Source organism: Heteronotia binoei, chromosome 4, assembly GCF_032191835.1.
Source record: "Heteronotia binoei isolate CCM8104 ecotype False Entrance Well chromosome 4, APGP_CSIRO_Hbin_v1, whole genome shotgun sequence".
NCBI classification, from domain to species: Eukaryota; Metazoa; Chordata; class Lepidosauria; order Squamata; family Gekkonidae; genus Heteronotia; species Heteronotia binoei.
The window spans coordinates 39,125,305-39,194,733 of NC_083226.1; the positions used below are offsets into that span (position 1 = coordinate 39,125,305).

General features: G+C 42.1%; 1 protein-coding gene across 1 annotated transcript; it reads right to left on the reverse strand.

Moving 5' to 3' along the window:
* Nucleotides 1–17,429: 17,429 nt before the first annotated feature.
* HSDL2 (hydroxysteroid dehydrogenase like 2) lies at nt 17,430–47,183 on the reverse strand. Its single transcript, XM_060237153.1, has 11 exons — nt 46,994–47,183; nt 41,703–41,866; nt 39,631–39,729; nt 39,368–39,482; nt 30,822–30,925; nt 28,750–28,848; nt 26,736–26,930; nt 25,278–25,349; nt 24,273–24,494; nt 21,999–22,127; nt 17,430–19,331 (listed from the first exon to the last, which is right to left on the reverse strand). The coding sequence occupies exons 1-11, from the start codon at nt 47,014–47,016 to the stop codon at nt 19,219–19,221; spliced, it is 1,335 nt and encodes a 444-aa protein (XP_060093136.1). The 5' UTR covers nt 47,017–47,183; the 3' UTR covers nt 17,430–19,218.
* Between the last annotated feature and the right edge of the window lie 22,246 nt (nt 47,184–69,429).

A 69,429-nucleotide genomic window follows, 5' to 3' on the forward strand; every position in this document is an offset into this window, starting at 1 on the left:
GCAGAAAGGGCTTCTGAGAACGGCCCCTCCCTTTCTTTTGCTTTCTTTTTCACAGTTTTAGTTTTCATTGTCCGGAGGAATATCTGGTAAGTGTGTGTGTGAGAGAGGGAGGGGGCAGGGGATTCCCTAGTTTGGAGGCCCTCCCCCCCTTTAGAAAGCGTGGGGGGGAGGGAAATGTCTACTAGGCACTCTATTATTCCCTATGGAGAACGATTCCCATAGGGAATAATAGGAAATTGATCCATGGGTATTGGGGGCTCTGGGGGGGCTATTTTTTGAGGTAGAGGCACCAAATTTTTAGTATAGCATCTAGTGCCTCTCCCCAAAATACCCCCCAAGTTTCAAAACGATTGGACCAGAGGGTCCAATTCTATGAGCCCCAAAATATGGTGCCCCTATCCTTAATTATTTCCTATGGAAGAAAGGCATTTTAAAAGGTGTGCTGTCTCTTTAAATGTGATGGCCAGAACTCCCTTGGAGTTCAATTATGCTTGTCACATCCTTGTTCTTGGCTCCACCCCCAATGTCTCCTGGCTCCACCCCCAAAGTCTCCTGGCTCCACCCCCAAAGTCCCCAGATTTTTCTTTAATTGGACTTGGCAACCCTATACAGAATACTTCTGTTCTTCTTCCCTTATGGTTCTACCCTAATCAGAATTTCACAAAACATTTGCTTTCTGATAGTTAGGGCAAGAAGGCAATTAGTTGTTTGTAAAGTGCATCTCTTTTATTACCCCTCTAGATGGCTGGCAGGAAAGTGAGACAAATGGGGGCTTAGAGAGATGTATTTAGGTCTATAACTGGTACAGGTGTCAAAAAATCATACCAGATGTTTAGTCTGGAAGCCTCTCAAGGGTATTGTTATGACCACCAGGCTTTTTTAATACTGATTAATTCAGAAAACCTGGAATATACAAAGTAGCTTTCTAGCTCTTTAAATGCAGTGCATTTCCTAATTCCTTCTGGGACCATATCCAGCTCACTCATCTTACCCTGCATTGAATAACTCATGAGCAGAGACGTCAGGCAGTCTGTCTTGAAGATACAGAATGCCATGTTGACTCAAAAGTTATTTTGCTGGAGATACCATACTACTGAATCGTGCACCGTAATATAACCAATTAAAAAAATAACACATTGTAAAAATAACATTGCAATTCCTGCAAATGATTGTAACCATTACCTCACACTATACAATTTCTGGATCCTTTTCATTTAAAATGGGAAATGGAAGCAAATAAGTGCTTGCTGGATTCAATTGTTTTCATGCTATTCCTTTAGTGTTTCTCTCTCATTAATGCGGTTAAAGGGGCTGTCACACCAGCCTCATGCTTATGCTCCAAAATTTCTGTACCTGGTTTCTCCCAAATACAAGTATATCATGTACCCTGTGTTTGACTAAGTGCAACCATCACCGCTTATTTTGTTTGTTTGTTTGTTCATTTATTATGGGCTGTGATAGGTCTCTGCCTCCTTTCATCAGAACAAGTATCTCTTTCGTTTTTCAGAATTCTCAAGGTATATTTTGCTCTTGACAAGATGCCCTGGAGAAACGTTTAAACCTATGAAAAGCTCAAAACCTAGGACCATATAGCTTAGTTACAAAGATGCATATATGGGACTATTTTCCTCATACAAATGAATTGCCTCCCTGGTAGATTATTTAATATATTATGGTATTGTACTATTTATTGTCCACAGCCTTTGCACCAGCCAGGCAAGTCACCATGCAGTCAAAACACCTGTCACTGACCCAAATCTCTATTTCTAATAATTGCATCACCCACTACCAAAAGCCCACCTCCCCTCAACCGTTGAGAGGTATCCTTGATACAAGAGGTTATTGGTCCATCACCTGAGGAATAGGTCCCCTCTAAGGGATCACATCCCTCCTCCTCAGACCGATGCCCTCTGACCTTAAGACTCTCATTCTCCACAACAGCAGAAGAGCTGTCAGCACAGAAGTAGGACTGTTCTGATAAGTCCCTGAAGGTCTCTTCCCCAAACCTCTCTCTCTGCCTCGGCTTCTTCAAGTCAGCAACTTAAGCTTCAAGGGGATGAAACTGCTTCCTGAGAGCCAATAGCTCCATTTAGTGAGCACACACCCATGATCTCCACTAAGTGGGTAGAAGCAGGCCTTTTTTTAAAAGCAGGAACGCTCAGGAAGGCAGTTCCGGCTGGCTTAGCATCAGGGGGGTCTAATATGCAAATGAGTTCATGTGTGAAAAAGCCCTGTGTGAAACAATAGTGATGTCAGTGGGTGCAGCCTAATATGCAAAGGAGTTCCTGCTGCTGCAAAAAACTCTGGTTTTTATATTCTGCTTTTCTCTACCCTAAGGAGTCTCAAAGTAACTAACAATCACCTTCCTTTCCTCTCTCCACAACAGGCACCTTGTGAGGTAAGTGAGGCTCAGAAAGTTCTGAGAAAACTGATTGCTGAAGGTCACCTAGCAGGCTTCCTCTGGAGGAGTGGGAAATCAAATCCAGTTCCCCAGTCTAGAGTCCACCACTCTTAACCACTGCACCAGGGTGTCAAATGTGTGACCTGCAGGCTGTATCAAGCCCCCAGAAGGCTCCTATCAGTCCTGTGAACAATAGAGTTGGGGGCAGAGGTTCCTCTGGTTTTGGGGCCCCCAATCCACTGGCCAGTGGGGGGATCCTCATCCCCAAAGAGCTCCAATATGCCTGATGTTACCAGTGCAATGACATCACCAGAAAGTGACTTCATCATGTTGGGCACATTACGAGGGGATACTCTAGCAATTTGGGTAAAACTCTATGGCATCCTGGTTTTGGGGCCCCCAACCCTCCAGCACGGAGCTGGCCAATGGGGGGAATCCCTGTCCCCAAAGAAACTCCTTCCTGTATGGGACCCAGGTAAGACCTGACAACCCTAGTGAGCAACTCACCATCATATGTTTCTTCCTCCTTCTCTCTTGCTTCCTTCCACATCACAGCTTGCTTTGCCAGGCTTGCTCAACTGCACAGGAGCTACAGAGCAAAGCCTCTAGTTTCTCCATTGGCTGAGGCTCCTCCCTTGGGGAGGAAAGGGGGAGGGACAGCTTGCTTTGACAGGCTCTCTCAATTGCAAAGCAGAGCTCCTGAGCCAAGTTTCTCTTCCTTCTGTTGATTGAGGCTCCTCCCCCTCCTCATGTCCTGGAGAAGGAGAGAAAGAGCCAGAGTTTCCTTTGCCCCGTTCCCTTGATCCTATGGGAGAGATACAAAGAAAGCACCTTAAGACCAACAAAGTTTTATTCAAGGTATGAGCTTTTTGCTGAGAGAGAGAGAGAAAGAGAGAGTTATTGGCTCATTAGGTGCAACTGGCTTTGCCTCAACCTTTTCTCTGTATTCATGCCTTCATGATCCAGTCGTTATTAGTAGGAAATCAATGTGAACTATTTAGATGAGGAATAATAACAAGCCAGTGAGATGGATTAGGCTGAGAGTATGTGTCCAGATCAAGTTCACCCAGCACGTTTCCTTTGCAGACTGGTTTTTTTTACCAAGGCTTCTCATATAAGTAGGCTCATATTGCCCACTATACATTGTGATCTCTGTATTCCTGCACTGCCTCATAAGAGTTGTAGTTATTTCCAGGAGTCATTTCGTAGAAAAAGTGGTGCCAGAGTTAATTTGCATCTCTCATTTGTATATTCCAAACACCCCTGACATCACCGGAAGGTGTACTCAATTATATATTTTGGTTATTTTCCCATTTGTTGTGTGGGAAAATTAGAAAATTTGTCAAATTATAGAGTTCAGCAAAATTCTCACAAGGGGGTTGAACAATGAAGCCCAGAAGCAAGTATTTGGGGGACAGGGTAAGAAAGAAAGAGTACAATACAATTTAGAGGTTCTGGAGCCCTTCTTCTGTGAGTTCCTGCCCAAAACTAGGCCTGATTATTTCTCTGAAAAAGTCTACAGTTTAGTAGACAAACACATGCTGCCTTCACATGCTCTTGACCAGCAAATAAATCAACTTGTATACAAAAGCTTGCAATACCCAGCCATTTTATGTTTTCTCTGGGTCTTAGGCTCAAAGTATTGACCATGAGATTTTGGTAATGAATGGCAATAAATCAAAAGTAGGTTTGCAACTTACAGATACACACCTGAACAACGCCTGAACAGCACACTCAAGATTGCTACAGCACAGACATTGTCTCCAGAGTTTGATGCAATAATTTAGAACAAGAGGTGTCAGTTATCAGCAACCATTAAATAAAATATTGCAAGAGTGCTAACCTGTTTTATTTTATTTTTTATTTTTAAAAATCTTTAACTGTGTTTGTGTCCTTTATAAAGTTTATATCTCCTCTACCTGGCATTACATTTTATGACACACATGGCCCTGTCTGACAAGGTCTCCTTTATGTCAGATGTGGCCCTCATAACAAATGAATTTGACACCCTTGCACTACACCATGGTGGCTCCCCAGTGGGTAGATAATCATACATGTGACACTCTCTGTAATACACGGAATAGCCCCCACTCCCCTGCTGGCTTTCTACCTTCATAACAGGTTTCCCTTTCCAAGCCACTTTCCAAGTGAGCTAAATATCTTTCTGTAAATGGGACAAGATTCACAACAAGCTTCAGTAATGCTTGTAGATATATTTAAAGTTACTGAAAAAAAGACAGTAATGTATTATAAGAACAGTTGAGACTGTTCAGCAGGGACATACCTGACTATCTGGAACTTGCTCCCTAGCCAATTACTGTCCCTGTTTTGCCTTCAAGGGAAGATTGTAGAGATACCTTTCCAAAACCTTAGCATAAGTTATTACAGTGATTGTCTTCAGACTTTAGTCCTCTTCCAAGAAGATCTAGAAATTAAAAATCGCTGTGCCTCTTATGTTTCTTGTGCTGATGCACTGAGGAACTATAAAAGTGCATAATGTGACAGTACCATTACCACTAGTCAGGGCTTTTTTTGTAGCAGGAACTCCTTTGCATATTAGGCCACACACCCCTGATGTAGCCAGTCCTCCTGGAGCTTACAGTAGGCCCTGGGCTAAGATCCCTGTAAGCTCCAGAAGGATTGGCTATTAAGGGGTGGCCAACGGTAGCTCTCCAGATGCTTTTTGCCTACAACTCCCATCAGCCCCAGCCAGCATGGCCAATGGCTGGGGCTGATGGGAGTTGTAGGCAAAAAACATTTGGAGAGCTACCGTTGGCCACCCCTAGCTGGCTTAATATGCAAATAAGTTCCTGCTTAAAAAAAAAAAACCTGCCGCAGGTTTGATGCATTTGAAACATCTGATAACCTGCTCAGGCAATTATGGTTTTCTAGTACAACCAAAAGAATAAATGACCATAGCCTACAGATATTAAAGAACTCTTAGCAAATTAGGGGGGGGGGGGGTAGAGAAAGGCTGAGACTATGATGCTTGGTATGAGACCAGAGACATAACAAATGCACAACAGTCCTGATTGCCATCTGTGAACTGATGGAGGAATTTTGCCCTAGTTAATTATTATATTTCACAATAACATTAGCAACATTAGCAATATAGAGCAAGTGTTCCCCTCTCCCTTGGATGGAGAGGAAAAAAGAGAATTAGTTGTCTGCAACAATTGGTGGAAAGTGCCATCAAGTTGAGATATAGCAACTCAATAGGGTTTTCAAGGTATGAGACAGTCAAGGGTGGTTTACCATTGCCTGCCTCTCTGTAGTGACCAAGAACTTACCCCTCTAATGTAGCCAACCCTCCAAGAGCTTGCAGGGCTCTTAGTACAGGGCCTAATGTAAGCTCCTGGAGGATTGGCTACATCAGGGTGTGTGGCCTAATATGCAAAGGAGTTCCTGCTACAAAAATGCCCTGTAAAGAGGAAATACAAGAGCGCTCTCTCTCTCTCTGCATCTGTGTGTTTCTGTGCTCTATCTATGCAGATGTTTAAAACTCCTACTCTTTTGACATTCCCATTTGGGTTTTGAATGAAACTTGGTTTGATCTCAGTAGCTATTTTGAACAGTCTAATCTTATTCACAAAGAGCACACAAGCAGAACATTATTTTACCTAACTGGTAACCTCAGCAGAATTCATTCATTGCTTGGTATGAGAATAGAATAGAAAATGCCCTCTAGTGGTTTCAAGGAGATCTTGGCCATTGACTATCGCTTTAGTTAACAGTGACACCTGCTGTTAGCAATGGCTTTCCACTTCATTTTAGAACTCGTGCATACTACAAAGCTACTACTCTTTAAGCAACAGACTAATTTATATGAATTGATTTTAACAATTTATTTCTTCTGTACATCTGTGAAATCATTGGAACACACTATATTTTAATCTTCTTTTAAATATAAAATAATGTGACACTTTACTATGCACTGTTAACTTGTCTGTCAAGGACATAGCTGCTTTTGGTGATTTATTTGTGTTGAATTAGTTCTTTGCCTCTTTGATACAGCTAGCCCTAAAAGACTGCATGGGCTAGAAATCAATAAAATTATGTAATGAAGCTGATCAAAAATACAGCCAAATTCCACAACTTTGGACTTTTTCTTTGCTACTATTAGAAATACTGTAGAAAAATTAATTCCAAATATTTTTAATGAACTCTGGTTTATGTTTCAAAGAAAAATGACAACGTTATGTGCAAGTGAATGAATGAGATTAAGAGAACTGTTCATTTTATGTTACTCTTTGTGACCAAACAGAAGAGTACTTACTAGACCTGGCATGAACCCACAAATTGTGATTTGTGCATGAATCGGGCCAATTCATGGTTCATTCTGAACCAGTCGGACTTTGGTGCGTTTGCTTTGTTTTTGGCTGCTTGTTTTCCCAGACAGCCTGGCGCTGATTCATTCAATTCCTAGGCAACACTGGGGGTGGACTTCTGTGAGTTCTAGAAACACCCATAGCAGTTGTCCATAGCTTGATTGCCAGCTCTGGGAGCCAATCACAGAGCTCCCATTCTGCAGCACAAAGAATTGTCATAAGAGCTGAAGCTGAGCTTTCCTGGGGGCACCTGCTTTGGGGGGGCTATAACTTGGACATTCCAAATCCCATCTTTACCAAACTTGAAGACCTGGTGGATGAGAGCCTGCTGAAAACTTCCAGTGGGTTTTTCACCTCCTGAATCAAACCAATCAACAAAAATATAAACTGGGTCAGAAATCAAACAAATCATGAAATTTAACAAACCACCATGTCACAAAATGTAATGCCAGGTAGTGGACATATAAACTTCATAAAGGGCACAAACATAGACAAACACAATATTTTTTTAAACTTGAAATACAAACATGTTTAAAACTCTATCTACTCAGATTGGCAATGGCTCTCCAGTGTAATATCCCCCTTTGGCTATTGGTTCCCAGGTTAGAGTACTCACTAGGCACTAGTTCTCAGGTCCATTCAGCGGAGACAAACCAGCTCAAAGCATCAACCCTTTATTTGCAAGGACAGAACTCCAGAAAGCAGGCCTCAGTTTCAGCAGGAACTCACAGGAGCACAGATCCTGAACCTTTCTGACAGTTCCCCTCTTCCTCCCCACCTACCTTGTCCATTGAATAGTAGGTGCAGCTGCATAACAATCCCTGGATTAGGAGAGCAGCCAGCCAGCCAGCCAGCCACCAGGGGCTTTGCCACACCCCCAGCAGCCCTCATTAACCCCTGGAGAAACATGCACCATCCTTTCTCCACTTATGTGATTTTGGGCAGTGGGTGGCTTGCTTGTCTTTTGACTGGGTGGGGAGGGGGATGGCCCAGGAGAGCCCTGGGTGAGTGAGACCTGCTTGGGCTGGCTGGATCTCTAAGCAGCCCAAGCAGGCCTCACTTGCCCGGGGCTCTCCTTTCTTGCATCGGGCTGCATTTGGCTGGGAGGGGGCACCATATGCTAATAAGTTATGCTAATTAGCCCTGCCATCTATTTTTCTACAAAACAACCCCTCTCGGGAAGCAATAGCTTCTGATAGGGTTACCAGCCTCCAGGTGGGGCTTGAAGATCTGTTTTTACAACTGATCTCCAGCTGGCAGAGATCAGCTCCCCTGGAGCAAATGGCTGCTTTGAAGGGTGAACTGTATGGAATTGTACCATGCTGAGGCCCCTCCCCAAACTCCACCCTCTGCAGGATCCACCCCTAAAGTCTCCAGGTATTTTCTAACATAGACCTGGCAACCCAAGCTGACTATAGGAACACTGGAAAGTGAAACTGAACTCCACTCCACTGAAACACATTGCAGCACAAAGTTGCAAGGAAAATGTGGAATGCATGTTCCATTAAGGTCTCTCTACTCAGATAGTCAACACCAGTGTTCCCTCTAAGCTGAGTTAGTGTGAGCTAGCTCACAGATCTTTAGCCTCCAGCTCACACATTTTTGTTTTAGCTCAGAAAGGATGACCCCAGAGCGCACTCTGGAAGGATGACCCCAGTAGTTCACAGCTTTAATGCTAGTAGCTCACAAAGTAGAATTTTTGCCCACAAGTTTCTGCAGCTTAGAGGGAACATTGGTCAACACCACATTTTCTTTGCAGCCTTGCAAGCACTGAAGAGCTTCCTGCTGCAGCCGGCAAAGACAAGCAGAAGGACCTGGGAACTTTAGCAGCCTTGAACTTCAAAGGGTGAGGACAAGAGGGGAAGGAGGGGGAAGAAAAGAGCCACGGGCCTGATTAAAGCCCCGGGTGAGATGGTTCTGGCCTGCAGGCCAGACAGCTGACACCCCTGCCAAAGATGTATTCTGCTTAACCTGCCTTACAGAGTTGTTGTGAGGATAAAATGGAGGACAAGAAGGCAATGTAAGAGGCTTTGTGTCCCCACTGGGGAGAAAGGTAGGGCATAAATAGAGTAAATAAATAACATTTGGTTAGAGTTAACATAATCCGGGAAGAAAGTGCCACTTCTAGCAGAACAGATCCACAGGATGCAATGTAAGCAGAAGAGAGCTGTTGTCCTTGTGCCCTGCTGGTGGGCTCCCTGAAGGTACTTGATTGCTTGCAGTTTGAAACAGGAAGCTTGACTGGGTCTGATTTTACAAGGTTCCTTTGATTATTTTGTATGCTGCATGTGCTTCCATGTTACTTTTATTCTGACCCAGGGCTTTTTTGGTAGAAAAAGCCCGGCAGGAACTCATTTGCATATTAGGACACACCCCTTGATGTCACAATTTTTCCACATCGGGCGTTTTTGTTGATTCCAAGCCAGCTGGAACTGCATTCCTGGGTTCCTGCTTTTTTAAACAAAATCTGTTCTGACCCAACCTTCAGCCTCCATCAGTTTGGCCTTTGAATCCTGCTAGTGCCTTTGCAGCTTTTCATAGCATACCTTTTACTTATACCCTTCTTGTTCCATACTAAAGCCAAGTCCATGTTTTAGATTGTCTTTTTGTCATCATGCTTCCAACCAAGGATGCGCTCCCTCTTGCCCAGTCCTTCTTACAGCTTGAGTTTGTAAAGATTCCTAGCCCACTCCAACCTACAGAGACATTTGCCTGTTTTTTGTTTTTGCTGTTAAGTTACAGCAAATTTATGGTAACCTTGTAAGGTTTTCAAGGCAAGAGAAGTTCAGAAATGGTTTGCTATAGCCTGCTTCTGATTAACGATGGGTCCATGACCCTGGTATTCCTTTAGGGTTGCCAGGTCTGTGTTGAAAAATACCTGGAGACTTTGAGGGTGGAGCCAAGAGAGGGTGGGGTTTGGGGAGGGCCTCAAGCATGGTCCAATGACATAGAATCCACCCTTTGAAGCAGCCATTTTCTCCAGGGGAGCTGATCTCTTGCAGCTGGAGATCAGTTGTAAAAGTTGGAGATCTCCAGGCCCCACCTGGAGGCTGGCAACCCTATCATACAAATATTGACAGGGGCCAACCTTGCTTAGATTCCAATATGAGATCAGGCTCCCCTGGGGTATCCAGGATAGGGCCTACTTGTATGTAGTAACGAATAGTTCTTGCTTGCCTTGATTTTACATACATTACTCCTGGGCAATGCCATTCACCCCCTCCTCGTATAATCTCAGCTGAAGGCAAAGCTGGGTCGTATTTCCCCCCAGAGCTATCAGTTCGATGCAGACATGCAGTTCAAACTGTGATCCCATGCAGGAGGTTTGTAGGAGAGATATTTATTCTCCCCTTTTCACTGCAGCCCACCAGCTAGCTTCATCTCAATTCACTTTGGTACATACCACTTTCTTTTTTATGACCAGACTTAACACAAAACAAGAAAGGTGAGGGCCAGATAAATCCAGCTGAAGACAAAACACCAGGCTGTCCTTTTGTCTTGCAGTGTCATGGAAGTTGCTAGATTCCAAGGGAAATACATAAAATCACAGTGGGACTCTAAGCACACATCTCTGTATGCCTCTTCAGAAAAAAAGGTCACCAGTATTCTTCTGGCAAACTCAAAACATTCAGAGTATATAAACATCACATGCATAAGTTACAAAAGGCTTATTCATAGCAGGGGAGAAAAAGCCCTGCTACTGTTCAGAGTTTAGATAATCCCTCTGAAGAGATCTACTTCACAGTTTTATTTGAAAATAAATGAATTCACCTTTTACACGCCTGTAGCAATAGGAGACTGCAGAAAAGAAGTATTTATAAAGCTGAAAGAAGTAAGAAAAACATAGAACTCTTTAGTTTATAGCAAAGTGGTTTTCAATCTTTCTATAGGAAACACTTGCCATAGCTACTCATCTCTTGAGGGACTGCCCCATTGGTCTTTTATGAGGCTGGAAGGACCATCTATCCTGTCAAAAACTTGTGTGCTAACTTCTACCAGCTTCTGCCACCTGCTCCCTGCCCAAAATCATCAAATTTGGCTTGGCCTGATTATTTTTAGAAGTGGCACTATTCCTCTGGAACAGTTTTCCAGAAAAGGTTAAGAGGAATCCCCGCTTAACAAGTATTGGGAAGCTCTGAAAAAGAATACTGTGTAGGATTGTCTTTGAAGGAAGATTAATCTGTGTTGGTCTCTTGCTTGGTAATTGTGGGATTGATGCTGCGGGTTTGTATTATTTGGTCCATGTCGTTTGTTGGGAAGGAAAGATATAAGGGTATAAATATTTCAATTAATAAATATGTCTGTCATGGAACCTCATTGATGTTTCCTATGGATCAAAGGTGCACGTCTTGCTTTTGTGGAATGCTAACCAGGTTTAGGCATCAAAAATATCTTCTATGATCTGTTTTTGAGAACACACCCAATGCAGGCTTGTAGCTGTGCACTGCAGAGCAGGGCTAGTAGAGATAAGCAGGCTGACTTTTAGGAAGACTTGACAGCTGATCCTGGCTTTCTCAATGAGAAACCCACCAAAGTCCAACAAAATCCCAGCTACCATGTTTAATTTGGTTTTGCTATTTTCTGTATTTACACATTAGATTAAATCCTGTCAAAAGAAATCTGTACGCAGATGCAGCTCCCTGGGTGAGGGGCATGGAGGCATCTGAATGGATTGGTGGTGGCAGAGAGTGCCGCCAAGCCACAGCCAATTTACGGTAATCCTGCAGGATTTTCAAGGCAAGTGACACTGAGAGGTGGCTTGCTGTTGCTTGCCTCTGTGTAGTAACCCTGGTATTCCTTGGTGGTCTCCTGTCCAAATATTAACCAGGGCTGACCCTGCTTAGCAGTTGAGATCTGATGAAATCAGGTTAGCCAGGCTCCTCCATGTCTGATGGAGTATCTGGTTGGAAATCTGCCTGAGGCAGAATGCTCCAGGAACTAGGCTGGAGCAGAGTGACAGGAAATACCAATGGAACTCCTTGTATGCTCCATCCCGATTATGCTGTTACAAAACTAGTGCAATAAGGCTAGAATTGTCCCCTTAAATGTTTTATTTAGTTGCAAGAAGTCTTTTAATGGGTGGGAGGGATTGCATTTCCCTACAACAGAGTTCTGAAGTGGTATGGTCCATTCCAGAGGTGGCCATGTCGTTTTATCATTATTATCACTAGCCCTGGTAGGTGAGTCAATATAACCAGCAACAGTCCAACTACACTCTGTGCTTAACTATATACAATTTATTTACAATATTTACATTCACCAGCAAAGTGCTCCGCCATCTAGAGTAGAAAGAAACATTGCACAGCACAGCACTGCTTATATACAAATTACATAGTGTATGCACCAATGGGTTACAAGTGCTGAGTCATTGTGCACTGGACACTCAACCTCTGCACTCATTTCCAAATGCCAGTCAGGACTGGTTTCACTTGGAGACTTGCTAAACACTGATGTCATCTTTTTGACACTGACTGTCAGTTAGATCAGAATGATCTCAGGAGTCACTAGCCTAATGCCTTATTGAGCATTTATATATGCTGACACTCCCCCTAAGGCATAGGCAGTGAGACCTAATCTAGATCATTGTATACTTATCAACATTTAGGCTTTTGGTAAACATATCAGCCACATTCATTACAGATGTACAATCCTGCAACATGATTAACTTTCTTTGCACAGCATCGTTAACATTTTGATACCTGATGTTAATGTGTCTGCTTTGTGGTTTTACTCCTTGTGCATCTGCTAGTTGCAGAGCTGCAGTGTTGTCACAGAACACACGTATTGGCAGTTTGCATGGTATTTCTAGATCAAGCAGTAATTGGTACAGCCACTCTAGTTGTATTACACAATCAGTAAGTGCAGCATATTCAGCTTCACAAGTACTAGTGGCCACATAAGCCTATTTTAATGATTTCCACAATACCAATGCACCGTTTATGTACACGACATACCCTGTTGTGGATCTACCATCCTGCCTATCACTCCAGCTTGAGTCACTGTAGGCAGTGATTTGTTGTGCCTCATTAGCTTTTAACACCAATGTGTAGTTGGCAGTACCCTTAAGATATCCAAGTAGCCTTTTTGCTGCAACCCAGTCCTTAGCATAAGGATTTGAGCTTTTCTGACACAACATGTGTACAGCAAAACATATGTCAGGTCTGGACCAACAGGCAATATACTGCAACGAACCGATTAGAGATTGATACATAGACCTGCTCTCAAATACTCTTTCATCAGGCTCGTTTTTATAACCTGTAGTCATCGGTGAGTCTACACAATGTGCATCCAGCACGTTATATTTTTCAAGGTGTTTAAATATTTTCTCTTTCTGATTTAGATTAAACCATCCTTGTAGGTCTCTGCTTGTCAACTCCCAAATAGTATCATATGTTACCCAAGTGTTTCATCTTGAACAGATTTTGAGTTGACTCCATAAACCATTTCAATTGTGTATCAATGTGGAACAAAAAACAGATATCAACCACAAAAACTAATAAGTAACATTTTGTTTGCTCAATTGTTTTGCAGAACATACAGGGATCAGCTATACCTTGTTCAAACCCAAAATCAATCAGTGCTTTACTCAAGCACTGGTTCCATTCCCTGGCACTTTGTTTTAAGCCATATAATGCTTTGTTGAGTTTCAATACCAAAGTTTTGTTTGAGTTCTCAAAGCCTGATATCTTTTCCATATACAGTTTATTCTAGATGTGCATTTAGGTAAGCAGTGGTAAAATCAAAGTGATGCACCTGCATTTTTTCTTGCCCTGCTTTACACAACGCTGCTTTTAAAGCGTCTGCTTTTACAGTTGGAGCGAACACTTGATCATAGTCTTCTCCTTCTATTTGAGAAAAACCTCTAGCAACCAATCTTGCATTTCTCTGCATTTGACCATCTGGTAGTGTTTTCACTTTGTACAGCCACCGACACCCAATAGCCTTTTTATCAACTGGCAGACAAGTCAAAGAAAACACATTATTTTCGGTTAACGAGCTGTACTCCCTCTGCATGGCCTCCTGCCAAGCAACCCTTTCTGGTCCTGGAATATTCAATACTTCTTGAAAGCTTTGTGGCTTTCTCACATAAACATGATTCACTGAGGTATTCTCAAACCCATATCTGTCAGGTGGTACACCCTTAGTACTCCTAGTTGACCTTCTAGGTACTGCTGCACTTTGTTCACCCTCAGAGATACTAGGTGAAGGAGAACTTATTTCCTGTTTTACAGTCGTGGTTTGTTTCTCAGTTGTTATAGGCAGTACAACCTGATCAGGCAAATCATTGGCATGGATTCTTCGCCACCCCTGGTGTTCACAAAAGTTAGCAGATCTGCTGAAGCTAATATTCTGTTGATCATTAGCAAACTGATAAGCTTTCATGCAGGTTTGGTAACCCAGAAATAGAAGTTTTTTAGATCTTGCACTTCCTTTTCTCTTTTGGTTAACCGGAACGTTTACCCAAACTTTGGTATCAAACACTCTTGGATGATCTAGGTTGGGATTTTTGTTATATAGCATCTTATAAAAAATGCTATCAATGGGTTTAGACCAGAGTCTATTGTTCACATAGCAAACAGCTTTTAAAGCTTCTGCCCCAAAACTGATAGGTAACCCAGCATCTTTTAATAGAGAATGCATCATTGTTTGCAACACCCCACCTTTTCATTCAGCAACTCCATTTTCTTGAGGCGCTGCTACGTTAGCCACTCTATGAGATATTCCATGTATGTAATGCATACATTTTAAATGCAGAGGACATAAACTCTCCTCCCATATCTGTTTGAATAGCACACAGATTACCCAGTTGTTTCTGAACCTTTTTGTACCAGTATTTCACAGTGGTGAATACATCTGATTTCTGCTTTACCACATACACTCAAGAAAACCTGGAGTAGTCATCAGTTAGGATTAAAGCAAATTTGTTATTGGAGTGGCTTTTGGGAAATGGACCAATCATATCTGCACGTAGTAAGGCTAGTGGCCTTGCCGACACTATCGCTCCTGCGAGCTACGGGGAAAGCTTGTGATTTAGTGCACTTGCATACCTCACGGTCAAGGAATTGACTGCAATCTTTCACACCTCCCTTCCCCACAATAGTGTTTTGTTTATAGCATGGAAGCTAACATGCCCCAATCTCCTGTGCATTAAATGTACACAATTGTCATGAGGGTTAGAATTGGTTACAGCCTTAGCTGTTCCTGATGAGTTCTCAAGAACGTAAACATTGTTCTGTAACCTCCCAACTCCCAGCACTTTCCCTCCTTTTATGATTTTACAAGTCTTGTCAGCAAAAGTGACTGTAAACCCAGCCTTATCTAAGACAGGCACACTTAGTAAATTGTTCTCTAATGAGGGAATGCACAGCACCTCAGAGAAAGTGTGCTGCAAAGCTGGAAAATTTACTTGCCCCTGACATAGTACCTCAGAACTACGTCCATCAGCCAAACTAACATGCTGAAGATCAGAAGGCTTATTGTCATGGAGCAAATGTTCATCTTTGCAGAAATTCTGTGATGCCCCTGAGTCTAAAATCCACACTCCTGGAGCAGTAGTAGTATCTGTCACCACCAGCAAAGCCTTGGAGCAATCCGTTGAACCTTTATACTTTCCTCCTTGCCTCCGCTTGTTCTTCCACTCAGGACAAGCATGCTTAAGGTGTGCCATTGAGCCACAACAAAAACATTTCCGCACCTTTAGAGCCACCTCCGACGCCTCTCTCTACCGATTCCTGGCATCGTCAAGGGAACTGCTTGTGCTTGCTTTCGTTTCCTCCCCCAGTCTGGATCGCTGCTAAGCCTGAGTGTAACTCAACTCCTGTAGCCTCTTCTCCTCCTCGAGAAGTCGACTGGTCACATATGCCAAGGTCAGTTTGCTTGCTTCAGCTGTCTCAAGCGAAATAATAAGCATGTTGAATTCAGCAGTGAGCTGAGAATTATGTATACTTTATCTTCATCTGGCACCGTCTTCCCCCTCTGCTCTAGCTGTTGGAAACATTCCGCCAGGGCATTTAAGTGTGCCCTTACAGACTCGCCTGGCTTCATTACTGTCTTGTATAGCCGACGAGTAATAGCAATCAGGGAGCCGGCAGTACTTTGTACATAGACTACTTTTAGACTGTCCCAGGCAGCTTTCGCTGTGGTCGTACCGGACACATGAATCAGCTGGTCATCTCCCACATTAAGGACGATGTTAGCCAGCACCTTCTCATTCTTTACCACGTCCTCACCATCAAGCTGGGTTGGAGGTGCTTCAACCATCAACCACAGACCCTCTCGCTTGAGAAAATGCTCCATACGAAGAGCCCACACACTATAGTTAGTGGAGGTGAGCTTCTTGACAAGCTGAGCTGTTGAAATATGAACGATGCTGATGTCTTCTCTGCACAGCTGTTCAAAGCCTTACGGAGCTTGTCCTTGCTCTCGTCCTCAAACAACGGCAGCAGACATCCACTCTGGCTTGGTTCACCACAGCAGGCTGGCCTCACCTAAAGCCTCCAGAGCATAGCAGACTGGGCTCATAACCCTGTTGTTTTATCATTATTATCACTAGCCCTGGTGAGTCAATATAGCAAGCAACAGTCCAACTACACTCTGTGCTTAACTATATACAATTTATTTACAATATTTACATTCACCAGCAAAATGCTCCACCAAGCAACCATCTAGAGTAGAAAGAAACATTGCACAGCACAGCACTGCTTATATACAAATTACATAGTATCTGCACCAATGGGTTACAAGTGCTGAGTCATTGTGCACTGGACACTCAACCTCTTCACTCATTTCCAAATGCCAGTCAGAACTGGTTTCACTTTGAGACTTGCTAAACACTGATGTCATCTTTTTGACACTGACTGTCAGTTAGATCAGAATGATCTCAGTAGTCACTATCCTAATGCCTTATTGAGCATTTTTATATGCTGACAGGCCAAACTTGCTCAATGTAAGAGCCACATAGAATAAATGCCTGATGTTTGAGAGCCGCAAGACACGAGCATCAGATTTTAAGAGCCACAAGGAAGAAAGGCAGACAGGCAGATGGGAGGAGCAGGGAGAGGTGGAAAGAAAGCAATTTTAACTTGAAATGCATTCTCCAAGCTGCCAGCAGGCTTGGCTTGGATAAGTGATTTAAAGAGAAAAATGCCTTCTCCAAGCTGTCTGACACGGTGGTGAGGGCTTTGAGAGCCACATGTGGCTCCCAAGCTGCAGTTTGGCCACCCCTGGTCCATTCTATTAGCTCAAGATTCCACCTCCTTATTTTGCTGGATATGTAGTCCAGGCCACAATGTATGGCTGAGCAATTATTTAGTATAAGGCAGCAATTAACATGTCATTTCCTTGCTTCTCCCTCACTCCTCCCATTATAGATTCACTGAAATTGTGAGTGAAGAAATATGATTAATCATGGGGTGGGGGGCACCAGAATGTGAAGATGATGGTTTTGTACCCTATGCTGCAAATATACTGTGGCAAAAGAAAACATCTATTTGGTGCCTTCAGCATCCTCGATTTGCTCAGTGTACCAAGCCTTCCCCTCCAGATGAGATTTAAACCCAATAAATGAGGAAATTTCAGTTATATGATAGAGCACAGAAACACACAGTATCATTTCCTTCTGCCCCACATGGACTACCAAAACATTTGGAAACAAACATCTTAATTCTAAAGTATAAGTACTATAAAGCAAGCAGACAGACACAGAAACAATACATTTTATTTCAGCTAACTTTATAAGTAGACTTCAGTAGTAACTGAGTTTTCACAGCAGCAAAGGCATTTAAAATATGAGAATTAAAAGATTAAAAAATTAAGGCAAATCTCTGGTTTTTCCCTGCTTAAAGTCTCTGAATTTAGAATTCCGTAAAGGGGGGAGACTGCGTAATTGAAACCCATGTAGAAAACAACACTTTAAAAATATTTAAAGGAACATAAAAACTCCAAAGCACCAATACCAGAAGCAAAAGTCAAAGGCACTTTTGAGGTAATTCAGTGGCACTGAACAATGGCATTTTCCCACTGGGCTCTGCAACATGAAAAGGAAGAGCAGGTTTTTATACCCTGCTTTTCTCTACCTTAAGGAGTCACAAAGTAGATAACAATTGCTTCCCCTTCCTCTTCCCACAAGAGGCACCTTGTGAGGTAGGTGGGGTTGAGAGAGTTCCAAGAGGACTGTGACTGGCCCAAGGCCACCCAGCAGGCTCCATGTGGAGATGTGGGGAATCAAGCCCAGTTTTCCAGATTAGTGTCCACTGCTCTTAACCACTACACCACTTTGACTCCCACACCATGCTGGCTCCCAAAGATTTGCAACTTCAGGCCTGAAGCTAAACTCACCAGAACAAGATCAGCGCTTTCTTCAGTTGAAGAACTAGCTTATATTAACTCCATCAGTGCTATGCTTTTTTTTAAAAAAAATGCAATCAGGTACAGTCACTTATCTGTAGTGAATCTTCACATTTGGAAAGATGACAGAAACAAGGCAGAAGGTAGCTTCCTCTAACCTAAACAGGGCTGACGTGATTGTACCAAAGGAACAAGTGTTCATGTGCAAATTGTCATCAGAAGAAATTTGGAATACTGTGTACAGTTCTGGTCATCACACATCAAAAGAGATATTATAGCATTGGAAAAAGTCCAGAAAAGGGCAACTGTAATTATTAAGGGGATGAAACACTTTCCCCTTGAAAAAAGGCTGAAGAAGTTTGGAGAAGTTTGAAGAAGTTATCTTTAGCTTGGAGAAATATCTACTGAGGGGTGACATGATAGAGGTTTACAAAATTATGCATAGAATAGAGGGTAGAGAAAGAAGTACTTTTCTCCTTTTCTCACAATACACGAATTCATGGACACTCAATAAAATTAAGATTTAGAACAGATACAAGGAAGTACTTCTTCATCCAAACAGTAATTAACATGTGGAATTCACTGCTACAGGAAGTGGTGGCAACTACAAGCATAGGCAGCTTCAAGAGGGGATAACATATGCAGCAGAAGTCCATCTGTGGCTATTAGCTGCAAGGTATGGATGCAACACTATGTCTCAGGCAGTGATGCTCTGCATTCTTGATGCTTGGGGAGGTAACACTGGGGGGGCTTCTGGCGTTTTGGCTCCACTAGTGGCCCTCTTGATGACACCTGGGTGTTAACCACTGTGTGACACAGGGTGTTGGACTGGATGGGTCACTGGCCTGATCCAACATGACTTCTCTTATGAAATAGATATATGGCCAACACTGATCCTATAAACAATCTCTAAAAATTAGTCCCACTTTAGAGCAATACAATTTGATCTCCAGTAAATCTAGTTAGGACTGGTTCCATATATTCTACAAACGAAATACAACTTAGGAAATTATAAAACTTATGAATTAAATCATAATGTGTTAAAAGCAAACATTAGCGCGCTTCCACAGTAAAGCGTTGCACATTTATTGAAAAGTCAATGTGACACACAAAACCACGCCCTACCCCCGCTTTTTAATGTTATCACAGTTTGGCACTGAACTGGCCCATCAGTTTTTCCAGCTTGATCGCTAAGGCCATGTCACCCTTAATGGTCAGTTTTCCAGACATGAAAGCTATGGTTGGCTTTAGTTTGCCTGAAAGAAGCAGAGAGAAAGAAGGCTTTTAAAACAGGCACCATAAAAAAACCCCTTACCATGCAACCCTATGCAGAGTTACTTCTGTCTAAACCCACTGAAATAAATGGTTTTAGACTGAAGCAAGTCTTCTCAGAATTACATTTTTGGCATACTTAATAATTAAATACCTGCCAGTTCTTTTCCATTCACTGAATCCTTTCTTAGGAAAATGCTAGCATGGATTCAAGCAGGAAGCCCAGTGAGGAGATGAATTGCAGAGGTCTTTATGAAACAGCTCAGTCAGACAAAGAAAACCTAAGAGCCCTAATTAACATCAAAGAGCCAGCCATTCCTTCTGAATCTGCTTAAAGAGGCTGCAGTATTGACTAAAGTCATTTATGTACACATACATATATGGACCTGCAGGACATTGTAAAATCCTCCAAGAGCTTACAGGGCTCTAAGTACAGGGAATCTCCTGTAAGCTCCAGGAGGACTGGCTACATCAGGGGTGCATGGCCTAAGAAGCAAAGGAGTTCCTGCTACAAATAAAAGACCTGCTTTTGTTCCATTTTTTCACATTTACATTTTAGCTAATAAAAACCTGTTTCCCTCTCCCCATCTGACCTGTTTTGTGCTGTGTACATCACTGTTTTTTGTAAGTTTTTTTTTTTAAAGTTCTCAGGTAAGTTCTAGGCGTGTTTTTTTTTTTTGTCAATGTCTGCCATCATGGATAGGAATAAAACTACTTATAAAAGTACTAAAGACATTTAGAGACTTTTTTGGAGGTAAAATCTGAAAATGAACAAATTAATTTTATACAATAAATAATCAAAGCATTTACATTTCAGTGAGAAGACAGCAAGATACTGCCTGAAAATCCTTACTAGCTAGTCTATCTGCCCAATTAATTCTGAAGACAGGATTAATCCACTGCAGACCTCAGGGCCCAGAAAATGATCCAAGGGCACATGATGCTGTTGCATCAAGAGTGCAGTGCCCCCACTGTGTAGATGATACTCATTCCTCTCTCCCCATCTTATTCTAGGGAGGTAACAGAAACTTTGAATCGGTGTCTGGCGTCAGTAGAGGGCTGGCTGCTGGCATAATACACTGTGACTCATGGATAAAACAAATCTGAGACTAGTTGTAGAACTAGTTCTGTCTGGAACCATTTGTGCTTACCTCCACCCTTGTGTTTAGGTTTCCTTCCTGGCAGACCTTCCACTTTTTAAAAGAAGCATCTTTACTTTTCCTAGCTTCCTTGATTTGTATTGTTAACCAGCAGGCCTTCTTTTAGACATGGCAGTGCCTTTCTCTACCTGTTGAATGCATTCTATTTGGGCTTCAATTAGCACAGTTTTAAATAGCTTCCAAGCATTCTCTAGCTATCTGACTCTCCTGTGTTTCCCTGTCAGCTTCCTTTTTACCATTCCTCTCATTTTTGTAAAGTTCTCTTTAAAAAAAAATCAAACGTAACCATTTTGGACTTTAGAGGTAAATTTCTATTGACCTGAATGCTGAACTTAATATCATTGTGATCAGTGTTCCTATCTGGTGTAACAACCTCTACATCTCTCACCAGGCCTTGAGACCTATGCAAAACCAAGTCCACAATTTCTACCTTTCTGATTGGCTCTGTGACCAACTATTCCATTGCACAGTCATTTATGCCTAGGAATCTCATTTCTACAGCATGAGTTGAGCACATGATTACCCAGTCAGTGTGAGGGTACTTGAAGTTACCCAGTATAATAGCATTATCTATTTTAGTCACTTCCCTTATTTCCTTCTTCATCTCAAGATCAGCCTCAAGGATTGGATCAGGTGGGCAACAGTACACTCTACTTTTAAGTAACCTTTAGGACCCAGTATTTCCACCCGTATCTCTTCTGTTGGGGAATTAATTCCCCTGATGTTTTCTAACTTATGTGTTTCTATGCTTTCATTGTCGTACAATGCAACTCCTCTCCAACCTGTCCCTCCCTGTCCTACCTATGCAACATATACCCAAGAATGATTGTATTCCACAGATTTCCCCCATTCCACCATGTTTTTGAGATACTTACCATACCTAAATTGTCACTGAACACCAAGCATTCCAGCACTGGCATACAGACATCTACAACGTGTTTCCCTCTCCAGTAACCCTCACCTCCCTTGGCCATCTTAGGCATCACACACGGCCCTCAGCCACCATCCTACCTTCATTCTGAAGTTCTATTACACTCCTATATTATCCTGAGTATTTATGCAATCATCCCTTGGGACAGACTTGTCCCAAACAAGAGGACTTAGTGTTAATCTTGCTGCTTTAATCTAGTTTTAAAAAGCTGTTTTAAAGTGGTGGTTTCAGCTTCATTCTTAATTTTTAAATAATCTTATTATTTTGTTCATGCAGCTTGTCTTTGTTAGATGTCATATTTATGATAGAAAAGCAGGATACACACTTCCTAATAAACAGGTAATAAATGGATACAAGGTAAGTGAGTCTCAGCATTGTAGTGACTGCACTGGAGACAGCCCAGGTGCATGTCACAAGGGGATGGCTATACAATGAAGAAATAAAAAACAATACACATGCCTCCGTGGGACACAGGTGTCAGCAACTCTTAAGACCAGTTAGCAACAAGACAACAGAACAGATACTCTGGCTAAACCAGGGCAGATTTTTCTAATACCCACCTGAAAACATTTTCACAAAGTCACTGCTGGATATGCTCATGATCACATCAGCTTTCTCAGGTGCCTCTCCACTTCCTGCACTGCCCCCTTTGTTTTTAAGGTCAAGGTACCACGTTCCTCCTTCTTCACCTAATGCAAGAGACAAAAAACTCAGCATGTATAAAAGTGAGCCAGGTTTTTTTTTTTTTTAAATTATTTACAGGTTTAGCAGCTAGGAAATTTTAAACCTAAACATTGTAGTTTCATGAAGACAGTTCCATGAAGACAATATTAAAGAGAGATTCTTACAAACACACCAAAAAGAATTATTAACCAATGCTAACATGATGGATTACCACTGGAAGGGGTCAACATAAGATACAGATTTGGCTAAATGTATGGTGTCCTGCTTCAGTTAGACTCAATGGCCCCTGGATTGGTTTCATCTTTCTTTGGGGGCGGTCCCTCCTTCTTTTGTTCTGCAGATTTCAGTTCCTGTTTTCTCTAGCTTCAGGCAGGTTAGCTTGCATTAGCAGAACAAAATCTGAGTCGAGCAGCATCTTAAGAGACAAACAATATTTTCCAGGGCATAAGCTTTTGTGAGTCAAAGCTCACTTTGTCAGATACAGGATGAAGAGAATTTGGACTCATGCCCTGGGAAATTTTGTTGGTCTGTTAAAATGCTACTCGACTCAAATATATTCCGTTCAACGATACTTACCCTCAGGTAAGTGTGCATAGTCTTGTGGCCTCAAAAGGCAAACCAGGTAATACGCTGTATGCATTTCTCACTTTCCCCAAACATTAAAGTGTGCTTTAGGGAGAATGTATGCAACTGTTAAAAATAACCCTCCAAAACAGGCCAGTGTTTTCTTGACTGACATGGGCACTGATGCTGGGAGATATTGAGTGACTTAAGGCTATCCAGTAAGTTCTAAGGGTAGAAATGTGAAGGGTCTGGGGGGGGAAACCAGAAAAAAGGGGGGGGAAATCTTGAGCTGCACTGTGTGGGGGAAGTACTTTCTGTGAAATAGCTTCTGTGCTAGAATGACTGAAATGCTTTCTAAGACAAGGTTGTACTGGACAAAACGTATATTATGACTATTTTTATGTAAGACAATTCACAGCATTGCAAAATGATTCCAATGTATGCGTGTCAAGTGCCACCAAGTCACAGCTGACTTATAGTGACCCCAGCAAGGCAAGTGAGAAGCAGAGGTGGTTTGCCATTGCCTTCCTCTGCAGAGTCTTCCTTGGTCTCCCTTCCAAGTACCAACCTGTGCTGATCCTGCTTAGCTTCTGAGATCTGATGAGATCCAGCTGTACCATGCCACCTTCCCTTCCATTCCAGTGTATACTAGTGATATAAACAGTAACTTCAAGGATATAACGATAATTTAAACACAGCTAATTTTGTCCAAAATTAATATGCTATAATACATGCATGACTGAAGAATGCAATATTTTCCATGTTACAAAGTTTAATTCTATATATACATTTGCTGCTACTCCTTTTGTGACTGCAAGGGTGTTTCTGTCCAAATCATACATTTTCTTTTTTATAATAAAAAAATTGTGCTTTCTATTTTCAACTTCTTATTTTTTTTTCTTATTTCTCAGCTGGCAGAAGCAACAATATGTGCTAAAATAGCATAAGATGCAACAATCTGCAGCTTGCTCTCTCTGGTACTGGGTACATTTGCAATTCTGCTTCCAGAACACCAATACTAGCTCTTCTAAAAGCATCCTTTCCCACTCTCTGAGCTTACGTTGACCGCCAGGGAGAGACCTTAACTCATTTCAAGAGCAGCAATCAGCCTGGGAATAAGCAGAATAAGTGAGAGTTTTCCTGTAAGAAGGGCTTTTTTGTAAAAAAAAAAAAAAAAAAAAACCCCAGCAGGAACTCATTTGCACATTGGGCCACACCCCCCATCACCATTATTGCACACAGGGCTTTTTCTGTAGACAAAGCCCAGCAGGAACTCGTTTGCATATTAGGCCACACCCCCTAATGCCAAGCCAGCTGGTACTGTGTTCTTGTGCATTCCTGCTCAAAAAAAGCCCTGCCTGTAAAAAAATACATCCTCTGTATTTCTGATCAACAAAATAAAGCTCCTCGTGGTGTGTTCTACTTAAGTCAGAACCAGGTAGTAATCATAGGTCCAAAAGAATCCTAGTGAGAGACAGTCCAAAGAAAATATACTTACCAGTTAGTTCAAACTGATAATGAAAGCACAATTTTTAATAACAGAAAGAAAACACTAGTGACACATAGGCAAAAGAAAGCACACTTACCAGATAATTCAAACTGATAAATGCCTTGGACTGACTTGACAACCTCTTCGTTGATTGCTCCTTTTATAATCTTAAATGTTTCCACCACTGGGCCCCCCGAGTTCTTGGCTGCAAAGTGCACATGATGCTTCCCTCTTTCCGGACCTTCTGCTTTAGCTTTGTCAGGACCTTCATGCTTGGGTAAGTCTTGCTTCTTTCCTTCTCTGAATACTGGAGAAGCCCCTGGAGAGTCAACATTGACCCGAGAGGAGTTGATACTTGCTCGGCTTTCACAGAAGCATGCCTCAAGTCAATCCCCTTGCCCTCTGAGAAACCTGTTTCCCATTCCGCCCCTTATCCACAAGGAGCCACATTTTATTCTGAAATTCAAATTTGGTTTCAATAAATCACGTGGAGCAAAAGAAAGGGTCAAAGGTCAGGAAAACTGTTTAGGAAGAGGACAGTCTTTCTCAGAACCTCCTGGCTCTATATTTTGAGACTGGAATCTCTCCCCTTCCTCCATGATGGGTTTCCTGACTTTCTGTGCTTTTATACAAGCCAGTAAAACAAATGTGCTTGTCATACTTTGGACATTGCTTGGCACATAACTGATCAGACAACAAAAAGCTTTGCCAAAATTGGCAAAGCTTTTCAGAGAGTCACCAATTGCAGCAGTACACAGGCGGTCAACTCAAATGATGCAACTAGCAAACTTTAGCAGCAATTCTGTACAGAAATATAAATACCAGCTTTTGGAAACCTGTACTTTCAGAACAATGTCCTGTAATTTAAACCCTCCCCCCAATATTTTCCCATTTTCTACTTTAAAGGCTCTTTATGTCCCAACCAAGAGGCTGAGATGTCTCAGCAACAAAATACAGCCCCAAATATAATGATGTTAGGAAAAAATGAGCACTCAGTGAGCCATTGCCAGATGTTTGAAAGTGATGAAGCTCAAAAGGAGAGAGATTTACTGCATATTTCAGTAGCCTCAGGGAATGTTCAGCTAACCGCATAATTTCTCACCATGCGCTTCCATTTTCATTGCTAGCGTATCAGGATCCACATCTAAAAAGAAATCTGGTAGCAATGGATGACCTAAAAATACAGAATGAATAAGTGGCAAAATTTCATACAGCAAAATCAGACTGTGTGGTCAGACAGGGTAATGAGAGTTTTAAGCTGCTCCATGTGCAATGACTGCTGCAGAGAACACTTGTGTTACACAGGCCAATTTTTGTAGCAGTTGGATAACATGGGTTCCATATATGTACGTGTGCTTTAAACACCTATGCATTGTACTGCCATCAGTCATCTTTTCTGGAAGATGTAAAAAAAATCCATATGAATTAAGACGATGCCCTTACAGTCTGGGAGCTATTAAATCCATTTCCCATGTTTTATTAAATTGCCCATTTTACATTAAGTTTCAAGAAAAATTTCTAAACACTCTTCTCTGTACATGGTGTAGCCTTCCTGACAGAGCTGAAGTCCACCGGTTACTTTCTGGTCATAATCCTCTCATAACCTCTAATGTCACTTTTTTTCTTCAGTCCACAATCCAAACCAGGGAAGCTTTTAACAGATGCACTTTGTTTATTTCTCGCTTTATTCCTCCACTCTATTTTTAAACTTTTGATCTTTGATATGCCCAGGGGTTATTTTGTAGAAAAATAGGTGGTGGAGCTCATCCAGGGATTGTTATGCAGCTGCACCTACTATTCAATGGACAAGGTGGGGAGGAGGAGGTGGAACCCTCAGAAAGGTTCAGGAGCTGCAGTCTTGTGAGCTCCTGCTGAATCCGAGGCCTGGATATGCCAATAAAGGTTGTCTGTGTCTGTCACATATGTACATTCATCTAGAAAACAAAACTGGACCATCTATGCAACACTCACACATTACCTAGGAGGCACTGGCCTAACACCATCATCTTCTGTGACAACTGCAATTTGTAGAGCTTCCCTTTGAAAAGGAGACTCCTTGGCAGCAGAACAAACTATACCAATTGGCTGCATTGCATGATGGCAATGTTGGTTTTTCCGAAGCATACATAATGTACACCAACTAATGGGGGGGAAAACCCACCCTCAGATATGGGATGTTTCTTTGGAGTACCAGAAGATGACATTATTTGCTTTGGCTACACACATTCTTCTTTGGTACAAGGGGGAACGCACAGGCAGAGAAAAACACACATCAAAAGAAAGTTACATTTAGCAGTACAGTTCCTTCTCAGTTTAATTTTGCCGCAGTGGAACTTGCTTTCTGTGCATTTTGTGCATTGCCATATTCTAAAATGTGCAACTGAACACAGGAAGCTGCCTTATACAGAGTCAGACTCCTGGATTATCAAGGTCAGTGATGTCTAATTCCAACTGGCAGCGGAGGAAGGCAGGACAGGGGTAGTACTGATCTATAGATCTGCAATCCCACTGCCTTCGTACAGTTGCACATCCTTGTGCAAAACATATGAATGTAAATTACCTGGTGCAACTGCATATGCATCAAAATTCTTCACTCCTTCTTCTCTCAGCAAAGTTTCATCGATAACAAAATTTCCAGTGAAGCTTTTAGGCTTTGTTAAAATGCAATATGCAGCATCTGCAAGAATATCCGTTTTTCTGCACTGTTTCTCTACCCCGGCTCCTCCCAGCATATCCATAGCAGAAGTGTATATAGCTTAAAAGACACAGCAAAAGGAAGGGAAGAGAGTAAGTTGTTAGCAATGTTGTTTTAAATCCTGTCTTTCCTTACCCTGCAAATATGCAACAGTCTTACAAACTTGGCATCCCCCCCCCTTTTTTTTGCAAGATGAGCATCCTACAACTTCTGCATACATTATGCTAGAAACATTAAAATCTTTAGGCTAGAAACATCAGTGTGCAAGCATGCACACCAAGGGTGTACAGGTGTGGCATATCTGAATTTACTCCATGTCATATGTGGAAAATACTTTGATTAAGGAACTCAGAAAGGCAAAAAAAGTTCAGGCCGTCTCCTTGGACCAACTAGAGCAGAAGTCCCCACTCTTTCTGAGTCTGAGGGCACCTCCAGAATTCTGACACAGCGTGGTGGATGCAGTCACCAAATGGCCACCAAGGGAGTCCCAGCCAGTCATGAAATGGCAGCCACAGCTTGTCTTGAGACATGCAGAGAAGATTCTTGTTGCCAAAGCAACATTTCTAAAAACCTGCACAGCCAATGAAATCTCCAATGGCCAATCAAAATCCATGTTGGGCAAAAGCCCCCCCTGGCCCCGCCCACTTTCTAAAAACACTTGGCACATGCAAGCAATGCTGCCCATGGGTACCTGTCACTGGGGACTCCTGAACCTGCAACCTGAGTTTTAAGCATTTCATATCATTTGCCCAGTAATGTGTGCCAGGGATGAAATGTGATATTAAAAAGGCCAAGTATGTGATGTGAGCAACATTTCCAAACCCACAAGAAGATCTCACAAGCAATTTTTCCACCCATTTTGTAAGAACGAAAAAGGACTGAAGCGTCCAGGCAGAAGTGCCTATCTGGGATTATGAATGGGAGGCAAGAGCATGTATTAGTTCTGCTTAATTCTTAGACAGCCATAAGGTTTCTCATCCTTTGCAGAGGAGAAACGGAAACTGAGGAATGGGAAAAGAACAAGGAAAGTCCAGGAAAAAAGACTGCATTTGAAAGAAAACAGGTTTTTTAGGAGAAAGCCCAGGGTCAAAACAATCAGTCTGGCTCCCTTTCTCTACATTAATCTGATAACAACAACAATTTTAAAAAAATAAGAAATTGGATGTAGATGCTGCATCATTGTAAAGTATTAAGTCAGCAGCTGAGTTGCACAGGTGTGCATAGTTTCAGTACTACCACTTTAGAAATCTAAGACAACAATCCTATACACCGTTACTTGCGAGACTGTTCCATTTAACTCAGTGGGATCTGCTTCCAAGTAAACATGGAGAGGGACATGCTGCTTAATACGTAAAACCACATTTTGCAAGATGATGTCACTTTCAATGCACACAGTCAAGTGAAAGCAGATTACTTCTGAAGAATGGGCAGGAATAAGCCATTTGCTCCACTAGTTATGAACAGGGAAACCATTGGATTTTTGTTATTTACAGTGCACACATCACAAACAAAAGAATTCCATATTGAACATATCAAAACAGAAATGGGATTTATGTCTGCGGTGGTGGCAGAAAGTGCCGTAAGGTCATCGCTGACTTATGGCGACCTTGTAGGGCTTTCAAGGCAAGAGACATTCAGAGGTGGTTTCCAATTGCCTGCCTCCATGCCACAACCCTTGTACTCCTTGGAGGTTTCCCATCCAAATACTATCCAGGGTCAACCCTGCTTAGTTTCCAAGACCTGATGAGATAGCCTGGGCTAACCAGGTCAGGGATGGAGAGAGATGGAATGATTGCACCCTGATCTGGATAACCCAGGCTAGCCTGATCTTGTCAGATGTTAAAGTCAAGCAATACATATTCTTTAAAAGAGCACACACCTGTTTGAGGCCACAAAGCATTAACTGCGACTTCTCCTCTAAATTCTTCTGCCATCCCAAGTACACACATCGACATTCCATATTTAGAAATAGTATAGGCTAGAAGGAGATGTAAAGACAGAGTTAGGCAACTAAAATTCTTCTTCATCATCATCATCACAGTTCATAATTTTTAGATCTTTTGTTTGTTTTTCACTATGTACAAAATGCTGCACAAATCCTGTAAGAGAAAGCAGACCAGCATGAGAAGCATGATGGGTTGGGGTGTGTTTCTGCATGCACAAGATCTGCATTTTATTAACTGGACTGTTAGAACTAGATACTGATTCTCTTCCAGGACGATGATATCACTCCACTCGTGTTGCACAAGAACCCCAACACCAGAGAAAGGAATTGCCTGGCTTCCTGCCTTCCTGCCAAGGGCACTTGTAAGAATTTCACCTCAGCCTTCATCCACAGCACATGGTCAAATGTCCTGCTGCAGAGGAGGAAGACGCTGCTGCTGTTTGCTGCTGCAACAAAGCTCTAAGAATGGCTGAGCTGGACCCTCCACTACAATGCCCTGCATTTCCCTCAAAGGGAGAGAAAGTATATGAGTGGAGCCCTCTGCACGAGCAGGTGTCATTGAACAAGAGTGCTTGGCTCACGCAACACCTGAGGTGAAGACAGAGGGGGAAAGCAGCAGCTCCCCACCCTTCCCTGACACATGTGCTGTTTGCTTCAAAGGTTTACTGCCACAACCACAATCCCATACCCAGGGGACGTTTTGTAGGAAAATAGGTGGTGAAGCTCATTAGCATAACTCATTAGCATATGCTACCCCTCCCCCCCCCCACCAAAAGCAACCCTATGCAAGAAAGGAGAGCCTTGGGCAAGAGCCCTAGCTTGGGGCTCTCCTCGGCCACATCCCCCTACTCAAAAGGCCAGCAAGCCACCCACTGCCCAAAATCACATAAGAAGTGGAGAAAGGGTGCTGCAGGTTTCTCCAGGGGTTAATGAGGGCCACTGGGATGTGGCAAAGCCCCTGGTGGCTGGTTGGCTGCCAGCTCTCCTAATCCAGGGATTGTTATGCAGCTGTACCCACTATTCAATGGACAGGGTAGCGGGGGGGGGGGGGGGGGCGTCAGAAAGGATCAGGAGCTGCACTCCTGTGAGCTCCTGCTGAATCTGAGGCCTGCCCATACCAATGTAAACCCTGGCACTGATCCCTATATGGTTTCTCACAACACTGGTGGCATGTTTCCTGTCACTGCCAGAAATCTGACAGAAGCTGGGTAGTCAGCTGCTAAGAACAGAGAACAGCGGTGGCCTTTGAGCTGAGTTATATCATATCTATATAGCAAGCTCAGGGTAGTGTACCTGGCTTTCCTCCCTCTGTTTCATTGTCACAACACCCTATGAGTTATGTTAGGCTGAGAGAGTGGGACCGGCCCTAGGCCATCCAGTGTGCTTCATAACAAAGCATGGATTTGAACCCAGGCCTTCTCGGTTCTAGTCACACAATAACTGTTCCACCATTCATGTACCATATATCCATCTGGCTTCAGTGGCCAGACTCATTTCCCCAGCAGCAGAAATTCAGTGCAAAAAAAGCAGGAACAAAATAAGCTTTGACTGTATCAGAACTCTCCTAGGGCACAGAAAAAGAAGAAGAATGTGCCATCACCATAAGTCACTTGTGACCCCATCCACAGGGGGGTTCCAGGGACGAGTGAGCAGAGGTGGTTTGCCATTGCCTTCTACTGTGTAACCACCTCAGTCTTCCTTGGCAGTCTCCCACCCAAATACTGACCATGGCTGACCCTGATTAGCTCCCCAACCCTGACTAGCTTAGCCAACCTGGGCTAATGGGGTGACACAGCAGGGCAAATTCACGTTCATCCCACTTTGCCTTTGGAGTGAAGTGACAGAGCAGATGAGAACATGCAACAATTTTTTTTTGGGGGGGGGGGGCATAACAGTTTTCAGGCTGTAGGGGGGGAAAGATATGAGAGAGGGGGAGAGCCCGCCTTTACACCTGCCTTGAGTTTGGGGAAATCTCTCTATGCAAACACTTTAAGAAATGAGCTTACCACAGTGACTTCTAAACCAGACAGGATTCAAGTTTATCGGTGGGCTGATATTAAGAATATGACCGATCTTACTTTTCCTCAAGTAAGGCAGACATAGTTTAGATCTGGAGACATAAAAAAAACCACACACAAACAAGTGGATATTTAGTCTCGCTACTACTCACTTAACAGTGCTAGTCAGATTACATTTCTTGCACTCCTCCTTCCATACCCATGCCTTACCACTGGCATAATTTTATTATATTTCTGTTGTTCCCTAGCTTTAAAAAACTCAGAAAGACCCAGTGAACTCCCATCCACACACCATTCAAATTAACTCAAATACTTCTACGGTACCGAGGGCTTACAGATAATTCTGCGGACCCTTCAACTTTCTACCTGATCATGTACACTTCAGATCATGTTCCTAGAGAGATGCTGTACCTCTATTAAATGGACTGACGTTTCAGAGCCAAATGGCTCTCATGGGGGTGGCTTACATTAGAAAGGCCCAATACAGAATAGCTGCTATCGCTCAGTAATTGCAGAAACAGTCACGTAGAAGAGAGTTGGAAAGAATAATATATTACATATTCAAGTCATACTCATCTTAATTTGCACATTAACAATCTATGGGAAACTAATTTTATATGTAGCAAGTGACATCCACCATAAATACTCCCCATCAGCCATTAATAGGAAAACAGTGCCAAATGTCACTTACTGACAGTGGGCATGGCATGAGGCTCTCTTCTGACTACTCTGCTGTTGTTCCATAATTTCCCTAATAAAATTCTATTGTTGTTTCATAATTTGCCCAACAAAGTAAATGTTAATATAGCATAACACATTTTAATGTCACACAGACTGTAATTCAGCATCTTCCTTCTCCATATTTTTAAATGAAACTGAAACACTCCACTCCAAGAATAAACTGCAATCTTAAAAAAGCAAACAACCAAAAAATAGACTTGGTACATTATATTTATTTATATTTAAATATAAAAGCACAAGCCAAGCAAACCCAAGCACTTCTAAGACAATTCAAACACTGAACGTATGCATGGCCCAGAGAAACTAGTGGGACTTTGGAGGTCTTAAGGTTGAATTGATTGTATCTTGTGTTTAAAATGTTAATTTTAAATTTATACCCCCTCCCCCACCTAAATACTCATTCCAACTCATAAATGAATGGCTGTTAGTGACTTGAGTGGAACTTTGAGTTAGGTTTTGAACCAGGTCTATTAAGTTAAATCTAGTCACGGTTGATAAAACCTAACATGCAAAATCATAAAGGTTTTCAAGCTAGATTAATCAGTTCAGTGCCTTATAACTACTCTGTAGACAACATATTCGACATATGCAAATACAAAAGTACTTGGACTGATGTACAAACACAGAAGGCCAGTTTCTCTGTACCTAATTTGCCTCCCACTGTCCCTGTTATTTCTAAGCTGCAACATCTGTGGTTATCTATGAATTGTAGCATTTCTTCTTTTGTTGGTATTTCTGTATTTTTAAAAAATGTGCATGTGCGTGTACACCTGGAAGTCATGGCAACCTCTGGTGGCTGACCCCTACAGGGGGCGTGGAGGATATTCAGAGAGGTGACTGCATAAAGCCTGCCCCTGCCTCCTGGCTCTAGTACTCTAAGGAAGTCTCCCATCCAAGTACTTGCCAGAGCTGACCCTGCTTAGCTTCTGAGATCTGACAAGATCAGGCTTGCTTAAGGCTATCCAGGTTAGGGCTGAACTGTAGCATTTCATTTGGCACAACGGTATTCCAGAGAGTAACTGAATGAAGGACGACTTTTAACAATGCAGAAGCCGTTTTAACCGGTTCTACTCACCTGGCAAACATTTACTTATCAACGGTATATGCCAGAATTTCTTCCACTATAGCTCTACCAACAGGTTCTTGTTTTTCCAGTTTTGCACTAGTAGCTTTTAAACAACAGTCAAAGACCTGCCTGTGAATAACCTCTATTGTGGCAGTTCTAAACAGAGTGATACCCTTCTAAATCCATTGATTTCAAAGGGCTTGGAAGGGTATAACTGATTAGGACTGCACTATGTATTTCTTTTTCAGATCACCTCTGATTCTAATCAACAAACTGATCACTGCGAAGGAAATTTAGTTCCTAAGTGGTTTAATTAAAGGGCCCTTTCTTATAATTTTCAACAACGTCACATCTTTAACATGTATGTAAGAAATAGGCCGCTCTTATTTGATACCTCTGATCAGGGCTTTTTTGTAGAAAAAGCCCAGCAGGAACTCATCTGCATATTAGGCCAAACCCCCTGGAACCACCATTGTTTCACACAGGGCTTTTTTTCAGAAAAAGCCCAGCAGGAACTCATTTGCATATTAGGCCACATCCCTGACACCAAGCCAGCTGGAACTGTGTTCCTGCTCAAAAAACACCCTGCCTCTGATACTTCTGTGATACAATAACAAACATTTTTTCAAAAATAATTTAAATGGAACACAGTAACATTAGAAGACTAGACTGGACTCATCTCTCAAATATAATGCCATTATTCTTCTCAGATGATAGCTGATACACTTCCACTTACAGGATGAAGTTTCCATTAGTACTGTATCAGTTTTTGAAAGCATTATATAGCATATGAACTGCTCATATAGACCCTTCATTTCAAAATTTTGTTGAATGAGCTACCCAAAAATTCACTTTCAAAGTATATTCCAACAGTTTTATATAAATTTAACTTCTTAAGATTCAAAAAGGGCACATGTACATCTAGATCAAATCAAGCCTGCACTTGCCCTAGAAGCTAAAATGACTAAACTGAAGCTATTATTCTTTCGTCACATTATGAGCAAGACAAAAGTCACTGGGAAAAGTAATAATGTTAGGGGAAGTTGAAGACAGCAGGAAAAGAAGAAGACTCAACATGAGATGGATTGACTCACTGAAGGAAGCCACAGCCCATGGTTTGCAAGACCTGAGCAAGATTGTTAGCAATAAGATGTTTTGGATGCCATTAAGTCATAGGGTTTCCATAAGACAGAAGGAACTGACAGCACTCAGCACACACGTATCTGCAAATCTAACAAAAAGCAACCAATTTTCCTGACAGGCTAGGTATACATAATTTTTCTTTGCCTTTCCTTTGAATGGACAGAAAGTTTCACAGTCACTTTACATGTTAACTTTCTTTGACGTGGAAAACATTTCCATTTTACAAAGTGCATAAAACTTGACATGCAGTGATTCCATTCATGTACAACAATGACAATGCACACAGACATACAGGGAGGCTGTGCCCGGTTTCTCAGCATGCATACACTCGTCAAAACAATGAAGCTACACAATTCCATTCAAAACCAGCAACTCTTTACAATCCAAAGGCCTGATTAAGGAGAAACATTCAGCTCCCTACCTAAAAGGCACAGCTCAGGTATTTTAGACATTTACTCTCATCTGTCCTTTTGTTTGCTCCACATAGAGAGCATTCCAAAGCAGGTCTACTCAGAATCTTACCCAGGTCTATTCAATTGGGCTTAATCCCAGGAAACTGCTCTAAGGATTCCATAGCTAGGTTCCTTTCCCCCTGCCTGTGTCCCATTTGAAGGTCTATGACAAGTAATAAGCACCAAATATAAGACTACAGAAGTTAACTCAAATTGCTACATGCCAGCTAGTGCATATAGACGAGGCTCACAAATAAGGTCACAATCAGCCTTTGTCCAATAATAAAGCAAAAACCACTTAATCCAAAACAAACAGCTTGGCTGTCCACACTCCAAGGCCACCCAATCGCTCAGCCCAAACGCTCAGGGAGGGAGAGATGGGTACTGTTCATATGGGAAGGGACCACTTTGTTGGTCAGTTTGACACAGGGGACCACAGCAGTGATGATAGAAACCAGGAGGAACTGCTGGGAAGTGTGAATTGTCCATCAATTTTGCCCTAGTGCAGAGAGAACAGACCACAGGAAAAGTTACCTGGGTTGCACAGGCTCACAGAATGCCTTGAAAACCTCAAGAAGATGGCTGCCATTGGTCCCTTGAATAGTCCCAAAGATGACTGTGAAGGCCTGATGAGCTCTCCCTGTCCAATTAAGATAGAGATGGACAGTAACCGAGTAGTCTCTAGCCAGGGCTGAAAGAAAGAGATCGGCTGCTCAGCCCTGCTCAACCCAAAGCCTGAGACACCATAAGAACGTCTGGTTGGAGAAAAGAACTAGACCTGCAACGTGAGGGGTTTATTATTGTTTTTTTGCACTGTCACTTCCATCGGGTCCAACACCTAACAGAAGAAAGTCAGGATAGAAGATTTTAAAACCACCCGGGTTCGAAAGGGGTCACAGGAATGTGAATGTCTTACTAGTAGTCACTATGCTTCTCTTTTAAGGATGCCTGCCTCACACTACAAGAACTGTGGCATTAGACATTTCTTGAAAAGGAAACATTATTTAGAGTAGCAGCTTAAACTCAAGAACAAAGAAATTTCCTGCAGATTTGAAGGAAATGTGCCACTAGGGCTTGGCTGTATAAAAAAGCAGACTTAGAGGGAAACAAACAGAAAACAGCATTAAGTACAGGATGCCTCAGAATTTCGGAACTGACAGGCACACAATAGCAACCAAGTACTCTTTAGGGAGGCATTTCTCTTGCCATTGCTTTCAATCTGCAATGACACTACCAATGGGTATTTACAGATATTAGCCTGTGTCAGCTTTACTCCAGAATGCAGCTGTCACTACTGAGAAAAATGCTGCCTCCACTGAGAATCCAGTGGCCCCAATTACATTGGCTCAGCACACTGGACCTTATCATCAGTATTACAAGCCCCCTTTCTTCTGATCCAGCCCATGCAGTGCTATGGATGAGCTGATGGCCAACTCACAATCTGCCCTTATTTCTTATTTCCTGCTGACAGCAAAGATGGAGCTGGCAAAAAGGGGGAAACCCTCCCACCTTTCGATGGGTTTGGCAAAGTGTGGGATGTTCTTGTTGCTGGGAAAATTATGTACAACATTAAAAGCATAAGTAGAGCCACGCAGAAGCCTTTCTGCTTCTTTGGCTCCCATTTGCCATTATGCCAGATCTTAACAAATCTGCATCACTGCCCAACAAAAACAAGACAAAATACTTCTATTAAAGCTTTGCAACACCTGACCCCCAATTACCTCTGTGGTTAATTTATGAAACTTAAAGGTCTTGTCAGATTATGCCTTGTTTATCTAAGAACATAAGGATAGCTCTGCTGGAGCAGATCAATGGTCCATCTAGTCAAGCTTCCATTATGCCACCAAATGTTCTAGAATCTAGATGGCCCACAGACAGGGCACAGAAGTCAAATCCTCCCCGTGATGTCAGCATCTATCACACATTTTCTGCATGAATCTCTTCAGAGCTTTTTCTGAGCAGGAACACAATTCCAGCTGGCATGGCATCAAAGGGTGTGGCCTAATATGCAAACGAGTTCCTGCTGGACTTTTTTGGGTAGAATTTGAATCTGTCTAATCCACTGTCTGGAAGCAGGTCTCCCCCTCCCCCCACTTACTTCCAAGGAGACAGCTCTCCAGACAGTTCCAAGAGAACTGCAGGGAGGACCACAGAAGGACAAAATGTCCAGAGATGTCAGGCAAGCTAGAGGCCCACCAGCAGCCAATCCCCAAGGGCTACCAGCAGAGGAACAGAGCAACAAGGGTGGCAGAGGAGCAGCAAAACCCACCATTCCTCTTCTGCTGTGAGAGCCAGGCAAGTTTCTTTGGAGGGGTGGAGAAAGAAACAGGCTACAGTGACCTCCTTAGGCCAGCAGGGGCCAGAGGAAAAAACCAATAGGCTTCCCAGGGGGAAGGGCAGGGAAAACTGGATCCCAGGCAGGCTGCTACCCATTGGGTCTAGATTCACCACTTCCATAGGCCAACCCCAGGAGGGATGGGTGAGGCCGGAGTTGCCCCACACCCAGGTAGTGCTTAAAAGGGTACACCTTGGAAGAAACAGGGATGAAGAGCAGATCTCACTGATGGTAACCAAGGAGAGGTTACTGGCAGGAACAAGAGAGGGAAGAACCTGAGGAAAAGTCCTACTGAAGTAACCTTGGAGAAGAAGACAGCCCTTGACTTTACCCCAAAGCTTCAGTCTGACCATCCACATTTAAAATCATCTAGAACACTGGCCACAATCACATCCCACTGCACCTCCCTGTACATTGTTGTGAAAAAGTAATTATTTTGGTCTATCCCAAAAGCCTTTCATAGGGTGCCCCTGAATTCCCATATGTTGGGAACGTGAGGGCAAAGTCCCCTCTACCAATTTTTTAAGGTAATGCATAACTTTATATGCTTCTACTGTGCTCCCTATTAACCATAATTTTTCTAAAATAAAAAATGCCAAGCTTTTTAGCCTCTTCTTGTCAGGAAGGCATTCCAATCCCTTGATCATTTTGTTGCCCTTTCCTAGATCTCTGGCCCACACAACATGTATCATTTACAGATATAGTGCCAATTTTTGTCACTCTTTTGCAAGCACTTGTTGGCTGCTTATTTTACAAGTTTCCATTGATTTTACTTTTATGGAAGTCTACTTCATTGTCTTATTGTATTTATTGTTGCATTTGCCTTTTTAAAAGTCTGTAAAACAAATATGCTTTAATTTGGGTCTTTTGGGAGGGGGGGATGCTGCAAAAGTATTTAGCATTTCTGTTGAAATGTTTTCCTGCATATCACATATTTGAAGTTGCTCTATTTTCCTGAGAATGTGGATGGAGCTTCCTCAAACATTTGGCAGAAAGATGTAGCATATGTTGAGGTCTATAAAGGCATATTTTAATACAATATATTTTAAAAGTTGGACAGGTTCAGGAAATTTGTACCACAAGCATGCAGGCTTCCTGACAACTGTGCATTTAAGCAATAATTCACCATTACAGACACAGCCAAATGAAAAGGGTAAGAAGATGCCAAGAGTTAGCTGATACCTGTTTCAATGCAACATTTCAGAACTGAAAACATGTTATGAAAATGAAAAGATTTGTCCTAGCAAAAGAGATGCTGGAATTTATGGGAAAACTCTAAATCAGCACATGGGTTTGGGAAGTCAGTCACTACCACTCATTGCTACAAAGTTTTCAAGTGCAGGACTTTGCCTTTCTCTCTAAAAATAAATAGCTGTCACTCAATTTTATGGGTGAAAGGGGGAGACACTTTGAGGCACCATTCATACAATGCAGTCAACAAGCTCCCTGGCCCTGCTCAATGCAGCCACTGAGAATCAAGACAGTTTCCTGCATGCTTGCCTGCAGATGTGCAAGCATGGCATGACCCTGGGGAATTAAAGAGATTGAAAATGAAAATACAAAAGAAAATGACAGCAGAACATCAGATCATGCATCTGGCAAGTATTGTCCAGCTGGCACCCCCAAAGGCGAAAGGTTTGTGTTCCTAGTTGTAAAGGCTGCACAGCTTGACCTGGAAAATTTGCTTTTTCCCTCCTTCATTTCTAATTCTGGTAACATCTGCCTGATGAAGGGTGCTATAGAACCTGTAAGCTTGCACAATGTCTTGTGTCCACTGGTTTGGTCTGAATAAAAGGTATTGTGTGATTCGGTTTCTTTTTCTGGATTCTGCAAGGGTCATCACAGCTGTTTACAACTATTTTCTACTTTTTTTGACTTGCAGAAAATACTGTTCTGAGATGCAATAGTGCACGCCTATTCTAGCCAGGACAGGATCTGGCCAGAAATGTATTTTCTGTGCAAACAGAGGCTTGGTTCTGCCTAGATTTCCATGCACACATCAGGGGAGGGTGATTTCCACCAATCCCGCCTCTTCCACGGGACACCTCCTATTCCCCCTTCCCCACTATTCCTGGGTGTCCCCTGGATGTCCTCCATACCTCAGCAGCTGCAGGGGGGAGCTCATTTGAGCTGCCACAGGAAGAGAGAATCAATGAAAATTGCCCACGTATTTGCAGAACTTTAGGAAGGATCTAACCTAGAAACCAGCAGAAGAAAGCTAAAGAAACAAAGCAAACAAAATACAACCTTTTTAATGAATTCTCAAAGCAGAGGATCTAGAAGAGATCAGGCTATGACTACCCAAGCATAGAATATGCATAGAGCACTTTGCAGAATAGCAGGTTTCTACTATCAATCAGGGGAAGCAAGCATGGCTTACTTGAAATAGACTTAATCACTAGAGAGGTCCAGATGGGGCTTTGTACTCCTCTCAGTCTACTATATGTCAGATTAATTCTAACAATTTTACAATTTAAACCATTTTTAATCATTCAGTACTTTTGCATTACTTGCCTGTATGTCTTGAGTAGCTAATTGCTGTTTATTTATTGTGTTCTTATGATCAAGTAATTCACGTGTCTATTATTTGTGCCGCTCTAAGATCATTTTAATAAACTTCAGACTACTCCTCTCAGTCCACGTCCATAACCATCTGCCTGTCTTAACAGGTAAAACCAAATCCAGGGCATTTACCCATCACTCAGACACAGGGCAGATTTCCCCTCCCCTCCCCCCGCAAAAACCTGATAATTGGAAAAAAATTAAAATTTATCCATATTTACCCGTAAGCACTTACGTAAGATAGGTCCCTCTTGTGTTGGCACTCATCATGAGGTCCACTTTTTTTGTCGATGTTTCCAGGGTGCCAGTCAAGGAGATAGCGCTTGCATTGTTCACAAGAACATCTATCCCTGGTTATAAAACAATCCAGCATTTTTTTTTAAATCAACACTTAAAGACCACGTGCAGAAAAACAATCAAACTGTTTTGTTTGTTAGTTAGATTCTATTAATTATAAATATGCGCAACATATCCAGCAAAACCAAGGTCAGGTCCTACCTCCGTATGTCTGAACAGCCTTATTCACCGCTTCAGCTATTTGTTCTTCTTCTCTTACATTGACAATACATGGTAACGCCTTTCCTCCAGCTGCTTCAACTGGAAAACAGAAAATGAATTTATTTTCTCCATATATACTCCATCTGCTCCCCAATGAGAACACCAAGCAACTTGCCTCATTCTCCTCTGTTTTTATCCTCACAACAACCCTGTGAGGTAGGCTGGGCTGAGAGAGTGTAACTGGTCCAAAGTCACCCAGTGAAGTTCCATGGCAGAGTGAGGATCTGAACCTGGGTCTCCCACCCTGCCACGACACTACATAGCCAGGGGTCACAGCCACAAATATTACACAACTATTCCATCCAAACCCATGATAACTCAACAAAACTGTCAGGAAATTTCCAAAAAAAGACCAAAGGCTACATCCAACATGGATCATGATCCAAAAGGGATGTTAGCTTAAAAAGCCCTTATGGTGGGCTTGTAACTATATATATTTTTTGGCTTTCATTCTTATAAACACTACATACCTTGATAGCACTAAAATAAATTCAAAGAGAGTTCCTTCTCAGTAAAGCAGCCATGCCCTTGGTGAAAGTACCAACAGCCTTCCCTGCTCTATAATAATGTAAGTATAAGGATTACAGCTTCCATTACAGAACAAAAGCCTTACTAAACTACACACCCTGACAAAGATGGAGGCAAAGATCCAAAGAGCTGCTTTAGGTGCACACAAAGGTGAGAGAACATCCAGCAGGATTTTTGAGGGGCTTTGTTCCTTAACAGCCAACCTCCCACACTGCTTCACAAACTCCCCTCAGACACACTGTACTTGTATTCCTCAAACAACAGCCTCCTACACAGCATTCCCTGGAGCTTGCAGAACTAGTTACACAGCTGTCATGATATGGACCATAAAACATTCAAACATTAGAGATTAAGGGCTGCCAAAAGAGGCCTGGAGACAAATGTCCTGTCCCTTTAATAAAAGCCTAATACAGGGAAATGGGCTGTCGAAATCTTCCACAGCATGGAGGTATATAATCCACCCTGAGCTCACCGAAGGGATAGGGTGGAATAGAAATTAACATAAATACATAAACAAACAAGCATCCCAGAAGACCTCTATTAAAGGTTCAGGGCATTCTCCAGGCCAGTTGGCAACCCTAAGAAAGATTACCCTTCACTGTATATTACTGTACATATAACATGCTCATCTTGTAGTCTAATGGATGCAAGAACAGACAGCCATCCAGCTCCAAAACTGGGTCTTTATAGTTTTAGCCTACATTCTGGAGCCTCTTATAAACCTCATCTATACAGCCATGCCTAGATCCAGTTTCAGTTGAGAGAACACTCTCTTTAACTGCCAACATTAACACTGTCAGGGAAGGGCAGGAAGCAGCCACACACACACACACATGCCCCCAATGATGCCTGGATCTCTGGCTTCCAATTTCCTTTGATTGGGAGGACATTTGAACAGCTTTAAAAATACATGTCTGTTGTTTTAAATGATGTAAGCTACCTTGAGCCTGTAAAAGAACAAGGGCGTCAGCTTGTGAACATGAAACCCAGGAGATTTTAAATCCACCAGTGGCTTGCCCAAACCACTCGCTCAGGCTTCCCTACCTTAAAAAGCTGTCATGAAAATAGAAACAAAATTATACAAGCCATTTTGGCCTCTCAGAGGAATGGCAGAACACATCTTGTGTTTGGAACCACTAGACCACCATACAAATACATTTAAACAGCTAAAGAACACTGCCTGCAGGTTTCCAGTCTAAAGCTTATGCCTTGCTCAGAGAGCAGAGCACAAAGCTGCCAAGAAGCATACTAAAATTGCCTTCCTTTCCATTGCAATAGCCTACGATGGGGCACAGAGACCTTACTGCATCCTGATGCAAGTAGAAGAGTGGAAATAGATGGTTGATAGATATGAACGGGTGGAAAGTAAGTCCAGGTAAATTAGCATCAGGAAAAGCTATGCAAGGATGAAGCCCCACATGATCTAGAAGTCAGGGCACCCTGGATGTCAGCAGCAGTTCCACTCATGTGCCTGTCATCCTTACTTTCTTCTGCAGCAGTGTAGATGGTTCCTGGGAGTGTACGATGTGGCACTCCTGTCTTGGCAGCTATCACAATGTTCGCCCCATCCCTGGCTGCCTTCAAGGCAATTGCTTTTCCAATGCCACGACTTGCACCCGTGATGAAAAGAGTGCATCCTCTCAACTTCCTAAGCAAACAAACACAATTGGGAATGAGGAGAGAATGTTGTTAACCAGTAGGAAAGTTAACTGAGCTGCTCTCTATCTAAAAACCGTCTGAAATCTGAAAGTCAGTACTAAACATGTTCTTGAATACTGCAACTAGAAAACTCCAAACCTGAGTGCTTGGTTGGTAAGAGGGTTGCATACACTGCTGCTGCATATGTTGTATGCATTGCACAAGGGGTTTTGATTGCTCCACAAAAATTAAGATCACAATAGTATTGCATGTAAATCTGTAGTCCTGTCCAATCTTGCCCTCACACCATCCTTTTCTCAAATCAGTCTGTCACACCCCAGAATGCCACCAGAAATGACATTTCTGGACTCTTATCCCAACTGCAACATCTGCAGAGATTTACTCAAGACAAAAATTCCAGAAGGCTGGCCATGTTTGTCTGTTGTAGCAAAATTAAACAGAGTCCAGTGGCACCTTAAAGATCAATGAAATTAATTCCGGCATAAAATGGATGCATAACTATTACAGGTATAAAAGAAAACATAATCAAACTGTAACAGCCATGGATATACATGCATCCAGTGAAGGAACTCTGATTCATAAAAGCTTACACTGAAATACATTTTTAAGGTGCTAAGTACAAGATCACCAAAACACACATGATATGTCTCCACACCTGATCCTGAAAGGATATGGAAAAGCATCTGTTTTGAGCCTTTGCATAGCCCAGATCTTAGAAACACACTAACTTCAAGATCTCACGTTAATTTGGGTACAGCTGATGCATTCTTTACTACTGCCTTTGCTTTAATCATCCACAAATGAACTCCAGGGAACTTTCATCACTGAGCTATCTTTATAAGCAGAAGATGTAGTAAGTAGTATTCATCATGCTACTGCAGCAAGAGGTGCTTTTAAATCAGATAATGGAATCAAAAGATGTCAGAGTCAAGGACAAGTTACTACAAAGAAATCTGACATGCACTGGATAATGAGTTGAATCCAAAGATTCTGTTCCACTAAGTGAGACACTTTTAGGAAGTCTTTCACTTAATTGATGGATTTTTTGGGGATCCAATCCAATGACTTTAATGTAACAACAGGTAAAGGTAAAGGAAGTCCCCTGTGCAAGCACCAGTCGTTTTCGACTCTGGGGTGATGTTGCTTTCACAACGTTTTCATGGCAGACTTTTTACAAGTGGTTTGCCATTGCCTTCCCCAGTCATCTACATTCCCCCCCCCCCCCGCCCCAGCAAGCTGGGTACTCATTTTACTGACCTTGGAAGGATGGAAGGCTGAGTCAACCTGGAGCCGGCTACCTGAACCAGCTTCCGCTGGGATCGAACTCAAGTCGTGAGCAGAGGGCTCCGACTGCAGCACTGCAGTTTTACCACTCTATGCCACAGAGCTCGTAACAACAACAACCCCAAAAAAGGAAGCTGCATTAAGGCTTGTTGTTTATAGCATGAATAGGCTAATTTAGTCCTACGTGATTTACTTTTTTAAAAAAGGAAAAATAAGAATCGAAGTGGCTCGGTGATGTGCGTTACAGTTCACAAGATAACAGCACAAACTTGCTGTTCTAAGGATGCACTCTCACTTAAAAACAGGAAGCATCTCAAGGAATGTAAGCAGACCAAGGTCTGCACAGTCAGGCATTCTTTGCAGGAACCCTCGTAGGCACCTAGTAGGCGATCCACCAAAAGCCAGCAAAGCAGAGTCCACCTTATCTATCTGATGAAGTGTTATCAAATGAAGTGTGCAAGCACATGAAAGCTTATACCTAGAATTAAACTTGATTGGTCTTAAAGCTCCCACTGGATTCAAATTTTCATTCTATTGCTTCAGACCAACACAGCTACCCACATGAATTTATCTACTCCTCATTTATAGTAGTTGTCACCTGATCCCTGTAATGACCCCTCTCTCTTTTTTCCAATCCCCCCCAGATGCTTTGTAAATTTCCTTCTCCCCTCTGGTAGTCCAGGATTTAAGAAAACCTATAGCATACCATCTGAGTTTTTACAATTTTAGCTAATTTGTATGTTGCTATTTTTATGTATTTTAACTATGTTGTAAAGAGCCCAGAGCCTGGCCTGAGATGGGACGATTAATTAAGCGTAATAAATAACAATAATAATTCAGTTCTTTACTTATGCTCATTTCCTCCAGCTCAAACCAGATTGGAGCCACCAGGTTTGCAAAACCTTGGATACACCAGATTTCTGCCAATTCATTTTATTGGCCATATTCAGAAGCCCTGTACAGATGACCCATCCACAAGCTAACTCGCCACATAGGGAGGGGCAGTGGGTACAAGCACACTGCCCCCACTTATGTGCCATCACCAAGTCATCCACGCAGTGTCAACGTACAGAGGAAGTGCTTGCTTGCATGCCCACATTGTATGATCAGCAGCAATCAGAAATCAGTGCCACTGACCACAGGGTGGGGGGCGTATTCCTGGGCCATTTCTACAAGGGTTTGCATTGGGCAACACACTTGTTCCTGCTTTCCCTCTCTGCACGATGAATCAATAAGTGGACGGGTCATCTGCGCAAGGCTAGATACACTCTAAAACAGGGGTGTCAAACTCAATTGTTATGAGGGCCAGATCTGACATAAATGAGACCTTGTTGGGCCAGGCCATGTCAGGCCAGGCCATGCCTATTTAAGGTTGGGTAACAGAGATGTAAAGTTTATAAAGGACACAGACAAACACAATTAAAGATTTTTTTAAAAAAAACCCAACAACCTTAAAACATGCTTAAAACATTAGCACGTTGATCTTAAAGGCGCTTTCTCTGTATTTCTCCCATGGGATACAGGGAACTGGGCAATGGAAGCTTTGGCTCTTTCCTTCTTTCACCAGGTGACCAGAAGGGGGAGGAACTGCAGCCAATAGAAGGAAGAGAGGCTTGGCTCAGTAGCTCTGCTGTGCGACTGAGAGCCTGGCAAAGTAAGCTCTCTCTCCTCCTCCTCCTTCCTCCCCAAGGGAGGAGCCTCAGTCAATGGAGAAAATTAGCTCCTGTGCAGTTGAGCAAGACTTGCAAAGCAAGCTGAGATGCAGAAGGAAGCAAGAGAGAGGGAGAAGGAAGCAGTTTACATCCAGTTGCTTGGGGGCCTGATAGGAGCCCTCTGGGGGCCTGATTTGGCCTCCAGGCTGCATGTTTGACACCACTGCTCTAAAATAAAATCATGCTCCAGAGCACCCTAAATCTGAGAGTGAATGGAGGGGGCACATAGGTGCAATCCAAAGTGGGGTATCACAGAAACACAGAGCTGGAAGGGACCTCCAGGGCCATCTAATCCAGCCCCACTAGAAGAAGTAATAGCGTAGCCATAGAGGAGAGGGAAGAACAAGGCAGACATCCAGGAGTAACTAAACAGCAAGCAGGAGCAAAGATAGCCAGCTTTGGTGTCATCTGGAGTAAAGTCCTCCTCTAGTGCAGTGGTTTCCCAAGGGAATGGAAGGGCCTCCTCTGGAGTAAGCTAAGGGAGGCAGGGGCTAGGATGTGATTTGAGATGAATAAAAGGCTCAAGCAAGAGAAAGGTGGGTTGGGATTGGTTGACAGTAGCCAGAAAGGTCTGAGGTTTCAGTGATCTAGCAGGATCAGATCCTCCTTAGGACCAGGGAGATGGTGTTTCTGGTCAGAATTACGGCAGGCTGAATTACCTGCAAAAGTGCTGATTTTTGCTACCTCCTGGCTTGAAGTAAGTATGCAGCGGCCAAGGGCAGCTGCTAGAAAATCTGGGAGCACTCTTGTGATGTTGGTTGAAATGGTGTAGTGACCAGGGTTCCCTTGAAGCTGAGTTCCCAGATTTTTACCCTCCAGCTCACACATTTTTGTCTTAGGCAGGAGGGGTGACCCCAGAGCACACTAATTTATGCAGTAGCTCACAACTTTAACGTCAGTAGTCAGGGGTCGTTTTGTAGGAAAAAAAGGTGGTGGAGCTCATCCAGGGATTGTTATGCAGCTGCACCTACTATTCAATGGACAAGGTGGGAAGGAGGAGGTGGAACTGTCAGGAGGAGGAGGTAGAACTGTTAATTGTTATATTGATTTGTGATTTTATTATTCATGTTGTGCTCTGCTCTGAGCCCTTATGGGGAACAGGCGGAATATAAATAAACAGATTAATAATAATAATAATAATAATGGTTCAGGAGCTGCACTCCTGTGAGCTCCCACTGAATCCAAGGCCTGCCAGTAGCTCAGAGTAGACTTTTTGCTCACAATACTCTGCAGCTTACAAGGAACACTGGCAGTGACTGAACTTTTGGCTGGACTGTGGTCATGGATTAAGCTTGGGAGTTTGCCTTTGTGTTTGCCTTACACAAGTAAAGCAGATCCTCAGCAATTCCCTGCTGTTGGGTGGTTTGCGGTGAAGCTGGTAGAAGATGGCAGGGAAGTAGCCCTGGGGGGGGGGGGGTAAGGGCCATGCCCCATGATCAGCAGGATTCAGAAATGAATACAAAACAATCAATCTCTTATTGCACAAAGATGTACTATCAAGTCAGAGAACACTGACTACAGGTCACTTGCAACTGTAGGGCACTTTGCACCACCACCACTTAAGCTTACTTTACTTGTGCACTTCTCCCCCTTAAGTATGTGACTGTTTCTGCTACCACACAAAATCTAGTCTGTTCTTTGAACTATGTGCCCTAAGGAAAGAGTCACTGCAGGCGTTATAGTTCAGTGCATTCCGTTTACAATGTGCATATTTGTGATGGGCAAAAAGCTGACAGCAAGGATCATATTCTGTTGCCCCTTTTCTTATGCAGATGTTAAGTGTACATTCGGTAACTTACAATCCATTTGCTTTGCGTGTTTAAATAAAACAAATACTAGGTTAAGCTGGCACACTGACGCTCAGCAAGTTTCATGGCAAGGGGGAGTGGGGGAGAGAATCTCTGGTCCCGCACACGAACCGCTATCCCCCTCTCCCGCCAAAGTTTGCATTCCGGAGCTGCCATTCTGCCACCTAGTCCTCCGTGTGAACGAGGCTTAAGGCCGCCTGCCCAAGGATCAGGATGTTAAATGGGGGGATCCTGCTGCTCCCTCCGATGGGCCAAAGAAGGGGTGCGTGCAAAGAGCGAGGTGGGGGCAGATCAGCCGAGCGCGCCGCTTACCCTGTGTTGGGCAGCATGGTCATGTCCGAAGGGGCGGGGAAGGAGGTCCGAAGGAGGCAAGGGGGAACCTCCGGGTAGGCAGGCAGGCAGCGGGGCCCAGGCCCGGCCGGGACGGTGTCTCGAAGCCTTACAAGGCCGCTCAGATTCCAACACCTCGCTTGGAATCCCGCTCTGGGGCAAAGGGCTCAACAATCGCAGCGCGTCAGCAGAACCTCCACTGAGCCCCGCCCTTGGAGGGACCCGGGAACCAATGGGAAGCTCGCTTCAGCCTAAGCTCCTCGAAGCCCCGCCCCCGTCCGAGCCCAGAGAAGCCGAAGAGATCGGAGCTGGGATTTGGAGTCTTTGGATCCGCGCCGGACAAAAGTCGCCGTCCTCGGCCGAGCTGCTCCTCTCTCTGTCGCTCCGCGTCCATAGCAACCGCCAGAGCACTGTTGGGAAACCCGCCGTTTCCTAGCCACGTAACTCGGGGAAGTTTCTGCCCTTTCGCTTTCCCCGCTGCGAGGGGTGGGACGGAGAGGCCCGACGGGCGGAGCTGCCGGTGAAACGGAATCGTTCGGACTGCAAGGAAGGCCGGTTGAAACTGGGGCGAAGCTTTAGGGAAAAAAGACGCTGGGCACAGGGGAAGTGCCGGTGGTACAGTTCTGGACCCCCTCGAAACGTACTAATGAAGTATAGGTTTCCATCGAGCTTTTATATTTTTTTAAGCAGCTGGCAATCTGAATAAAAATCCACAAGGCTATTTACATATTTGTAACAAGAAGAATTGCAGATTTATACCCCCCCCCTTCTCTCTGAATCAGAGACTCTTCTCCCCCAACAGATACCCTGTGAGATAGGTGGGGCTGAGAGAGCTTTCACAGAAGCTGCCCTTTCAAGGACAACCTCTGCCAGAGCTATGGCTGACCCAAGGCCATTCCAGCAGCACCAAAGCCATTCCAGCATTTGACTGGGGAATCAAACTGGGTTCTCCCAGATAAATGTCCAGGCAGTTAACCACTACACAAAACAACATAAAAAAGAGAGTTTTGTGACAAACCCCCGAGATGTTAAAATAAAAGTGAGCCTTTTTGAGCACATAAATTATTTCTCAGTTGCTGGATGATCTGCTACAAAACTGATTCCGGTAAAAGTAGACTGAAGCCAAGTTACTAATTGGATGGACTTCTACTACCAAGACTTTGATCCTAAATGTGCTTCCATCTCATTGAGTTTAGTGGGACTTATTTCTGAGTAAATAGGTTTAGGACTGTACACTGATACACCATATTCCTGTGCCTGCTCTTCACTAGTTGCAAATGTTCATTGTTCTTATGTGGCCCCTTATGTGTGCAAACTGTCCATATACTAGATCAGTACTTGCAATGTGATAGCAAAGAACTTTGTGTGTAGAGGAGCAATAAACCCATGGAAGTCCAAGGGAAAGGGGGAGTGGGGATTGATCTAGTCTAAAACTATTTACTTTAATGGTTAGAGTTCAGTAACTTGTATATGGTAGGTTTGTAAGACTTCTAATAGAGGTGTACTCTGGAAGGCATACGTTTAGAAGTAAGAACTTTCTGGTTAAAGGGGCAGAGACCGGCTTTCCTTTGCTGTCCTTCATGGCTACTATAGCCCTTTTCACACTTTGGGGAAATACAGGCAATGAACTTTTAAGAAAGGAACAGGATCAATCCCCACTTCCCTTGGACTTCCATGTGTTCATTGCTCCTCTACACACAAAGTTCTTTGCTATCGCATTGCAAGTACTGATCTAGTATATGGACAGTTTGCACACATAAGGGGCCACATAAGAACAATGAACATTTGGAGCTGGTGAAGAGCAGGCACAGTTCTATTTCCCCTGCATTGTCATTGGTTTTGCAATGTGTGAAGAGTAGCTTACGTGCAGCATGAAGTGTCAGTCAGCTCCCTGCCAGAATAGAGGTTCCTCTTTTTCAGGGAAATGTAGGACCTTTTCAGTTTTAATATTATTTACTTCAGATATTTATACATTGATTTTCTCCCCAGAGTGGCTCACAATGGTGTTCTCTCCTGCATTTTATCATGTGAGGAAGGTTAGGCAGAAAGAGAGATACATGAGTGATTGGCCTAGGGTCACCCAGCCAGATTCTTTGGCAGAGTGGGGATTTGAATCCAGGTCTCCTAGACTAATCCAGCACTGGAGCTACTACACCATGCTGGCTCCCAGTAGCTGATTGGCATTGCTCACATGACTAATCAGGGGACCGTCATGTAATAAAATAAAAATTATATAATCTACACAAGAGTAGCATAGTGTCAGACCATGCATGATCTCAATGCAAATGTTTCAGTTACGGCTCCCCCCTTTTCTGAAAGAGGAGTTACAATTGCATAAAATTTGCTGCTCTAGCATTAGGATGCTCATGAAACAAGTATTTTTGTGACCAGGTTTTTTGGATTTTGTGTGTGTGTGTATTTAAATACAGGTCAGCTGCCAACTTCTTAATGTTGCCACCTCATTTTCTCCTCAGGAGCCATTTATGGGAACCACCCTTACATGAAAACCTGATGTTACCTCATCAGAGGGAAACTGTTTTCCCCACAAATAGCTTTTCTTTTGAGAGACATTTCATACAGTTCATTGCCCAGGCAAACAGGAATAACGTCTTGTGTGGAGTGGGAGGGATTTCCTGTCTCAAAAATAAACATGTTTGTTGACTCTCAAATCCTTTCCTTGAGAGATCTGATCTTTATGAAGGAAAGCAGTTTAATGTATTTTAATAGATACCTAAGTGTGAGCTGTTGAGACCTGGATAGCTCACATTAGATCTATTAGATCTTATCTCATTAGATCTTAGAAGCTTAAGCAGCATCTGTCCTGGTTAGTATTTGGCCAACATACCACCAAGGAAGTCCAGGGGAGCAACACAGAGCCAGGGTAGCAACACACAAACCACATCTTTAGTCTCTTGCCTTTAGAATCCTGCAGGGTCGCCATAAGCCAGCTGTGACTTGATGGCACTTTCTGCCACCAAATGTGAGAAATCATCCATTGCAGGAAAGCATATGTCTTTAAGTTAATGAAAATGATTTTTTTTGGGGGGGGGGAGGTTGTATGGAGGGATACTGCTACACACATAACCTGGAAATGTCATTTCCTTCTTTGTGGCTTCATCCCAAATTAGGTAGAATTGGCAAGCAATTCTTAGCAAAAGAAAATGATGCGATCTGAAAGCATTTCAATCTTCACCTAAAGAACTTGGAAGTGGAACTCACATGGCCTTAATGGTTAGATGGTGAGATCAAGGACCTGGGAGAACTGGGTTTGAATCCTTGCCCTGCCATACAAGCTTGCTGAATGACCTTTGCCATTCTCTAGATCCAACTAACAATCACCAGACCCCAAATTGTGCTTCTCTTGATCTGCCATCAAACATTTCCATGATTTTGTATACTAGTTCACTGCCCACTCTCTCTATATTAAGGGCTGTTTGCCATTCCAGCTATTGTCTGATGAAGTGTGCTTCTAGCACACGAAAGCTTACGTTTTAAATAAAACTTCGTTGGTCTTAAAGGTGAAACTTGACTCCTACTTTGTTCTTTGGCATTCTCTCTCTCGCTCTCTTCCCCCCATTGTAGGCTGGTTGTTGTGAGGATGAAAAAAAAGAGGGGAAAACAATTTTGCAAGTTTCTTTAGGTCTCAAAGCCAGGTATAAATAAAATATAAACAAGTTTGATTAGTCAATAAAGTGAGGACTTGTTAGTGTGACTTTTATTTTTGATCTGGAGTCACACTACAGTTCTTTTACTCTAGCGGTTCAACAATGCCATCTGAAGCAGAATTACAGTCATCCAAGTCCACTGAAGTCAATGGGCTAAGTTCTGTTTCGGATGGCACTCAATAAGACATGAACAAATTTTTATTCAGTCTTCCAGTGGTAGTTTCCAATATACTGAACAGAGTGAGATTCAGTGCTACACTGGTAGAGAAAGTGTAGAGGGGGTAGAATCTGAAAGACACTTAGCCTCGTATATAACTCCCACAGGCTTTTGGGAGAACTGCAGATACTCAGCAAGAAACTCATCATGATTAATTAGCTGCCCCAGATCACATCAGTGAGTGAGTCTCAGAGCTGGAATTAGAACACTTGGCATCTCAATTTAGTCTCACGCCACCAAAGTGTCTGTCTCTAGAGCATATGGGAAGCAGAAAAGTACAAGAGAAACCTGGTTGGCATCCACCAGGAATGGTTTGACTCTATTTGTTACAACTAGCGTAATGTACCAACAGGCAGCCCCCCCATTCTGTGGAACAGCTTGAAAGTTAAGGTCAAGGCTCTTTCAAATTGTTGAGACTAACACAAAGAAAACATTGCAAGGTTTCTATTGAGTAGGGTGGCATGTTGTTCCGATTAGGAGACAAAGTTAATTTGTTTATGTGGTGGGAGTGATAGAGCAGTCCTCTCTGTGAAATGTGGGAGGGAGAATATCTGTCTGGTGGACAAGCAGTATTTCAGCTGAAATTTCAAAGGAGACTAAGCAACAGTAGAGGGTGTGTGTGTGGAAATCTAATGCTCTCTTTCCTGACCACAGAAACTGGGTCAAAGGACAAGAGGCCTCTGCAGTTAAAAGCAACCTTGAGGCAAGATTTTCCTGCAGGTCCCAGCCAGGGTAATACATTAAAAGATCTGATGATTTGTAAACATGGGGAGCACATGTTTTAGAAGCAATGGAGTTGCATCTGGGGTCAAATCCCTGCATGCTCTGCTGCTGGTAAAGTAATCTTGGGCTTGTCGCTAACTTTCAGTCTGAGCTATCCTGCAGGCTGTTGCATGGACACTGGGATAATAGAGGCCTCCATGCATAGTTCCTGGAGGTATAGAAATAAAAGAGGTATAACAAGTTTCAGATTAAATTAAACTTTTATAGTGAATAAAAGTGAATAAATATGTACACTGTACACCACTTGAACCTGCCTTATACAGAGTCAAATCATTCATCTGTCAAGGGCAGCATTATCTACTTTGATGGGTTGTCAACAGGCCTGGGGGAAAAGCGTCCTGACACATTAATAAAGGCTTAATGTGTTAGAAATGGGTAGCTCGAGCTTTTCATGAGGTGGAACTAAATAAGCCTCTATTAAAGGAATAGGACATTTCCCCCAGGAATCTGGCAGCCCTAGGTCAAGCAACAGCTGTCCATGGGACTATTCTACATGTGAAGCAGAGGTGTGTCCCCAAATAACCAGTCCTCATATCCTGGGCAGAGGACAGCCTTACTGTGGGGTAACAGATAAATTGTTCATCTCTCTCTTTTTGTAATGATCTTAATTGAAGTATGAAAATATTGAATATAGACTTCAAGATTTAAAATGGACCAAACATGCAAGGACAAAGAAGCAATTGCCACATTCCCTTTGGCAATATAACAAAGTAGGAGTCATGTTCACCTTTAAAACCAACAAAGTTTTATTCTGAACGTAAGCTTTCGTGTGCTCCAAACACACTTCATCAGACGAGGAATCAGCTTATGTTCTGAATAAAACTTTGTTGGTCTTAAAGATGTACTTGATTCCTACTTTGTTCAACTGCTTCAGACCAGCACGGCTGCCCACTTAGATCTGCCTTTGACAATATGAAAGCCAGCCATTATTTTTTTATTTATATAAAACATTTATGTGCTGCCTTTTTCACCTGAATAGGGTCCCCAGTGAACATCAAAACACGAAAACATTTCAAAGCAGTTAAAGTGTGTGTGCATGTGTGTACACACACACAATTATGCGCGCACACATACACACTTCAATAAAAACAAAACAATAACACCAACACAAAAAGTGAGGAGGGTCAGTTACAGTTACGCCAAACAAAATGAAAAAGTTTTCACCTGCTGGTGGAAGACAATGATAGAGGACTCTCCCTGGGGAGGGAGTTCCAAAGATTTGGTGCCACAAATTAAAAGACCCTTTCTTGGGCATCATCTGTCTAGCCTTAGATGGCAGGGGCACTTGAAGCAGGAACTCCAAAGATGACTGGACTGTATGGGTAGGCTCATATGAGAGACAATGGTCCTTAAGGTAGGCTGGTCACAAGCCAGGTGGGGCTTTATGTAATTGTTGCACTGACTGGCTGGCTCATTTGAAGACAGGCTGCAAGATACAGACTGAAGGCAGATAGCCCTTTGGCTTCTGCCCCTTGGCTAATGACTTTGTCAATACTCTAGATTTATATCTAGGATTATCACCTCTGGGTTGGAAAACTCCTTTTGAGGTGGAGCTGGAGGGGGGATGGTGTTTGGGGAGGGGAAGGACCTCAGCAGGGTCTAATGCCATATCAAGATGGGTTTAGTCTATCTGTAGTATTAGAAAAGAGCAAGGGTCCAATATAGAGTTGCTAGGTCTGACCCAAGAAATATCTGGGCACTTTGGAGTAGAGCCAGGAGACTTTGGGGGTGTAGCTGGGAGCAAGGGTGCTACAAGCATGATTGAACTCCGAATGGCCATCACACATAAAGTGATCGCGCACATTTTAAATACTGTTCCTCCATTTGGAAGTAATGGGGCACCTTCTTTGGGGGCTCAAAGAACTGGACCATCTGGTCCAATCTTTTTAAAACTTGGGGGGTGTTTTGAGGAGAGGAACCAGATGCTATGCTGAAAATTTGGTGCCTCTATTTCAAAAAACAGCCTCCATTGATTATCAAAGCCATTATACCCTATGGGAACCAGTCTCCATAGGGTATAATAGAGTATCCAGCAGACATATCTCCCCCCTCCCCGCTTTCTGATGACCTTGAAGCGGGGAGAGGGCCTCCAAACCAGGGGATCCCCTGCCCCCAACTGGGGACTGGAAACTATAGACTCTAATAGCACATTAAAGACTAACAAAATTTGTGGCAGGGTGTCAGCTTTTGAGTCACTGCTCACTTCTTCAGATATGCACAGTGACAACTTTTGTTAGTCTTTAAGGTGCTACTGGACTCTTGCTCTTTTCTAATGCCATAGAGTTCATGCTCCAAAGGAACCATTTACTCTAAGAAACTGATCTATGCAGGCAGGACGTCAGTTTTAAGTCTGGGATATCTCCAGGCCGTACCAGAAGGTTGGCAACCCTATCATAGATTCTTGAAACAGGAAGAGAAAAGACAAAGATGTTAAAAAGCTAGTAAGATGTTTGCATTTCTTTTCAAGTGGACTAAAGCAGCTGCCTTCATTTTCAGCTTCTATATTCTATATATTTCTTCTGTCTGGCTCATAAGTAATGGTAACTCTAATTAGATACTATTCCCAATATAACAGAAAGATCAGAATGCCCTGCCATGTACTACTGATGCCAACTATAAACATAGTAATTTTTCTTTGAAACACCTAAGAATGAAATCTGCTTTGAGACTCTCATTTTCGGTGGATGCCAGTTTGGTATAGTGGTTAAGTATGCGGACTCTTATCTGGGAGAACCGGGTTTGATTCCCCACTCCTCCACTTGCGCCTGCTGGAATGGCCTTGGGTCAGCCATAGCTCTGGCAGAGGTTGTCCTTGAAAGGGCAGCTGCTGTGAGAGTCCTCTCAGACCCCCCCCCCCCTCACAGGGTGTCTGTTGTGTGGGAGGAAGATAAAGGAGATTGTGAGCTGCTCGGTGATTCGGAGTGGAGGGCGGGATATAAATCCAATATCTTCTTCTTATCCTGTGTGTGAAAAGGACTGCTCTCCTGGAGGAGGACAAGACAGGTCATCCCTGTTTCTACAAGTAGAGACAGGTCTGCCTTCACGTTGTTGCACTTTTCTCCCTCACTTGACTTCCTAAGGGATGGACTCACATTAAAATTATACTTAACAACAACCAGGGCCTGTCAGGGCACAAAGCAGACTTCAAAAGCACATGGCAATATGGAACATTACATTTTGTTAAAGAAAGTGGGTCAATGGGCACTGGGAGCTTTACTGCAATGTGAATGGAGGTGGGGAAGCTAGAGTATAAGCATTTAAGAAGTGCTGATTAAGAAGTTTCTGTTGTAAGCCAGAGTAAGCAAAGAAATGTCAAGCATGCAACCTTCACAACAATAAATTCTAGATAAGGATAGTTTGGATAGGCAAAAGTATCATTTCAGCAGATAATTTAAGCAGGATTCTGGGCTCAGAAGACCAAACTTTAAAGCCAGTTGTAAACAGACTCCGTTGCTTCTGTTTGGAAGTCTGTTTAAGGCAATCTTCAAGAGACTTTAGAAGTGAAATCCTAAGCACAGTTACACCTTTCTAAGATCATTTATTTAATTGGATTTAGAAGGGTGTAACTCTGCTTAGGATTCCTGTGTACATTTCTTTAAAATGAACTCCACAACCATTATTTTCTTACTGGTATCAGTTTTTAAAAAACAACCCATTAATCTGATATAGCTAAAAGGGAAATCTAGAAAATCTCAGCAAGTCATATTTCATATGATACATCAAGCCTGCCATACCTGGCCACTAATGAGAACAGAGAGTTAATAGGAAAGCATGTTGTTTCTTTAGATACATATAGTGGGAACAAAACCCTGACCTAGATGGCCCAGGCTAGCCCAATCTCATCAGATCCTGGAAGTTAAGCAGGGTACTGGTTAGTACTTGGATGGGAGATCACCAAGGAAATCCAGATTTGCTACACAGAGGCAGGCAGTGGCAAAACTCCTCTGAACATCTCTTGTCTTTAAACCCCTATGAGGTTGCCATCATTTGGCTGAAACTTGACAGCACTTTTCACCACCACCAACAGGAACCAAAGTGGTTTACAACCTTGCCCTCCCCTCCTTCATTTTCTATTTCTGTGTGTGTAAAGTGCCATCAGTTGGCAGCCAACTTATTGTGATATTACAGAAATATGTATCTGTAATCAATTCTCTACCTTCTGCTTGTATGACTTATCAGGGGTGTCAAACTCATTTATAAGGAGGGCCAGATCTGACACAAATGGGACTTTGTGGGGCCAGGCCATGTGTTTCATAAAACGTAATGTAGCAGAGATATAAACTTTATAAAGGACACAGACACACAATTAAAGATAGTATGTTTAAGCTTAAAATACAAACATGCTTAAAACTCTTGTGATGTTTATTTAAAATGGAAAGGTGAGGGAATAGTGGGATTTGGCAATGCAAATTTTAAAATAAAGCATAAAGAAAAAGCACAAGGATCGCAGTCGAAACTAAAACTATAAACTGCTCTGATCCTAGGAAAACAATGAAATGGTATAGCAAGCTTCTCTGACCCCTAGATTCTACTCAGATTGGCAATGGCTGTCCAGTGTAATATCCTTCTTTGGCTGTGGGTTCCCAGGTTAGAGTACTCTCTAGGCACCAATTATCAGGTCCACTGAGCAAAGACAAGCTGGCTCAAAGCATCAACCCTTTATTTGCAAGAACACAACTCCAAGCAGCATGAGCTTTAGTTGGCTATAGGAACACTGGACAGTGAAACTGATCTCTACTCCATTGAAACACATTGCAGCACAGACAAAGTTGCAAGGAAAATGTGGAATGGATTGTCATTGCAACTTTGCTTCCTGCTGCAGCTGGCAAAGACAAGGCAGAAAGATCAAGGAACTTTGGAAGCCTTGGAGTTTCAAAGGGTGAGGACAGGAGGGGAGGAGAGGGGAGAAAAGAGCCCCATGGGCCTCATTAAAGCCCTGGGTGGGCTGGTTCTGGCCCATGGGCCAGACATTTGACACTCCTGACTTAGAAAGTTATGCATGCAGATGCCAAATTACTCATTGGGCATTTGGGTCTTCTTGACCCTTCTTGGGTTTCAGACTGTGAGATAATATGCCTTCGCATTTTCAGCTACAAGTGGTTACAACAAGGTCAAATGGAATTAGCATCTCCCCCCCCCCCCCTCAAAAAAAGGCAGCTGAAAAAAAGCAAACCATTCACTTGGTCTCCTTGTTTAGAACTAGCCACAGTGAAGGCATGAGGGTCCTAACTGCTGTATATGTATACTGCATTCAGTCTACGGCAGGCCTTCAGAAGCAAGAATTATGGAAGCATGAAATACTTAAGAGCACCAATTTTAAAGGGCATGAAGTATGATGGATGAAAACAACATTTCACTTGGTTTGAGTTTGTAAAGAAACAGATCAGATTATGAAAATAAAGTGGAAGAAAACCCCAGAAATTTGAATGTTGAAGTGCAGTTTAGATCTCAGATGCATAAACCAGGAAAAAGAGAGATGCTTCCCAATAATTAATAAATGCCAGCAGGGAAGCCATTATTTTCACTGGCCTGCTGCTACATACAATTGATTACGTCAATAATCCCCAGCAGGATAGGCATTAGAAAGCTAGCAGTGCACACTTTGAGAGCATTATTAAGAAATAGGCTGAAGACTGTTCCTGCTATCTGACAAATGTTCCAGCTTTCTAATAATACATATCCCGCTGTGGCTTACCAAGCAAAGGCACATTCATTTTACAATTCATTCTATATAATCTTTTAGAAAAATCAGAGATTTATTCACGAAGGGGCAGATTGGACACATGAAGTGGGAAGAGAGTCCATAATGCATAAAATGGAATCAGTATCATGTACACGTTAGCTGATTCTTGGTTGCATCTCTTTGTTACGCTCTACCACAACCAACAACAGTTCAATTTGAGACTTCACAGATAGGAGCAGGTTTGATTCCTAATGGCTTTAAGTTTCACAAGTGTTATGGGTCGCAGGCTGTGGTGAAATGGCTGTGGAAGCGACAAAAATAGCTTGCTGCTATTGAAACAGGAGTTACCAAGGCTAGGGTATTGATTTAGCCTCCCCCTGCTGCCCCCCATGGTATTAAATACACTTTACTTTCTTCTGTGTGAACTATGTTTGTGTTATGTGGTGTCAAGTTGTTTCTGATTTACGGTGACCCTATGAATTAATGACCTCCCAAATGTCCTGTGGTTAACAGTTTTACTCAGATCTTGCACACTGAAAGCTGAGGCTTCCTTTATTGAGTCATCTTCATTATAGGAAAATGCAAAGTGATGAATGAAAATACTTGGGGAAAACTCTCACCCCCTCAGCCCACTTTTACCACACTAATAAAAGCTTCGAATAGTATTTGAAATACAAAATTTTTGACAACCACACAAAAAAGCCATGATTGGAATATCTATCTTTTGTCAACTGCCTTGAGAAAATCTCCTGTTCCCTTAACAGATGTTTAATATTTGGAAATGGTCAGCTAAATCTGTTCATGACATAGGGGCATATAACATCTCATTAAGCCTCTATTAAAGGGGGAATATGTTTTTCCTTCCAGGAGGTTGGCAAGAAAGTAAAAGCTGGCAAGAAAGCAAAAGCAGTAGAATATTTGTAGATTTATATATTGTCCCTACTTTATACAATAGACTGGATAGGGTTACATCTTAATTGACTATGGAAGATCCATGGTGAAAAGTGATATTACCAAGTTCCTCTCTTGTCTCCCAGCAGAAGATGTAGCATGTTATTCTGGGAGTACATTTTCAGTTGACACTAACCTGAAGACTCCTAACCAAAGACAGAGCTATATTTTTCTAGGAAATTTGACTGTGAAATTGACATAACCATATTGAGCGATAGTTTCCTATGAGGACATACAAGATGACAAGTCTGGGCTTGTTAAATGGAGAGAAGTTGGCCTAATCATAAAAGATTTAAAGATACATATAATTGGTATAATTTAACATGTTATTTATTTACTTCAAATTTTAATACAATTTTTCCTTAAAGCTCAAACTGGTTTCCAAACATAAGTTTTGAGACACAATCATAATTAAAGTACCATTAGATAAAGTACCAATAGAACCAAGTATAAAATATATTTTATATTAATAATAGTAAAATTAATATTTAGCCAAAGACCCTGCTAAACTGCTTGCCCATTCACTTTCCCCTAAACTTAGAAGGAACCAAACAACAATCCCTCTACTCCCACTTCTGCTTCCAAATGGATAGAAGTGCCACAAGAAGATATTCTTGCTTGGGCTGAGGCTGTCTTTAACTTCTCAGAGCGGGTCCTCAACAGAAGACCACCCAGGCTTAAGAAGAGTATTTATATTCTTCAAGTACTTATTTACCTGAGAGGAAGACCCTCTCCCCATATATGCTATCAAGAAAAACAGAGGGGGGGGGTCATCTTATATTCATATATAAGATAAAGTACAGGAATCAAAATCCTTTTGTATATAACAATTTTTAAGGGGAATCATCTTTCCTTTGACACATTCCTAACCTTCCCTCATAACGGCCTCTTCTACAAACAGGCAATCGATTTCTTTTATGCTTTTGGGCTTGGGTAGAGGGCAGGACAGACTGCACATTGCAAAACAACAATGACATTTCCATTTTTGGGTTATGATGGTGACATCAGGGCTATTGAAGACATTACAGGATAGGAAGGGGGTATGAAAACCCACTTGTAACTACCAGTTTGCCTTTGTTCCCTGTGCCCTCCCTTTTCGCCAATTCTCCCTCTCCCTTGGGAGGGGGGAGAATCTGAAGGACTAAATTGGCCAGCAGGAAAAGATTAAGCACCCCCTCCACTTGCTTGCCTATTCACCCCTACAAATCTGTCTCCCACATTCACCTTATCTCAAAAAACACATGTTTGGGAACACGCATTTGCTCAGGCAACGTATAGTTCCAACCTGAGCTGTTAACACATTGCATGAAATATTTATTTCATCAAGCTCTAAACTGTAACTTTTCTTGTTAGCTGAGTATTATATTGTCAATTTCAAGCGTCTGAAACAGCTGCAAATTAGCCCATTACCAGCAGATGGTTTTAGTTTTTAGTTAAATACTATAATCCTGTACAGCAGGAAATCAGCTCAGGATTTCCTTTCAGTGCTGCCTGCCTCCTATGAGTGCTGTGGTGCAGGCTTTCACTGTCAACAAAATGATAACTCTTAAATTAAGATTTTAAACCTTTCATTTTTTCCCCCCAACACACACATTGTCACAAATACGTTAACAGACTAGATGCCTATCAAAGAAATCAGAGGAATCATTCACAGTGACAGCCAGAAGATCCCATCCATGGTTAAGAAGATGAAATTATGTTGTCTGCCATATGTTCTTTCTCCTGCATTGTATAAATTCAGGTAGCCCATCTGCTAAACTATTTTGCTGCCACTAGGCCAGGCGTAGCTATATTGTATTCACAGGGTACCGGTATTTTGTTAAAGCATTAGCATCTTCTGGAACACATTTCAAAACCTGAAACTATAGTAGTGCCCACCCACTCACTGAGTTAAAATATAACAAAATTAATCTAAAAATGACAGTTTGGAGGAATTTTCAGAAAAAATAGAATAGAAACACTGGATAATTTATATCTTTTAGCAGCAGATATTATTTTTCTTAAACGTTATATGTGATATAGGCTATGAGTCTAAGATAGGACTTTGCTGTCTGTATTTGAAATGTTTCCCTGGTTTGGTTGGAATGTTTGTGTTTCCCTTATGTGTCTGTATGGGCATTTAGAAAATGAAAGGGGGGGGGGCTAGTTTGGATTTTAAATCTTGCTCCTGAGTGTGCTGTGCCTTTTCTGCTTTGGAGGGCAGCCCTGCTTGGTGTTAAGTGAAATGCCTATGGGGAGGGCTGCTCCTGCTACAGACAAGGTGCTACAAGTGTAAGTGGAAACAAGGCTCAAGAACTAAGCCTCTGTCTAGAATGCAGGAATTTTTTTAAGAACAGTCAGCATTTCCATGTGAGAATCCAATTATGGCAAACAAACTTCCCTGAAAAACAGCATACTTGCAGGTTTGCTTTTCTGTTGCAATTCATTGCCATAGGGGAACAATTGTGCTCTGGGATGTACTGTCAGATTAAACAGGACAAGTGTGGCAAGCGCTTTGCAAAAACTGACTGCACACTTTTAAATATGCCCCAAAATATTCTATAACAGACAGGATATTCACAGAGGTTCCTGGACAGTAAATACAAAAAAATATTCCTTGAAGATAGAAAGTTTTAAAACCATTGCATTAAGTTAAAATGATGTATTTAATGTTACTTAGGTGAAACTGCGTGTCTCTTTCTGTTATCAGATTGTGTTCAAAGTTAAAAGAATGCCCAGATTTTCCATATGGCAGCTATTTTCAAAATTGCAGTGAACTTTTGAAAATAGTACTCCAATATGCTAGGCTTACCTAGAGTCTAAAGGAACCATACCTTTTTAAAGGAACCATAGAGTCTAGGAGAACTGAAGGTCCTGAAGTGATTGTACCAGATCTTAATGTTTAAGCCTAGCCTGCCTCAGTTGTGTAGAAAGCAGGATAGAGTATGATTTAAAAAACAGAATAAGTGGCTTGACTGAAGAGCACAGCCTTCTGGCTCATTATAATTGTACTTCTAGCCAAGGCTTCTTTTCACTTTTGGGGCTTGTCTGAGGGAAAATACCTTGGTCAGACAGTGAAAGAAAGCTGCAAGGGGAAAATTTAACAATTCATGTGTCACTTTTTCTCTTAATATTGGACCTTGTTATATTTTTCTAAATGAAGGGATGGATTCAGATGTAAACCCATGGATCTGTCACTGGTGATTTGTACTGTGCCCTTCTAATTGTCAAGGACAGGGAACTGAGAACATGGGCAGAAGATTGCCAGCTGCCACCAGGTAAATGGTAAGTCTATATGGCAGCTACCTGTAATGCTGCATGAGAGTGTGTATGCACAACTCCATTAAGAGGCAGATAAATACATCAGAATGTAAATGAGTGAAGGAAAGCAGAGTCTCTGTAACACAGGAAATGGGAGCTGCAGGTGACTATACTGTGGAACAGGTGCTTGGCATCTACTAATCACACAACTAGGATGATCCGAAACTAGACAAAGTCACCACATGCAAACAGTTTACTTCTCTTTCCAAAATATTGCATTAGTTTTCAGGTCACAAAACCTATCCACTCAGTCTTGGAGAAAATCTTTAATAAAATTCAATTAAGGAAAACATTAAGGGAAAATATAATGTGTGGGGATAGTTTTACCTTAGGCCGAAGCATCACAGGAAAAAATTAGAAAATTTAAACAAGTTTTGACAACAATACGTTGCAGCATAGTAGGTTTATTTGCCAGTAAGCATCCAGGAAGCATTAATTTGGGTATTTGCATTATTCACATGCCAATGCAGCCATTCATGTGATTATTTGTTGTTGTTGTTGCAAGATAGCCAATGTAGGCAATATTCAAGTATCTAATTTGCCTTAGAATGTGCAGTCATTGGTTTGTTCTGAATATGTTTGAATTCATATTGATAGCATGTTTTGCACAGGAAGACTTGCTTGCTATTTTATCTTCCCAGCAGCATGAACTGTCCTTAAGCAGCCATCTTGGCTTTGCAGATTATTTTTTTTTAAAGAAAGAAATGAAGCTGGTATAAAACCATTATTGTCTGTCCTGTGGACACTCAATCCACTATTGTCTCTTTTTTTCTTCATGGGTTTTGGTAGTGTTTTCAAAAAATCTGAAATTTTCTTTTAACTAGAGGTGATAGCGAGATCAAAGTAATGAATGTACGTGAAATGATTCCTCAGCAACACCTACTTTAGTTATCTCAGGATACTGACCACCAAAAAGGGTATGCCAGAAATCCCATGTGAATAAAAACCACATGGGACAGAGGCTTTGTCAAGGAGTGGAACTAGGTGTGGTCTAGCTAAAAAGCTGGTAGGATCCAACCCTGGTATCTTCAAGTTAATGGCATTACCATAAATGATCAGGACCGGCTCGCCCACTAGGTGGTTGCCTAGAGTGCCAGCAGGGCGGGGTGCCGAATTCGGCCTTCCTCCCTTTGCCCTAGGCAAATGCCTAGTTTGCCTGCTCCCCAGCCTCCTTCTCCCTCCCTTCCCCTCCAGGTCTATTTCAATGCCCAGGAACTAGCAGTGGAGTGCCACGCTCCCTGGCTATCTAACAGCGCGCCCCCCCCCCCCATCGACCAGCTAATCAGTGGGTAAAACCTTGCAAGAGGCTCCGGGCTCCTATGCTGGTCTTCCTGCACGCTGTCAGTGCCAGGTTGAAGGGAAGCAGCAGCAAGAAGGACCAGAAAGCCAATGAAAATGTGGCCGCAGCTGCAGCCTGCTCCCCACTTCTTTCCCAATCCAGACAACTCAGAACAATGCTTCTTCATCTTCTATCCTTTCTGTTTTTGGGATGCATTACTGAAATCTTCATCACTTGGCACATCACAAAGACACTCGAGGTTCACCTGGATTTCTGTAACTTCCTAATCACTATCAGGTTGAGCCTAGACCTACAGCAAATCCACTTTCTTGATGCTACAGTGCAATGGACATATGATCACTATCGTTCAACTGTGCAATGGACATACAATCAATAGTGGAAATTCTTGTCTACATGCTTCATGGTACCATCTGCAGTACATCACATGGCCTGTCCTACCTCAGTCAGCTCCTTGATTTACAGTACATGCAGGCCTCCTTACAGAGACACGGGCTAGAAATTAGGTCCTACTAACAAATTCATATCCCAGCTATGCCCCCCCCTTCAGCATTATTTTAATTTATTTATATTTTATTAGATTTATATTTTGCCCCTCCCCATTACAGGCTTAGGGCAGCTAACAACTGATAAAAACAACAAAATGTAAAACATTAAAACAGTAGTTTGGAATAATATAAAATTACAGATCTTAACTAATCTTTGGTGATCATGGCGCTCATAATGTTGGTACAGCAATGTCAGCCAATATTGTCAATCCTTTGGTTTAGCAGCTCTTTCTTCTTTAGTTGTTGAATGCCATGCGAAAAAGTTCAATCTTGCAAGCCCTGCGGAACTGTGGTAGGTCCCGCAGGGCTCTGATGTTCTTGGGGAGTGCGTTCCACCACGTGGAAGCTGCTACAGAGAAACCCTGGTCCTGGTGGTAGTTAATCAGCCTTCCTTCGGTCAAGGGATCATTAAAAGATTCTGAGATCCTGAATGCGGTGTTCTCTGGGGGACATGTGGGGACCTGATAGCAATGATACCATCAAGAGGCTTATTCAACTAAGAGCCAGTTTGCTATAGTGGTTAAGAGTGACAAACTCTAAATCTGGAGAACTGGATTTGATTCCCCACTCTTCCATATAAAGCCAGCTGGTTGACCATGGGTCAGTCACAGTTCTCTCAGTTCCTTACCTCACAGGGTGTCTGTTGTGGAGAGGAAGGAAAGACGACTGTAAGCTGCTCCAAGTCTCCTTCATGTAGTGAAGAATGGGGTATAAAACCAACTTTTCGTCTTCATCCATTCATCTTCCAATGTAATATAAGCTATGCATATCAACAAGTCCTTGTGCTGCGCTGTCTACATTGATCTCTATGCAAAGGAACAAATGGACACAAATCTGACATTAAAAATCACAATGTGAGAAACAGCGTGAGAAAATTTAATTTTTCCAAGATGCTCTGCCACTTATTTGAAAGTCACCATTATTCAACAATATAACCACAAAGGGAGATTCAAGAAATTGATCAAATATAATGTACCAGGATATTTAATTGTATTAATCAAGCTTTGGATTAAAAACAGTGTTATATCTGTAGGTATTGAACTAATTAAGGTTTTAGTATCATCAGTAACTCCTGTTATGGCCACCATGCTTTCCTTGCTGTGTGTAGGCCTTCTGGACAGTAGGTTTGCTGGCAGTGAATGTTTGTTTCTTGGTTTTGCTTCTAAACAGCCCCCCCCCTCCACTGCAGTCACTACCTTATTTTTTACAAAATTTGGGCTTCCAGAAGAGAACGCTTCTTCATCTTCCTTGCACTTCCACTCTCAGGGAATTTAGGGAACTACAAACTGAGTCCTGCTTTGGTCCAGATTGCTGAGGGTCACTATGTCCTATGCAAGTATAGCGAATCCCTCCCATCTCCCCAGCTGTTCATGAGCTTTTGTGTGAGTCAGAGCTCACTTCTTCAAATGCTATGAAGAGAAAATTATATTCCATATTTTAATAGATAAAATTACCAAAGGGGAGTGAGGGAGCCACATGTGCATTGCCAAGGGGAAACCACTCACTTCCGCTTGCTTCAGGCGCAGTTGGCCCCTCTCTGCAATGCTTCCATTGCCATAGCAAGCACATTGACTTGCCACCTGAAGTTGTCAGTCTGGCAAAGGATTTTTTTTTTTTTTGGGGGGGGGGGGTTCAGCTTCACTCTTAGGTAGAAATCCCAGATAGCAGTATGCACCTGAGCTTTGCACAGAAATGTCACAATATACCTTTTCCATTTGACAGCTCTTTGATCAGAGTTCACATTTTTTTTCTTCTCTACACCATTTAAAACTGTAAATGGTTTGGCACCAGGATATCTAAAGGTTGTCATATTTCATATGTTCTTGCTCAGTCTCTAATATCTTAATCTGCCAACCTGCTCTGCCTTCCTTGTTTTTCAGAGGTAAGTTGGATGGCAGTGGGAAACACAGCCTTCTCAGATATGAATCTAACTTTGGAATGTCTGGAGGAACATCTGTAATACGACCAGATGGATTTCTAGGGGCAGATGAAAACACATTTTATACACTCAGAATTTAAAGTAAGGTCTGTGGTAGTAGTAGGATTATGATTGTAGTACGATTATTGGAAAAAAGGAAAGGTCTCCTGTGCAAGCACCAGTCATTTCCGACTCTGGGGTGACGTTGCTTTCACAACATTTTCACGGCAGACTTTTTACAGGGTGGTTTGCCATTGCCTTCCCCAGTCATCTACACTTCCTCCCAGCAAGCTGGGTACGCATTTTACCGACCTTGGAAGGATGGAAGGCTGAGTAAACCTCGAGCTGGCTACCTGAAAACCCAGCTTCAGCTGGGGGTCAAACTCAGATTGTGAGCAGAGCTTAGGACTGCAGTACTTCAGCTTTAACACGCTGCGCCATGGGGCTCTTGGTGCAATTATTGACTTCGTAGTTATTTAGTTTCTGATTTTTTCTGGTTGTACATCTTTTTAAACTTGTACTTTAATATGTTTTATTCTGTTTATGTTTTTTTCAGTTTTGTTTTTAAACTGAAACTTTGTATTATAGTAATTTTAATTGTATTCTGCATGTTGCTAGCCATCATTGGAACCAGTCTTTTGGTTCTGGTTAGGATTATAAATGGTATCTTGCTAAGTGAAAAATACAATTAATATCTTTTAAGGTGTCACAAGACTCATGTTATTTTTTGGTAAGAGAAAGGAACGTTATGTTAGTACTAGGAGGACTGAAGTGAAAGCAAGTGCCCTTTGTTTATTTTATTTTCTTCAATTTATATCCAGCCCTCCCCACAAGTGGGCTCAGGATGGATTACAAGGTCACATAGGTATCATGGCAGACAAAATCCAGACAGTTAAAATTTGAAAGTTTAAACAATTAAATTTTTCAGTAGTATCATATAGCAACAAGAACTGGAATAAAAGTCACCTCAATGGGCTATACAGATAAGGCTATGCCATGTCACAACACAAAGTTAAGATTGCCATTTGACCATTGAGGGTAAGTAGTTCTTCATTTTGTGAAAATGTTATCTTGTTCTTATTTCATTGTACTCTATTTTGCATAACATCATTTTCTGTATTGTTTAAGATATTGTGCTTAGTTCTTATGCTTTGTTTTCAGATTTCTATAATCGGGGCCATTTTGTAGAAAAAGAGGTGCTGGAGCTCATTAGCATAATTTCAATTATAATTGTCATAATAAAACCTTACTCCTATCATACTTCTAAAATTTCTTTCTCCTATGTGGTCACAGTGGCATGATGAAGATTATCTGTCTGCTTTATATGTTTTGGTTATTTTCCCTTTTTTTGGTGGGAAAAAATATCAGAAAATTTGTCAAATCTTAGAGGTCAGCAAAATTCTCACAGAGGGTTTGAACAATGGAGTCCAGAAACAAATATTGGGGGTGGGGGGTGGGGGGAGAAACAGCACAATATAATTTACAGGTTCCGGAGGTCTGCTCCTGCCCAAAATGTGGTCTGTCTGTAATACTAGTCCTATTACATTGCTTATTAGTTGTAGCTTTTATTGATTGCACTGACAAACATTGTGTACTCTTCCTTGAGTCTCAATGAGAAAGTCAGATTGTAAATAATATAATGAGTCATCACTAGGCAGTCACATGTAGGAGCTTATGAAACCATATGAAGCAGGGTCAAGTGGACATAAAATGCAAGAGTTAGAGAGCAAAATGTAATTAGGTTAAATTCAAATGTAATCAAGGAAGTTCAATAGCAGTAATAGGCCATTTCTCTGGCTTTGCTGAGCTAGTTAACACCTGTATAACTATGGAGTCTGAAGTCCTTGTTCAGCCCTCAAGGGGAGATTGTGTTAGTCTAGTTCCCTTTCAGTCTCCCTTTTGAAGTGTTGTGAGGCTTTTTTTTACTGGAGAGTAATGATTTTTAAATCAGCAACTTAGGAGGCCAAAATATACTTACACTGGTTTGTGAATACTGCCATTTTTAATTGTGTCTATTTGTTGTTTTGCATAGGAACTGACCATCCTGTGTAGAAAGCAAGTAGATATTGTTAGATTTAGCTATATGTCCATGGACCCCTGAGAGACTTACGATATTATGCTGTGTGCATCTTGAAGTTCTGGGTTCCAATGACAACAATATCAGGCTGTTTAAACTCCCGTGCCTTTAGACCAAAAAGTTCCACAATGGACTGGGAAGCATTAGCTAGGTGGGCAATTACTTTAATGAAATCAAGGGCTTGTGGATGTGTATACTTTTGTTTTGAGCAGCAGATCCATTATCCTCTATCATAAACTGCTTCTGGAACACATGGGCTGTTTTTACACTGTAAACAAGATCCTGCACTGCAGTTATACCTCTATATTTACTCAAGTGGTTTTATTATCTAGTTTCATCTGCCATATTTTAAAATGACAAATTGACACACCAAATTATAAAAAATTATGAAATTCTATGGTCATAGAAGAATATTGAACACAAATGCAATAAGGCATCGCTGCTAGCCTTATTTTTAAGCCAGAGTGTTTTTTCCTAGCCCTTCTACTGTTTCCTATCTAGTATGTAAACGTATGTTTGTAGTCTAACCAAATAATGTCTCTACTCCAAACAAACCTCTGGTGTTTTCTTCCCATTTATTATAACCATTAAACAATATATAATAGCTCCTACAAACTCTGGGTAACTAAAGGAAATAGAAGTTAATCCAGCTTTCCAGTAGAGCACCACATACTACAATATGAATGGCCTACTTATTTTTAAATACCAAATATAGAAATATCCTCTATAGTATTTTTAAGTAAGGCTTCAAATTTAGCTTGTAATAAGGAACATCTGTGCCCTGCCATAAAAATGTGGGGTCTTTACTTAGTAAAACCTCTAAGGGAGTTATTTTTAAGGATTCAGAAGTAAATTATATTTGCTTCTCCCTTGTGCTGATTTAAAAAAACAACAACCCTAGTTTCTGAGAGACCTCCTAAAGGGCAAGAATAAAAGGAAGCAAATATCTTCTAAATTTATAGCTCTTGAGTTTTAATGGAGCATTTGTCAGTAACCACAAAGGTTTCAGGTTAAAAACTACAACTTGGGGAAACCTGCAGAGGAGCACCCTTTTCTCTGTTCCCAAGCCTTGGAGAACCAACTGGTAGTTCACTAGATTGGCTTCTCTAGATCACATTTCTTGCCCTTTCTTTTGAGTAATCATGGAATATTTGTACAAGGAACAGCTATTTTATCAATAATTATACAAGCAACTCTTCTTCATCTCAATACCTGCTATTAAATCAATTATGTCAGAGATTTTTTAAATATCCCCTTGTTATTTTTTATAAAAAAATAAACCATGTTTAATAATTGGAGAGGTAATCTGGTGGAGTAAACAGTTCATGACATGTTTTTTCTTTCTGGAAAAGGAATGGTTTGGCTCCCTTGAATGAGTTATCTGCTGCTATGGCTCTGCAAGAATTTTTAAATCTAACATATTTATATTTACAGTATTTATGCTGCCGCTCTCAATAGAAAAGCAAAAAATATAGTTAAACCGATTAGAAAAATCCACCACATAAAGCCAATAAAATTATGTATGTATTTAAAACATTTCTGTGTCAGCTTTCCACCCAAATGGAGTCTCTAAGGCAGTGAACATCAAATGTGACAACAAGCAACAATTTAAAAGCAATATAACATAGGGAAAAAAAACATTCACAATCAGAGGGGTGATCACAATTAGAAGGCAAGGGAAAACAGGAGACCATTATGTAGTAAATGGTATTGGTATTATTTGTACAGAAACAATCTCATACATTCAAAATAGGCAGGATTAGCACAGAATAGGGAATGTTAAGTGAAATATTACAAAACTGAAAACACTGAACTCTTTTTGCAAAAAAATTACAATAAAAGTTATTTAAAACATTATATGTGTCTATAGTTTACACAGGAATTATTATCTAATGCTGTGGTTGTCTTACATAAAATTTTAAAATACTGTATACTTTGAGTAAAACCCAGCCTTTGATTTCGTTTGTTTGGAAAGGGGT

Bases quoted from the DNA above. Each gene is read 5' to 3' on its own strand.
- HSDL2 (XM_060237153.1), bottom strand. From the start codon at position 47,016: ATGACCATGCTGCCCAACACAGG. The intron at 39,730-41,702 runs GTAAGGATGACA...TCTGTTTTCCAG, and splicing joins CTACACTGCTGCAGAAGAAA to TTGAAGCAGCTGGAGGAAAG. The intron at 22,128-24,272 runs GTAAGTGTGCTT...CTCTTGCATTAG, and splicing joins TTATCAGTTTGAATTATCTG to GTGAAGAAGGAGGAACGTGG.